This window comes from Paramisgurnus dabryanus, chromosome 6, assembly GCF_030506205.2.
Source record: "Paramisgurnus dabryanus chromosome 6, PD_genome_1.1, whole genome shotgun sequence".
Classification (NCBI taxonomy): Eukaryota; Metazoa; Chordata; class Actinopteri; order Cypriniformes; family Cobitidae; genus Paramisgurnus; species Paramisgurnus dabryanus.
This window is the reverse complement of record NC_133342.1, coordinates 4904152-4975892: the sequence shown is the minus strand read 5'-3', so window position 1 is coordinate 4975892 and position 71741 is coordinate 4904152. Positions and strand designations below refer to the sequence as shown.

At 41.6% G+C, this 71741-nt stretch overlaps 4 protein-coding genes across 5 annotated transcripts; 1 reads left to right on the top strand and 3 right to left on the bottom strand.

Moving 5' to 3' along the window:
- Positions 1–1841: 1841 nt before the first annotated feature.
- LOC135744056 (E3 ubiquitin-protein ligase TRIM65-like) lies at positions 1842–9631 on the bottom strand. Its single transcript, XM_073815054.1, has 8 exons — positions 9163–9631; positions 8882–8977; positions 8442–8672; positions 6386–6519; positions 6052–6237; positions 5246–5390; positions 4551–4752; positions 1842–4058 (listed from the first exon to the last, which is right to left on the bottom strand). The coding sequence occupies exons 1-8, from the start codon at positions 9574–9576 to the stop codon at positions 3532–3534; spliced, it is 1935 nt and encodes a 644-aa protein (XP_073671155.1). The 5' UTR covers positions 9577–9631; the 3' UTR covers positions 1842–3531.
- An 18234-nt stretch (positions 9632–27865) lies between these two features.
- LOC135744052 (tripartite motif-containing protein 16-like protein) lies at positions 27866–34277 on the top strand. 2 transcript variants are annotated; one of them, XM_065262007.2, is made up of 6 exons: positions 27866–28737; positions 28893–28988; positions 29067–29300; positions 29410–29563; positions 29715–29774; positions 32522–34277. In XM_065262007.2, the coding sequence occupies exons 1-6, from the start codon at positions 28150–28152 to the stop codon at positions 33067–33069; spliced, it is 1680 nt and encodes a 559-aa protein (XP_065118079.1). In that variant the 5' UTR covers positions 27866–28149; the 3' UTR covers positions 33070–34277. The 2 variants fall into 2 exon arrangements, with proteins under 2 accessions (XP_065118079.1, XP_073671000.1); XM_073814899.1 differs by lacking the exon at positions 28893–28988.
- Positions 34278–34405: 128 nt separating this feature from the next.
- On the bottom strand, positions 34406–40390 carry LOC135744048 (E3 ubiquitin-protein ligase TRIM65-like). The gene is made up of 6 exons (XM_065262002.2): positions 39543–40390; positions 37955–38050; positions 37512–37745; positions 37219–37378; positions 37065–37103; positions 34406–36563 (listed from the first exon to the last, which is right to left on the bottom strand). Exons 1-6 carry the CDS (start codon positions 40131–40133, stop codon positions 36040–36042), a joined length of 1644 nt encoding a protein of 547 aa, XP_065118074.1. The 5' UTR covers positions 40134–40390; the 3' UTR covers positions 34406–36039.
- Positions 40391–48560: 8170 nt separating this feature from the next.
- LOC135744053 (tripartite motif-containing protein 16-like) lies at positions 48561–54453 on the bottom strand. The gene is made up of 6 exons (XM_065262008.2): positions 53374–54453; positions 53164–53259; positions 52721–52954; positions 52428–52587; positions 52276–52314; positions 48561–51724 (listed from the first exon to the last, which is right to left on the bottom strand). The coding sequence occupies exons 1-6, from the start codon at positions 53962–53964 to the stop codon at positions 51192–51194; spliced, it is 1653 nt and encodes a 550-aa protein (XP_065118080.1). The 5' UTR covers positions 53965–54453; the 3' UTR covers positions 48561–51191.
- Positions 54454–71741: the final 17288 nt, after the last annotated feature.

Genomic DNA, 71741 nt, shown 5'->3' with positions numbered 1-71741 from the left:
ATTATGAAAATACCCAACATGACCGGAACAACACAGATATACCATATATAATCCTAATTAAGTTTATTGTCTTCTTGTTTTATCCATCAGAACATCTTTATTTGCATGTTATTGGCAGCAGGGTAGATAAATGCCCTTAAAAGTGTAAATTCTGAATGGGACCGCAGCGTTCTTCGTGTGTCAATTCTAAAGTGTCTCTGCGCGATGGTGCACGAGGGCGCCCTCAGGCGTCACGTATGAATGAACAGACTCGTGTAAAGGTCAGTTCAACAGTGTCTCATATCAACGCGTTTGGAATAAAAATGGAATAAATATTACTCTTTTCTTTAGAAATTAGAAGTAAACATATAAAATCAATCAATATGTTTCCAAACATGCATGGCTTTGAACCAGAAGCCCAGCGAAATGTTGTTTTGTGAAGTGCTTTCATGACGACCGCGGGTCATATTTCATTTTACAGGTATGGAGTCCGATTTTCATTTTCATAACTTGTGACACAAATTAAGACATTACTGTCTCTAATTTTTTTTTAAATAATATAAAGGTCAAATACAAACGCTTGAGCCTTAGACATTTCTAACGATGTATTGTTTGTTGTGTCAAGTACAATCTTTTACATTAAATAAGTAAACAACAATCAGGCTGCGCTCGCGATGATATTTGATGAGTAAGAGCTTTTAACTACATGTTAACATGAACCTAATAACTGCACTTATACAGCATTCATGTAAAGCATTACCATGAAATCAATGATAAGTTCCATCCTTACAATTTAGAGATGGACATGGTCTTAGATTTCATTGCACTAGATGAATTTCTCCAAACTAATAACACGAGGATGTAACGTAACATTGGCCTTCGAAGAAAACATTACAGAAAGTATGAGAACATTTTCAGAAAGCAGCTGAAATCTAGTTTTACTAATTAGTTAACGCAAACCTTACAGTAGCAGCATGTAGGATAAATGTCTATTTTCCCTATTAGCTTACCTGCTGCCCTGCTGCTCGTGACGCTCGTGTAGCTATTTTTGAAGACTCGTGGCTACTGCTACGTAGTGCGTGCTGCAAAGGAAACTCCGCCTACCGCCCCACCTCCGCCAAGGGATAAAACATTGTATTATTTTTTGTATTATTAATGTTAGTGGCAGTTGTATATAGACGCGTATTGTTATTCATAATAATATTTATAATAATAATAATTATTATTTACTATTAGTGGAGAGGGGCACATTACATTTTGAGACAAAAGGGGCAGGGGCTTGAGCCCCTGCGGCCCCTCCCCTGTGCACGCCACTGCTTACTGGCAGGTGCTCTGATGCAAGTAAGAGCTAAACTCTGCAGGACACCGGCCCTCCAGGACTGAGTTTGGGCACCCCTGACTAAGCCCTGTCTGGGAAACTGCACCAATGTGTTAAGCTGGCACCATTGGACATTACTGCTGCTGAGAAACAACCACATTTCTCAGCTCTACACAGGGTTGACATTGGATGCATTATTATTATAAAATGCATTCATGTGCACTTTACCAATACTGTACATACATCAACAGCTTCCAGCTATACACTTGGGATCAGCTCCTGATGCCTCTCATAATGCTGTGTTATAATTTATTGCAGGGTGATCTTGCTAAAAGGATATTTTTATAAACCTTTACAATGTCACCAGATGTTACCTGTTGTGAATAATTATTTTATAAACCTTTACAATGTCACCAGATGTTACCTGTTGTGAATAATTATTTTATAAACCATTACAATGTCACCAGATGTTACCTGTTGTGAATAGTTATTTTTATACACCTTTACAATGTTACCTGTTGTGAATGGTTATTGTATACACCTTTACAATGTTACCTGTTGTGAATAGTTATTTTTATAAACCTTCACAATATCACCAGATGTTATCTGTTAGCCATTTCTTATAAAACCACGTGAGCTCTGTAGATTCCTCTTAAAACTTAAAAAGAATTAAGTTTGCAAGTTTGCAAATGAATTTCATCTTGGTTTAATACATATTAAACTGTCTGAGGTGCACATTTACTTAAAAAAAGTAATGAAAGTCTTATGAAGCTTCCTCCGTGCCCTCAATTTAAAACATTTACGGCAGTAACGTTATTTTTCATTACGCTAAAGTTGAAAGAGAGCTATAAACAATCGTCTTACTATTACTAGCTATCGGATGTGCCGTGTCAGTTTAGCGGAAGTCGGACATCTCGCGGGATTCTGTGTGACTTGGACAACTTAAATTTCCGCCCCTGCTAAAAGTTACGCCGCTTAACGGCATGCCCCTCTCTTGCACTCCGCAGACAGACACTATTGGGATATTTAGCAATCTGGGATTGGGAATAATTTTTATTACTCTGCCCGGGCATTATTATTTTTGTAATTTCGTTAAAATACGGGAGATTTACGGGAAAATACTAATACGGGAGGACGGCGGGAAAGAAGGGTAAAATACGGGACTTTCCCGGCCAAAACGGGATACTTGACAGGTATGCTAGTTGCATGGTTGAGTTTGTGATTGAGAACCTGCAGCGACTGATGTAAGGATTCTAAGCGATTCAACTGAACGAGTCAAAATAATAATAAGTCAAAAAAAAAAGATCAAACATTTATCAAAATTCCACAATTATCTATTTGATTCATATTACAAATAACAAGATTTTATCTTTAGGAGTCAGATAAAATTACTTAAATTACGTAACGTTAAAACGTCATCAGCGAGCACAGGAGCAAAGCGAGCACAAGGACCCTTCGCCATACCGATTGGTTTTCTGATATTTTGGCCAACAGGTGGTTTTCCCCTTACAGCAGCTTGTTTAAATTATGAAGACAAATATGTTAAATAAATTGTGGCCAGGCTTCAATAAATACCAAGTGAATTGTGTATACACTGTTTTGCTAAACACATTATTGATATATCACTGCACTTTTACACAAATCCTCTAATGCCTCAAAAAGTCAATAACAAAGTTGTTTTTAATATACTGACAATAGCAACACTGTTGTACAAACAGATGTCAATGAGAAAATAAACACATCCACTATGTGACAGCATCATACAGACACATCTACATTTGTGTTTATCAAGCTGTTACATTCACCTGAATCTGCTGATAAATCAAGAGTCCAAAAATAAACACAAGACTGAATGAGAGACTCAGTTTAACCATCAATACAAAAATTTACTGAATAAAGCAACAAAATACAACAAAGTGCTGTAAGAAAAACATTCAAACAGCACTAGAGCTAACATAAAGTACTACTGCAGTATTTACTATTTTTAGTTTCTAAAATATCAGTGAATTTATAATAAACATTTGCACAATAAATGTACACAGTTGGGTCACTGAATGTAACGCAATCCTGCATGGAAAAACATATACACCGTGAGGTGCTGTTTGTGCTGTTATAGTCATTGATGACTTTATAGTCCTGTATACTTTACAATCATTACTAGATGCAGTGTGAAGATTTCTATACACTTTTGAGTTCAATGTATGTAACAATATAATTGTAGACTCTCTGTTCATCTATATTGTTATATCACACAGTTTCACTGATCCAAGATCAACATAAAACCCAGGATAGAGAGGTTTAGTGAATGTGGTGTTGACTCTGTGGATGAGGGTCATTGTGTCAGAGACGCTGTAGAAGGACAGAGATCCTGAACTGTGATCCACATAAACTCCTATTCTAGAAGATCTGGACACTACAGGGAGTTTAGTCACAATCTTATTGTGCCTGAATAAATATCTGGAGTTACAGCAGCACAAACTCCAGGACTGATCATTAAATCCAAACAAACACTCATCACCCTCTCCCTTCCTGCTGATGCTCTTATATGACACTGATATATCCACATTACCTCTCCACTCAACCTCCCAGTAACAGCGTCCACTCAAACTCTCACTACACAACACCTGAGGATAACCAGTAAATCTGTCTGGATGATGAGGATACGGCTGGGCTGTGTTAGTTTTAGTAATCACTTTGTTCCCCTCATACAGACAGAGATGTTTATATGCTGTGTTTGGATCTGCAGTGAAGTGATGATAATCTGATGGAGGCAAATCAAAAACATTATTTGAATGTAAAATTGTAAATTTCAATAATTAAAATAAAACTTCAGTTCTTATTTATTTTAGTTTTTGAAGACTGTCAATGTGTTAAGAAGTGAACAGAGTTCATTTTCAGTATAGACAGAATCTAATCTGATTATTTTACTGTTATATTCATCATAATCCTGTGTGTGTAAAAGGTTTGTAAATGTGTGAACAATGTCAAAGTCCCTCTGTTCTGTAGTTGTACAGTTTAAAATATATTTTGTTATTTAATTTAGGGGTTAAACAATTTGTTTATAGAAAAACAATGGCTTATGAAATTTAAATACCATATCAAATAAGAAAGTTGATTTATAAACTGCTATTTGATCTTACAGTTATATCTTACAGAATAATATATAATTATAGAGGAGTTAAAATGACTGACATGCATCATATTACTGTGTATATTACTATCAGCATCAGTGTGTTGGTTTGTTGTGACTCACATTTTAGGAACTGCTCCCTGGTCTCAGGTGCAAGTGCTTTACTTTTATCAAATATCTTTTCTATCTCTTCTTTACAGAAATCCTCCAGTTTCTCTCTCAGATGAGACACAGATTTTCCTACATCATCAAAAGAGATGAGAGAGCTGACAGTGATGCTGAGTGAGTCTGAAGATCCAGGAGGAACAGAGAGAGACTGAAAACTCTACACAAACACAAAGACAAACAACACAAACATAAACTGATGACACTGAAACATTTCATAGAAAATATAATCTCAGTAAAACATTTGTCACAGGTCGGAGCGGACCACCAATTTTGTTAGTCTCGCCCCTCCCTCAGTTTCCACCTCGAGGAGGTCCCAAAAACACCCCAATGACCAGACAGACAAGAGCAAGTAAATTAAAATCTTTATTATATAACTTAAAAAGGTAAGTGGGGAAGGGAAAGGGATTTCTAAAATTTTAGCTCTCTGGGCCTGGAGAGCTTCATTCCGAGTGGCTTCTGACTCTCACGGGGATTTACATGTAGGTCGTCCGACTTCCTCTTCTTAATCCAAACGTGATTACAGGGGAATATTCTTAGCTTCTTCCGTTTTGTGTCTCCCAGGCGAACTGCAGGTGGAGCCTTTCAACCTCCCTTCCTGGACGCAAAGGATGAATATGGGTAAGTAGGCTGGTAAGTGGATGGATGTATACCTTAAGCTGGCGGCCTTGACATGTAAGAGGCACACTGGCTCGAAGCTTGAGCGTCCAGAAGGTGATCAGGTAAGTACACTGAGCTGGGAGCTTTGGGCGTCCAGGAGGTATACGAGTGCGTCCCTGGGCTGGGAGCTGGAGGCGTCTAGAAGGTACACAGGTAAGTATACAGAGGTATCTGGGCTTGGTACTGTGGACGAACAGGTAGGTATACAAATAAGTACACTGGGCTTAGACCTTGGGCGTACAGGTAAGTATACAGGAAGGTACACTGGGCTCTTGGCTTTGGGCGTACAGGTGAGTATACAGGGGAGTACACTGGGCTCTTGGCTTTTGGCGTACAGGTGAGTATACAGGTAAGTATACAAGAAGGTACACTGTGCTCCAGGCTTTGGCGCGTACAGGTGAGTATACAGGGGAGTACACTGGGCTCTTGGCTTTTGGCGTACAGGTGAGTATACAGGGGAGTACACTGGGCTCTTGGCTTTGGGCATACAGGTGAGTATACAGGGTAGCTTTTAGCTGGGATGAATGCAACTCACAGACCCGTAGGTAGGCAGACGTCAGGCTTTAGCTCTTCGCGGCTTGGATGGCTGGAGATGACGTAGGTGCACACAGCGAACTTCTAGCCTTCCTCGCTAGGACAGGCTTCTAAAGGAAACACTTTGACGTTGACTTCCAACACATAGTAGGACAGTCCCCCAATGACACAGAGCCCTTGGCTCAAACCTGCAGACTGGCAGCAGACAAACACACAGAGTCCCTTTAACAGTCTACTACTTCTGTGAACATTTAGGGAGAGATACAACACCTCTTGGCTTTGAACAAGAAGGGCAGATGGAGGTACAGGCCAAGGCTGCTGCACGTTGGGCCTAACACGGCCACAGATGGTGTCACCAAGGTGGGTAGGTGAAACTAGGGTATCACCCCAGGTGATGTACTGTTCGAGTGGGCCAATCGCTTCCCTCTCCTCTCTTCCAAACAGCGTAGATCTAGACAGGGGCAGGCATCTGAAAGCACTCAACAGACGTATAATCACACACAGAGACAGCACATATGCGTTTTCCACGCAGCAGCCAATTCAAGCTTTCCCTCCTCCAATACTCCAAACAATATTCACAGCAATTTCTTACTTCTTACAGTTGCCACACCACCCACATGTGGGGGAAGGAAATATGAGTCACAGTCGGGTGTATATAGATATAACAGTCGTCCACCGACACCAGTTCACTTCCTCTAATCCAGGGCTTCCTCTTCGGCCTAGGGAGTGATCGCTGACAACATAGGCACAGCACAACACTACAATCCCTCAGGTGTACACACGTCAAAAAGACTCACCCACTGCACTCCACACACTCACTGTGAATTAGGGTCAGATCACCACGTTGGGCAAGGAAATAGTCCTGAATAATTGAAAGGGGTTGATGCGGAGGATGACCAGATGGAAACGTCAAGACCACGACCTTTAAACGCACTCCTTCCTCTTCCCGCTGATTCCGGCTCACCCATCAATCCTTTTCACGGGTGGGGCCACTTACACACTGATCGAACTTGCAAGTACACTTAATACTCCTCTCTCTCTTCCAGAGGTCTGGTGTATACCAGGTCGACGGTACAAGAGTTTCTCCGTTCCTTCCTCTTCTCAATACGTTTCCGGTGACGTCTCCGTGTACACAATCTCTTCAAGGTAATAATACATGTCAACACAATTACTTCAAAAGTAATACTTCAAACACTTAACTCCGTGTTTTCTTCAGCCCAGTACTCTGTTTTGACTTCACCCAGTCTGCAATATCCGCATCAATACGTCTCTCCAACACACCGATCGCTCCGTCTCACCCACAGCGTTGGCCGGAATAAACTTTACTTTTTACTGTTCTCCGGATGTCTTATTTATATGCCTCCTCTTCATTGATTTGTCCAATCACCAATCGCCACGTTCATTTGCACACCTGTTCTCAATAATCCCTGATTTTGGTTCGCGGAGTAACCGGAACCGCCTGCGTGTTTCACGGACAATGGTCCGGAACTATTTCTGCCATTTTAGGTTCCGCTGCATAAGCCGTTTCTCAATACCAAGTATGCCAAGTTCGGACTTGCGTCCTTTGTAGTTCGGACTTGCAAGTTCAGACTCGGAAGAACGAACTCCCGAGGACGGGAGGACGCGAGTCCGCTTATATCGCAAATGGAACAGCAGAGTACTTGATGTCGTCATTCAGTCTAACCAATACGTGCAGTCCTGGCTATTCTTATTTTAATGTATTTTTAACGAAATATATCAAATGCAAAAACCCTAATATGTGGTTAAGGCAACACGTGAATACGCAGATTAGCTTAATGTATTTATTACAAAATAAAGTATGATATAAAACACATTAATTTATTTATTTTATTATAAATACATTTATGTTAATACTACTAAACTATAATATACGATTGTACAACAGGAAATAAACACAAGAAAAACACACAGTTAAAGTAAAGCGCAGTAATTTAATACAGTGTTAAGATTATATAAAAATATGAAACTTATCTTTACCATCAGTTAAAAGAATAACAAATAACAATTCATTATGAATAATAAAGAGAAAAAAATTGACGAGACAAAAAATGCCAGAAAGATATATCCAAAGGGAATATTTTATGTTTGACCATCAGACACCGGAGGGCAGAGCAGCTGCACTGAGATTGCGGCAAATTTCAAAAGGACTTGCTGAGATGAGGCTGCCCTCATCGGTGTATGCGCCGCTGACCACCTGCTGATTCACCGGAACTCACGTATCCAAAAGGAAATTTTAATATTGGCGCTATCTTTACTAACTGACCACATATTTAAAGTTTATTCATCTATATTATCGAGTAAACAGCTCTTAAAACTAAATTTTATGACACAGAAAGAGTAATATTTCAAATATTTAGAATTCATTGCTGTTGACGCAAAATGCATTCTGGGAAACTTGGATGTCAAAAGTCCGCACAAGTCTCCTCCTGATGCATCCTCGATAAAATGGGCGGATCATAAACACATCCGGGGATCTTATGTGAACTTGGCTTGATGCGAACTTTGATTTGGAACAGTACTTGGGCCGTGACTGATGACGTTTTACAAGTACACAAGAATACAAGTACAGACAAGAACGCATATTGAAAAACGGCCATGCTCTTCACTTCCTAAAGATCACTGTTGTGTTTTTCAGATCTCTGTTACCTGGAGGAAATGGATGTGATCATCTGTGTGTAAAAGTTTCTCCAGCTCAGCGTCTCTCCTCCTCAGATCATCAATCTCCTGCTCCAGTCGCTTCAAGAGTCCTTCAGCTTCACTCACTGCAGTCTTTTCCTGATCTCTGATCAGTTGTGTCACCTCAGATCGTCTTCTCTCAATGGATCGGATCCTCTCAGTGTCATCCACTGCTGTCTTTGCAGAGCGCTGTTAGGACACACAGAGAGAGGAGCATTAGAATCAGCAGCATTCACTCAGCTCTTACTGGTACATCACACAGTCTGTTACCCACAGTGGACTTCAGTGAAAGTCATCCAGCACTGAACTCCTCACTGACTGATTGGATGAGAGTCTTAACTGAGTCTGAAACAGATCTGAAACAGCAGACAGCAGTTCTTCTTCTGATCAAAACTCACCTTATGAGTCTCCACAGCATCTCTCAGCTCCTGAAGCTTCTTCTGACTCTCCTGGATTCTCTGCTGGTATTTTCTCTGTGTCTTCTTCAGTTCTTTCTGGTGGATGTGGAAATAATAATTTATCAGAAAAGTTGTACATTACTGTAAATCAAATAAATGTTAATTTATGTGTTAAAAATCATAAGGATCTTTAATTATGTAATTATGAAATAACATGATCACAATATACAGTTAGAGCAGATCTGATTAAATTGACATCATTCAGTGCTTTCATCTCTTACCTGTTTCTTAGTCCTTTCTTCTTTAGCTGGTATAGTGTTGTGATTCTTGTGCTTTCCCACCATACACAGATAACATATACAGAGCTGATCAGTTTTACAGTAAATCTCTAAAAGTTTCTCATGTTGAGGGCAGATCATCTGCTGAAGTCGTCCAGTGGCAGCAGGTTGTAGTTTTGTCTTCTTCAGTTTCTCTACCACTTCATCCAGCATGGTGTTTTTACCTAAATCAGGTCTTGTAGTAAAGGTCTGTCTGCACTGAGGGCAGCTGTAGTTTCTCTTCTGATTCCAGCAGTCTGTAATACAGCTCATACAGTAACTGTGTCCACAGGGAATGGTCACTGGATCTTTCAGTAGATCCAGACAGATTGAACAGATAAACCGGTCCGGAACCACTGAAATACTGGCTTCTGCCATTTCACCGTATGTACTCACAGAAAAAAGACGAAACACACAACAGCCCAACAGTTTCAGTTTCCCTGAACTCAAGAATTTCCTTGTTGAGTTTATGAAACGTGTGCAAACAGGCGTGTCAGTCATTGTCACAGTGTAAAACTGTGTTCTGTGTGTGTCATATGTATTAGTGTTGTTCCCCGAGTTAGCCACCAGATGTCTCTTGTTTTCACTGTCACATGTGTCACGAACTGCATCTCCCATAATCCCTTCTGTCATCAGTAATCATTGGACTCAGCTGTTCCCACTCTCCTTGTTAGTGTTTGTGTATTTAAGCCTTGTCTGTTCAGTCTATGTTGTGGATTCCTTATTGTTAGTCACATCGCCTTTTGTATCTGTGTTCGTGTTGGATTTATGTTCTGGATTGTATTTATGGATTTTTACCCCTGCCTGTATGGATTATGATTTTGGATCACCCTTATTAAAACTGCTTTTGGATCTTACTATTTGTGTGTTTGTGCGAGTCGTGACAGAAGGAATCCACCATGAAAAGATCCAGCGGATTGGGGATCCGGATCAGTCCGCCCGCTACTGCTAGGGAGAGAGGCGAGCGGTTAAGCAACGTAAGGGCCCTACGCCAGCAGGGTCAACCGGTGGGTTGTCTGGCCCAAATGTTTTGGACCTTGTCTCGGGGCCTGAACTATAATGATGCAGCATTGAAAGACCTGTTTAATACCTGCCTGGATGACCCTTTACCTAGGTGGGAGATAAACGGACTGGAAATTCTGGATTTCTGGGGGTTCACCCGTTACTTAGAGCATCGTAGCCAGTGGGATAATCCAGCCACACCTGCGACGCCAGACAGGATGGCCGCCACCAAGCCAGCAGCTGTTCCTAAGGTGGCTGTCTGCAAGGCTACACCTATTTTTGAGACCGCCACTATTATACCCGCCCCGGTTCATCAGAGGGTCTCTATGGTAGAGGAGACTGTGTTCGACAGGGCAAGGATTATGCCGGCACCTGTTCTCAAAATGGGTCTGAATGAGTCATCTGAGCCGAGTGAGTCATCTGAGCCGAGTGAGTCATCTGAGCCGAGTGAGTCATCTGAGCCGAGTGAGTCATCTGAGCCGAGTGAGTCATCTGAGCCGAGTGAGTCATCTGAGCCGAGTGAGTCATCTGAGCCGAGTGAGTCATCTGAGCCGAGTGAGTCATCTGAGCCGAGTGAGTCATCTGAGCCGAGTGCTGAACTCTCTGCCGGTTTCAAGATGGCGGTTCCCAAGCTCCCTGCCCTCACTGCCTGGTCCAAGAAGGCCAGGGTTGAACTCTCGTTCCTATTTTACCTGGCCCAGAGGGCCTCTTTCTATTGTCTCCCTCTACCCAGGTTCCTGACACCACCAGCACCACCCTGGGTTCCTGTCCAGCCAGTTCCGCCCTGGCTCCAGCCTCCGCCCGCGGCTCCGCCCTGGCTCCAGCCTCCGCCCGCGGCTCCGCCCTGGCTCCAGACTCCGCCCGCGGCTCCGCCCTGGCTCCAGCCTCCGCCCGCGGCTCCGCCCTGGCTCCAGCCTCCGCCCGCGGCTCCGCCCGCGGCTCCAGCCTCCGCCCGCGCCTCCGCCCGCGGCTCCAGCCTCCGCCCGCGGCTCCGCCCTGGCTCCAGCCTCCTGCTCCGCCCGCGGCTCCGCCCTGGCCTCCTGCTCCGCCGGCCCCGCCCTGGCCTGGCCTCCTGCTCCGCCGGCCCCGCCCTGGCCTCCTGCGCTGCCGGCCCCGCCCTGGCCTCCTGCGCTGCCGGCCCCGCCCTGGCCTCCTGCTCTGCCGGCCCCGCCCTGGGTTCTAGACCCTCCATCCCTCCCCCAGGTCCACCTCCGTTCCTCCACCCACCTGAACTTTTGTGTTTCGTCATTTGGAGTGTCTGGAAGCCACTCCTTTAGAGGGAGGTACTGTCACAGTGTAAAACTGTGTTCTGTGTGTGTCATATGTATTAGTGTTGTTCCCCGAGTTAGCCACCAGATGTCTCTTGTTTTCACTGTCACATGTGTCACGAACTGCATCTCCCATAATCCCTTCTGTCATCAGTAATCATTGGACTCAGCTGTTCCCACTCTCCTTGTTAGTGTTTGTGTATTTAAGCCTTGTCTGTTCAGTCTATGTTGTGGATTCCTTATTGTTAGTCACATCGCCTTTTGTATCTGTGTTCGTGTTGGATTTATGTTCTGGATTGTATTTATGGATTTTGACCCCTGCCTGTATGGATTATGATTTTGGATCACCCCTATTAAAACTGCTTTTGGATCTTACTATTTGTGTGTTTGTGCGAGTCGTGACAGTCATATAATAAACAAGTTCACTAAATGGCAGTCTCAGACAGAATGTCACAGTCTGAATAACAGTGTGATAATGCTCTGCCTTTATTTATGAATTATTTTTTTGGGGTTTAATAATTCCTTAGGAAAATAACAGATTAAATCCTTCTGATGTGTGTCATAATTGATTGAGCATTCAAGCCAGAGTGGTGAGATATTTACGCATACAATTAACATTTGAAATAGAAAAAAGTAAAGACACGTTTAAACAATAGTTAATTGATCAAACAACATTTAAAATGAATGCATTAAAACAAACATAGGCTACTATATTGTTTAAAAGGCATAGCCTGGTTTTACACACAGAGATTGAGCTTTAGTTAAATGATGACATTAAAGCTTTTAGTTTAAATGTGTCTCAGAAAAAAAACAGGAGCCTGGTGTGCAGTATGACAAAAACAATGGCTGAAATCGTTTAGTCTGGAGTTTGCTGAAGCCTTGTCTGTGTGAAACCAGGTCAAAGTGTCATAGGTGGGATGTTAGTAGATTGTCAAAAGGGGGCAACACAGCAATATAAATTATAGAAGAGCCTTCATCACCATACGTCATTGTATGTATACCACAGTATTTATCTTCAGTTCAAGAATTTCCTTCAATCAAACCTATGATCATTATATTGATAGCACTGTAAGGATGATCTCAAATCCTAACTAAAGGTAGCTGTAAACAGCCTCCAAATGGCAGAATCCAGAGGGAACCATTTTCTAAAAACATTCAAGTCCTGTTGAATCAACATCTGAAATCTTTCTAAAGAGTTCACATCTACCTCCAATACAACAACCTCACTGTGTGGAGACAGAAGAGTCACAACTCACCAAGATTACACAAATCTGTTTCTTATTTCCCTCTCTTCTCATTCTCTTAGAGCAACTCAAATCTCACTTATAAACTGTATAAAGTGTTACGTTTCACATGCATAAGGGTTTAAGTTCTTATGTTTGATATCATTTGAAACGTTTCAGTGCAAGTGGTGCAATAGTCTCACTCCTATAACAACAGAGTTCAATGATAAAGTGTAACAATAAATTAACCAAAGTTCACTCAATGTTGAGAGACACCTCCCACCACAGACATGTAAACCAATCACCCATGACGTACAGCCCCTGAGTTCACAAGACCCAATCACCACCAAATTCCTATCATTATTAAAATGCTTTGTTCCCTCTGGATATTTAAGGAAAGTTTGCAAAGGTTTCAGGGGGGTTTTCTATATTTAGAAAGGAACCAATGATGTTATGTCTTGGGCACAGCATCATTTATTTTTATTTACATGAGGAATCTATAGCCAGATCTCCTACACTGTTACAGAGTATCGTCCTTTTGACAGGTATGCAATGCTTTCATATGATTACATCTGTTTATTGATTTATGCTTCATAATTGATTTAGATTGTTAATTGGCTTTAAATTATGATCTCCTTACCTGGCTAATATATTTTGATGTTTGACTTCATTCTGACTAACCTTTAATTATTGACTAAGTAAATGTGTTGTATCCTTTGTTACCGCAAATCTACGACCAGGATTAAGTAGGCGTATCATCTGCCTTTTCATTTTATTTATTTGATCTGATGAACCACTTACTCTTAAATCGATAGGATTAAGCATTGGCGCATCGACTGTCCTCAATTATTTGGTCTGATGAAACAGTTAACTCTACCTACAAGGGTTAAATCCTGACGTATAGACTGCCATTAATTATAAGGGTCTGACGAACCTCTTAACTCTTAACTAGTTGCATGGTCAAGTTTGTGATCGAGAACCTGCAGCGGCTTTTGTAAGGATTCTAAGTGTCACGGAGTGACTGCAAGCAGCAGAACTGAAAATATGGCGGGACTAAAAATGGCAGAAATAATTCCGCCCGGACCATTTTACCGAAACACCCGGCCAGCTCCGGTAACGGCCCTGTCCCAAATGGCACACTTCGGACTTGTGGTCCTCCTCAGAGTCCACACTTTGATGACATCACGTAGTCCAGACTTTAGGGACCCTTGATGCGAGTCCACGTGGGTGCACCGGAGTTGTATTTTGGGACAGACTCGAGCATCACACCGGAAATAGGTAGAGAAGTTGCCCGGCAGTGTGAACTCCTCCCTTCCGTCGCCTGATTGGTCTGATTGCCCTTTCGCAAGGACTTCTGGGTTGGCAAAGTGCGCGAAGCCTGCTGCAGTGCGGGCTTCGCTGAAGACCGCATCAAGGGGGCAAAGGAGGCGCTGATGAGCACACTTCAAAGCGTAAAAATGACAGATGGGACACCCTACGGACTCGTAGACTAAGCGAGAACGCGCAATTTAAGGCCACAAGACCGAAAGTCCACATGAAGTGCGCCATTTGGGACAGGGCCAACTCCGGGCAACCGTAATCAGGCGATATCGACATCAGGTGTGCTTATTAAGCGTGGCGGTTGGCGATTGGGTAGTTCTGAGGAGAGAAGGAGTATAAATAGAGCATCAGGAAAACAGGAAGAGGAAGTTTATTCCAGCAAACATTGTGGGGGAGACGGAAGTGTTTGGTGTGTTGGAGAGGCGTATTATTGTGGAGAGTGCAGACTGGGCGAAGACAAAGTGAAGGATTGAGCTGAATGAAAACAAATCTTAGGAAATTTCTACCGAAGTGATTGTGTTGACCTGTGCTGTTTACTTCGAAGAGATTGTGGATATTGAGGAACCATTGTGATACATGGGAAGGACCAAAGGAGTGTTCTACTAGCAACCTTGTGTACGCTCTTCCTCTGGAAGAGAGAGGGAAACGTTGGGAGTCAACAAACTGTGAGTATGTGGAGTTGTTGTCTTGCCAGTGACATCGTTTGCTAACTGTGTGTCTTAGTGCATCTCCTAAGCGCTCGCTCGGCGTGTATACGGCCCCATCCATAGAAAGGAGTGGTGGGGGAGCCGAAGCTAGCTACGAAGAGAAAAGAGTGTGGTTACGAGTCGTGGATGTGACGTCTCCATTTGGTCATCCTCCGTACCAACCCCTTTCTGCTGTTCAGGACCAATTCCCGGCCCAACGTGGTGATCAGACCTTAATTCACCATGAGTGTGTGTGGCGTGCTGTGGGTGAGTCTTTTGACGTGTATACACTTGAAGAATTGTAGTGTTGTGCTGTGTCAATGTTGTCAGGGATCATTCACTATGCCGAAGAGGAGAGCCCTGGATTGAAAGAAGTGAGTTGGTGTCGGTGGACGACTGATATATCTATTATACAACCCGACGGTGACCTGTAATCCTTTTCCCCATCTGGTGGTGGCGTGTCAACTATACGAAGTAAGAATATTGCTGTGAACATTGTGTGGAGCATTTGAAGGAGGAAGAGCTTTAACAGGCTGTTGTGTGGAATAAAGTAAGTGTGCTGTCGTGGTGTATGATCATACGCCTGTTGAGTGTTTACAGATGCCGCCCCTGTCTAGATCTCTCGTCACGCTGTTTGGAAGAGAGGATAGGGAAGCGATTGGCCCACTCGTACAGTACAACATCGGTGTGGTGTCCTACTTCATCTTACCCACCGTGTATGATTCCATCGGTGGCCGTGTTAGGCCCAACGTGCAGCAGCCCCGGCCTGTTCCTCTATCTGCTTGTCTGTTTAAAGTCAAGAGGTGTTGTATCTCTCTCTACATGTTCACCGAAATAGTCTATTGTTGAAGAGGCTCTGCTTGTGTGTGTGTGTGTGTGTGTGTGTGTGTGTGTGTGTGTGTGTGTGTGTGTGTGTGTGTGTGTGTGTGTGTGTGTGTGTGTGTGTGTGTGTGTGTGTGTGTGTGTGTGTCTGTTGCCAGTCTGCAGGTTTGAGCCAAGGGCTCTGTCAACGTGGGACTGTTCTACGACGTATTGGAAAGTCAACGTTCGAGTGTTGCATTGGAAGTCTGTCCTAGCGAGGAAGGCTAGAAGTTCGCTGTGTGTACATGCGTCCTCTCCAGCCACCTAAGCCCCAAAGAGCTAAAGCTTGACGTCTGCCTACCTACGGGTCTGTGAGTTGCATTCATTTCAAGCCAAGTGCCCAGTGTACCTCTCTGTATACTCCCCTGTACGCCCAGAGCCAAGAGCCCAGTGTACCTCCTAGACGTCTCCAGTTCCAAATCCAGGCACGTACTTGTATACCTTCTAGACGCCGTAACCCAGCGTACCCCTCTACACGCCAAAGGTGGCCTGTCAAGGTATTTACCTACCCATTCCTCAGTGTACTTACTTGTCTCTGCTTTGACACCCAGGAAGAGAGGTTGGAGCGTCTATCTGGAGTCCATCTGTAAGATACAAAGAGCGGATGTTGAGAATACCTCCCTGTAATTCACGAGTGGACAAAGGAGAAAAAGACCGGCTAAGAGGACTTACCTGTGATCCCCGTGAGAGTCAGAAGCGACTCAGAGCCATTCCAAGTTCCCGTACTTACCTTTTAAGAATCCCTCTCCCTTTCCCCCTTTTAATATTTAATAAAGTTTGTTATTTTTATCTTGTCCTTTCATCTGTTTGGTCGTTGGGGCATTTTGGGACCCCCTCGGGGTGGAAACTGAGGGAGGGGCGTGACTCACGTTAGAAGTGACATAAGCGACAACTGAGATCCAATTGAACGATTCAATATAATATTGAGTAAGAATAAAATGATCAAACATTTATCCAAATTCCACAATTATCTATTTGATTCATATTCCACGGGTCTGTTGAATGCTGTATCCTGAGAAATGTTCCGTGGGTATGCATTAATTTTTGATAACCGTGTCACAGGAGTGACGATCTTTTAGGCGGAACCAAAAATTGGGAAAGTTTGGTTCCGCCCGGATGTTTCCGCCCGGACCGGTAAGAGAAAACACCGGACATCCGGTAGCGTCGCGAACGCTGTAATCAGCCGAATTACATACAGCTGAGAGGCATTAAGAGGAGCGCCGGGTGATTGGACGATGGCAACACTCAGGAGAGTATTTTAGAGCAGTTTAAACCATAGTTGGGGTGCTTATTATTCCTGTTGGTGGTGTGTATCGTAGTGCTGAGTTGGGCTCACCGGGTACGCTGTTTTGGATTGTTGTAATTGCTCTCTCTCTCGTTTGGATTATAGCCTTACATTGATGAAGATACCGAAGACCTTATAGGTAGAAGAATTAAACGAATACTGACCTTGGATGAAAGAAACGAAGGAAGGAAAGACGCATCATTGTGAGTATACGATTGTGGAAAAGTGGTGTTGGTGGCTGAAAACCACTTTGTCTATGCATCTAGAGTCCTAGCAGTGTGAGATAAATCTTGGGGAGCGTGGGACGAAGAAAGTACAGCAGCTGTAAGTAACGGAGTCTCCTTATGGATGTGTTGTGCATGTATTTGACCTGTATATCTCTTTGAGTGTTTTCAAAAGAGAGTGGGTGGCCCTACCCCTGAACCAGCGCGGTGGGTGAGCCAAAGGGTCTTTGTGCTGAAACAGCTCCAGTGACGAAAACAAACACTAGGCCAAGTTACCATCTCCATATTCTTCGTCCAGAGTGAGGTGAAGGAAGACGGGCGTCTATTGTGTGCACTGAGCGTGGTGGGTGAGTCTTGGATGTAGAAACTTTCACTTGAAGGGTGCTGTGTAATGCTGTGTATTGCAGTGAGATTGCTGTGTCTTGTCTGACGTACCCCCGCCTCCAGTCACCCGTTCTTGAGACGACGAAGAGGAAGAACGGTTCTAGAGTAAGACCTGTATATAAATATGCTGTGAGTGTGTTCCAGTCTTAAAATCACGGAGTGGCGTCTCGAAGTATTTTCCCAGCCAAACGCTCGGCGGACTTGAGTTTAGGAGTGGCGGTGGAGAACTGTGCTATTGACGGTGTGTGAGTATTACCTATAATATTGCTACCTTACCTGTGTCCTTTTATCATCACAGAGCTTGAGGCGAAGGAGATCCGCCGCCCCGAGGTCTCAACGAAAGGGCGCCCCGGTCCAGTTTTCGATTGACCAACGGGTCTCGAGGAAAGGGCAGCGCTCGACCCGGTGTGCCGGCGTGACGTTCTCGCCCCTCTGTAGACCAACGAGCTCGCCGAGAGGGTTTTGGTCCCCGGCGTCACATAGGAAGCCACTGTCTAGCTGACGCATCGCGCAGCCAGTTACCGTAAGTCCGCCACCCTGTTAAAGTAATAAATGCCCTGTTAAAACTGCCAAATCAACAGGGAAGAGGAGTGTGTTGTGAGAGCTGTGCAGAGAGCCATACCTACCTCGAAGCGGTAGCCAGCAGTCATCTGGAGAGAGAGAGAGAGAGAGCCAGCGTGAACACTGAGATACTGAACTGTGAAGAGAGCCATACCTACCCAAAGCTGTAGTCAGCGCAGAGGTGAGAGAACCATTGGAAACCGATTCATTGTGCTTTTGTGTCCCAGCGGTCATCTGTGGGGAGAGAGAGACAGAGTCAGCGTGATCGCTGAGATATCAAGCCGTTCAGGAGGGCCCAACGTACCAGAAGCTGTAGTCAGCGACGAGGTGAGAGAAACTATTGGAAGCCGATTCACAGTGCCTTTGTGCCTCCAGTAGTTATCTGTGGAGGAGTAGAGAGGACCCGTGTGCGTGTTAAAGGAACAGTAAGGAAGGAAATTTATACTTACCAAGAGCCGCAGTCGGTGGAGAGGTGAGAGAATCCTCGGAGATCGATCCACCGTGTCCTCGTGTCCCTGCGGCAGCCTGTGGAGAAAGAGAGAACAGGGAAGGAGAGTGAGTCGACAAGCAAGGAGCTGTGTGAGATAGGCGGTGGACCGCCTCGAGCTAGCTACAGGTACACGGATGAGAGAAAGTCTATACCAACACTGATTTGATTTATTCTGCCTCCAGGAAGGAAGAGGAGCGCGCCACGGGCAGAGGGAACCAGAGGCGGGAGCCCGTTCCCCGACGTAACCTCCACCCCCCTGTCACTCACTTGCTCGTGGCCCCTTGGAGGACAGATCCGGACATTAGTTTTAATTTCCCTTTCCCCAATCCCCAGAATCTTTTAAATATTTAAACAAATAAAGAATATTTTTTATACTTACCTGTTCCTCGTTGTTGTTTGGTCATTGGGTTGGTTTTGGGGACCTCCTCGAGGTGGGAATTGAGAAGGGGCGTGGCTTAACCACTAGCAGCCAGCCCCTGGCTTGTGACAGATTTTGGCGTAGTCGGCAGGGCCCCACCTCGAGTTGAGTAACCAGACTAGCCCAATGACCGACAACGCGGGGCCCGCAGCCCAACCTGTCGGTTGCCTGTCTTTATGGGCAGCCCTTGGGTCCAAAAGTATGGAGGGATAGAGTCGGGAATACGACTAACGGAATGGAAGGCCCAGTTGGAGTATTTAGCCGACCTGCAAAGTCTTAGTGTAGCCCAGCGGCTCCAGTTCGTGTTAAACTCCCTAGAGGGAGAAGCGCGGCGAGAAGTACAGGCCGCCCCTGAAGCTGTCCGAGCCAGTGCCCAAACTATATTTCAGTTCCTTACCGAGCAATATGGCGACCACACCCCCGTAGCTGTCCTCCGTTCCCAATTCTTCAATAGTAAACAAGGCCCCCGACAACCCATTAGAGCTTTTGCCCTGAGACTGCGAGAGCAGTTCACCCGGCTACAGGCCCGCCGCGACCATGGATTGGGAGATGGCGAGACTTTGCTGCGCGACCAATTCCTCCTGGGGATGAAAGAGGGCCCCGTGAGACAGAGTTTGAGGGTCCAGTTTCGTAGAGACCCCGACCTCACATTTGAAGATCTAAGGAAGGAGGCGTTAGCCTTGGAGGGCGACGAGGTCGAGGTGAGTGAGACCCCAGTATGTGCAGCGGTAAACGAAAGTGTGCCACCACCACCAGAGCGCACGGATTGGAAGCAGGCTCTAAAAGTAGAACTGTTGAAGGATGTCCGGGAGCAGATGTCAGAATTATCCAAAACTCTTCTGGGAGAGCTGCGCCAAGGTAGGGCGCGGGAGGAGCCAAGGCCGGCACCCCGAGAGTGAGTATACTCGGAGAGGAGCCGAGAGCCGCCGGGACGCCCAAACCGTTATAATCGACCCCGTTTTGAATGGGATGACCAGGGACGACCAATTTGCAATCGTTGTGGTGAGCCTGGACATTACAGTCGTCAGTGTGGGCCTCGCAGGGCATCGGAAGGGGGTTTTTAGGACGACCGGCCACAGTGGGTCGTGTGGCCGGGACCCCTCGAGAAGACCCGGGAAGAAGGGACAGCTCTAGGCAGCAGATGATCGGGCATAGCCCGGTGGCAGAAGTAAGAGTGTGTGGCAAATGGATTCAGTGCCTGGTAGACACGGGCTCACAAGTAACGATGTTCGCAGAAAGCCTCTCCAAGGAGATATTCGGACAGGAAGGAACACGAGGAACGGAGGCCCCCTGGCTGACGTTGAAGGGCGCTAACGGCCTAGAAATCCCCTACATTGGCTATCGCCTGGCGGATCTTGAAGTGCATGGGGTAGTCGTCCCCCAGAAAGGTGTGATCATTGTTGAAGATAGGTGTTTGGGCGCCCACCGAGCCCTACTGGGCATGAATGTCCTCTCCGAATGCTGGGAGGAGATATTCCAGGCTAGGCCTGGTCCGAGGATTTCACCCACCGAGAGACCCAAGTGGGAGCGTGTAGTGGCCGACTGCCGTCGGGTCCAAATGAACCAGGTGCGTAGAAATCGGGAGGAAGTGGGAAGAGTAATGTGTCGTTTTGCTTTGTCTATTCCCCCTAGGAGTGAGGCTATCGTATGGGCAAGAGTGCCCCTTCGAGAAGCGAGCCCAGAGGAGTGGGTGTTAGTAGAGCCACATACAGACTGCCCACAAGTGGAGGTAGCACGGGGACTAGCGGCGGTCCACCGGGGGAGAATCCCGGTAAGGGTCCGAAACGAGCACCCCTATGCAGTACAGCTACACCGGCATCAACGACTGGCCCGGCTGACGACGGTCACACCCCACCAGGTGAGGGAAGAGAGGGACGTCAGTTTTCGTCAGGTGTGCCCCACTGTGATCGAGGTGGCCCTGACCCAGTTGGATGCCCCGGCGAGTAACCAGGAGAGAGGTGTGCCAAGACACCTAGCGGGTGAGTCACTGCAAGGGGACGACCTGGGACAGGTACAGACACAGAAACTGCAGGCACTCCTTCGGAAGTGGCAACATGTGTTTGCGAGGCACGATGAGGACTACGGGTGCACCAGGGTGGTGGAACACCACATCCCCACTGGGGATGCAGGGCCAAGTAGGGAGAGATATCGACCGATCCCACCTACCTTGTATGCGGAAGTACGTACACTCCTGCAGGGCATGTTGGGCCGGGGCATTGTCCGAGAGAGTAGCAGTCCCTGGGCGGCCCCCATCGTGCTCGTACAAAAGAAGACGGGAGCCTGGAGGTTCTGTGTGGACTATCGCAAGCTGAACCTGGTAACCAAGAAAGACGCCTTCCCCTTACCACGAATCGAAGACTCCCTGGCTAGCCTCACGCAGTCAGCCTGGTACTCCACCTTAGATCTGGCCAGTGGATATTAGCAGGTGCAAGTAGCCGAGGTCGACCGGGAGAAGACCGCCTTCACGACCCCGTTCGGACTATTCGAATGGGACCGGATGCCCTTCGGACTCTGCAACGCTCCGGCTACCTTCCAACGCTTGATGCAACGTTGTCTTGGAGGTCAGTTGATGGAGTCAGTATTGGTATATCTGGATGATGTGATTGTGTATTCCCCAGATTTCGATTCCCACCTCCGGCACCTAGAGGAAGTCTTCCGAGCCATGGAAAGGTACGGGCTGAAGCTGCAGCCGGACAAATGCCACCTGCTGCGGCGAGAAGTGAAGTTCCTGGGCCATGTGGTCAGCGCAGCGGGGGTGGCCGTGGACCCCGAGAAAGTCTCGGCAGTGAAAGAGTGGGACGCGCCTAAGACTGTGAGGCAAGTACGATCCTTTCTGGGATTCGTGGGATATTATAGGCGATTTATTAAGGACTTCTCAAAGATTGCCAAGCCCCTTAACCGGTTGCTGGTCGGCACGGGACGAAGCCGGGGCCGTGGGTCGCCCTCTATTAACTGGGATAATGATTGTGAGATGGCTTTTCAGAGGCTGAAGCAGGAGTTGTTACAGGCCCCCATCTTGGCGTATGCTGATTTTTCTGAACCTTTTGTCTTGTATACAGACGCGAGCAACCTGGGATTGGGGGCAGTATTGGCCCAACGGCAAGAAGGAACAGAGCGGGTGATCGCTTATGCGAGCCGGAGTCTCCATCCGGCAGAGAGGAACGACGCAAATTACAGCTCCTTCAAGCTGGAACTGCTGGCCCTGAAGTGGGCCCTGAGCGAAAAGTTCAAGGACTACCTTTGGGGAGCTAAGGTAACAGTCATCACAGATAACAACCCTCTAGTACATTTACAGACGGCGAAGCTGGGGGCCGTGGAACAGCGATGGGTGGCTCAGCTGGCCAACTTCGATTACAAGCTGCAGTATCGGCCTGGACGAGAGCACACGAACGCGGACGTCCTCTCAAGACTGCCCGAGGGAAAGAGCCCCAGACGCCAGGGGTATCAAAGGGAGAATAGCCGTGAGGAGGGCTACATGATAGGGGCCGTGGAGGCGCCAGGAGGCCAGCAGGAGGCTGCACCAGGGAATTGGGGGTGGGACCCCCGCCGGTGGATAGAAAGACAGGCCCAGGACCGGGACGTGTGCCAAGTGAAGACGTGGGTAGAGCAGGGCCGACGGCCCACGTCGGTGGAAAGGCTAGCCCAGACGGAGACTGGGAAGAAGTTACTGGGACAGTGGGAGAAGCTGGAGTTACAGGAGGGGGTGCTCTGTAGGAAGACCCGCGATCCGAAAGTGGGCGAGGAAGTGTGCCAGATCGTGGTGCCTGCCAACCAGGTAAATGCATTGGTCTCAGCCTATCATGACCAGTTGGGACACCAAGGACAGGAGAGGACCGTATCCCTACTGCGTAGATTCTTCTACTGGCCGGGATTGGAGGCGTCTGTGCACGACTTAATTCAAGCTTGCCCCCGGTGCATGCTGTTTAAATCTAGACGAGAGGCCCGAGCACCGATGGTACCCATCCACGCGAAAGCCCCCCTCCACATAATGGCAATGGACTTCCTGACGCTGGGCCGCCCTCAGGACCGGTATCAAAATATTCTGGTAATCACTGACCTATTTACCAAATACGCCTGGGCAGTCCCGACGCTCGATCAGACAGCCAACACCACCGCCACAGCTCTATGGCGAAATGTGTTCCAGACATTTGGATGTCCCGAGTTTCTGCACTCCGACCAGGGGGCAAATTTTGAATCCAAGGTAATCCGTGAGTTATGCCAGTTGTATGGATGTACCAAAACCCACACCACGTCGTACCATCCCCAGGGAAATGGAAGCTGTGAGAGGTTCAATCAGACCCTATTGGGGCTACTGGGGACCTTAGATCAACGACAGCAGAGGGATTGGGTGAGTGCTTTACCAAACCTTTTGCAAGCATATAACAACAGTGTTCATAGCACGACGGGGTATGCCCCTACTTACCTGATGTTCGGCAGGCACGTACGGATGCCCACTGACCTGGTCCTGGGAGTAGCAGCAGACCGGGAAGAAGTGAGTGTGACGGAGTGGGTGGGGCGCCATCACCAGCGCTTACACTTTGCGTACGAACAAGTTTCTAGGAAGATACAGACGGCAGGAGAAAGGAACAAACGATTGTATGATCGGACTGCTCGAGATGCCCCCCTGTTACCAGGTGAGAGGGTCCTGGCAAGGGATAACCGGCGGCAAGGAAAGGGAAAGCTGAGCGACCGCTGGGAGGCTATCCCGTATGTGGTTTGCAAGCAGCAGAGGCCGGGACAGCCGGTGTACACCATCCGGCCCGAGGGAAAACCTGGCCCCGAACGTGTAGTACATCGGAACATGCTTCGCCCCTGCCCGAATTACCCCGAGGCTGTGATAGAGGTGCCCACAGAGCCAGTGCCAGCGGCCCCCTGGATGGAAGGATGGGCTGTGGTACCAGATCGACCCGTGGCGGCGCTACCCCCGGCCGCCCAGATACAGCCAGAGATAGCACCCGAGCCAGCTGAACCCCCGGTGGCCCAGATACCGCCTGAGTTGGCACCTGAGCCGGTTGAACCTCCGGCGGCCCAGATGCAACCAGAGGTAGTACCCGAGCCAGTCGAATCCGATTCACCCGTGAGACGCTCCCAACGGGAGGGCCGAGGACGCCCCCCTGCCCGATACGGTGAGTGGACAACGCCGAGGCATTCCAGGGACTAGAATGCATTGGCGGGGGAGGATGTCACAGGAGTGACGATCTTTTAGGCGGAACCAAAAATTGGGAAAGTTTGGTTCCGCCCGGATGTTTCCGCCCGGACCGGTAAGAGAAAACACCGGACATCCGGTAGCGTCGCGAACGCTGTAATCAGCCGAATTACATACAGCTGAGAGGCATTAAGAGGAGCGCCGGGTGATTGGACGATGGCAACACTCAGGAGAGTATTTTAGAGCAGTTTAAACCATAGTTGGGGTGCTTATTATTCCTGTTGGTGGTGTGTATCGTAGTGCTGAGTTGGGCTCACCGGGTACGCTGTTTTGGATTGTTGTAATTGCTCTCTCTCTCGTTTGGATTATAGCCTTACATTGATGAAGATACCGAAGACCTTATAGGTAGAAGAATTAAACGAATACTGACCTTGGATGAAAGAAACGAAGGAAGGAAAGACGCATCATTGTGAGTATACGATTGTGGAAAAGTGGTGTTGGTGGCTGAAAACCACTTTGTCTATGCATCTAGAGTCCTAGCAGTGTGAGATAAATCTTGGGGAGCGTGGGACGAAGAAAGTACAGCAGCTGTAAGTAACGGAGTCTCCTTATGGATGTGTTGTGCATGTATTTGACCTGTATATCTCTTTGAGTGTTTTCAAAAGAGAGTGGGTGGCCCTACCCCTGAACCAGCGCGGTGGGTGAGCCAAAGGGTCTTTGTGCTGAAACAGCTCCAGTGACGAAAACAAACACTAGGCCAAGTTACCATCTCCATATTCTTCGTCCAGAGTGAGGTGAAGGAAGACGGGCGTCTATTGTGTGCACTGAGCGTGGTGGGTGAGTCTTGGATGTAGAAACTTTCACTTGAAGGGTGCTGTGTAATGCTGTGTATTGCAGTGAGATTGCTGTGTCTTGTCTGACGTACCCCCGCCTCCAGTCACCCGTTCTTGAGACGACGAAGAGGAAGAACGGTTCTAGAGTAAGACCTGTATATAAATATGCTGTGAGTGTGTTCCAGTCTTAAAATCACGGAGTGGCGTCTCGAAGTATTTTCCCAGCCAAACGCTCGGCGGACTTGAGTTTAGGAGTGGCGGTGGAGAACTGTGCTATTGACGGTGTGTGAGTATTACCTATAATATTGCTACCTTACCTGTGTCCTTTTATCATCACAGAGCTTGAGGCGAAGGAGATCCGCCGCCCCGAGGTCTCAACGAAAGGGCGCCCCGGTCCAGTTTTCGATTGACCAACGGGTCTCGAGGAAAGGGCAGCGCTCGACCCGGTGTGCCGGCGTGACGTTCTCGCCCCTCTGTAGACCAACGAGCTCGCCGAGAGGGTTTTGGTCCCCGGCGTCACATAGGAAGCCACTGTCTAGCTGACGCATCGCGCAGCCAGTTACCGTAAGTCCGCCACCCTGTTAAAGTAATAAATGCCCTGTTAAAACTGCCAAATCAACAGGGAAGAGGAGTGTGTTGTGAGAGCTGTGCAGAGAGCCATACCTACCTCGAAGCGGTAGCCAGCAGTCATCTGGAGAGAGAGAGAGAGAGAGCCAGCGTGAACACTGAGATACTGAACTGTGAAGAGAGCCATACCTACCCAAAGCTGTAGTCAGCGCAGAGGTGAGAGAACCATTGGAAACCGATTCATTGTGCTTTTGTGTCCCAGCGGTCATCTGTGGGGAGAGAGAGACAGAGTCAGCGTGATCGCTGAGATATCAAGCCGTTCAGGAGGGCCCAACGTACCAGAAGCTGTAGTCAGCGACGAGGTGAGAGAAACTATTGGAAGCCGATTCACAGTGCCTTTGTGCCTCCAGTAGTTATCTGTGGAGGAGTAGAGAGGACCCGTGTGCGTGTTAAAGGAACAGTAAGGAAGGAAATTTATACTTACCAAGAGCCGCAGTCGGTGGAGAGGTGAGAGAATCCTCGGAGATCGATCCACCGTGTCCTCGTGTCCCTGCGGCAGCCTGTGGAGAAAGAGAGAACAGGGAAGGAGAGTGAGTCGACAAGCAAGGAGCTGTGTGAGATAGGCGGTGGACCGCCTCGAGCTAGCTACAGGTACACGGATGAGAGAAAGTCTATACCAACACTGATTTGATTTATTCTGCCTCCAGGAAGGAAGAGGAGCGCGCCACGGGCAGAGGGAACCAGAGGCGGGAGCCCGTTCCCCGACGTAACCTCCACCCCCCTGTCACTCACTTGCTCGTGGCCCCTTGGAGGACAGATTCGGACATTAGTTTTAATTTCCCTTTCCCCAATCCCCAGAATCTTTTAAATATTTAAACAAATAAAGAATATTTTTTATACTTACCTGTTCCTCGTTGTTGTTTGGTCATTGGGTTGGTTTTGGGGACCTCCTCGAGGTGGGAATTGAGAAGGGGCGTGGCTTAACCACTAGCAGCCAGCCCCTGGCTTGTGACAACCGCACACCTAACTTGTTAAATGTCTTAAAAATAGGCACCAGAGCAATGTTTGTGGTAACCCTGGTATAAGCGGAATAATTGACACCGTTCCTTTGAATTATTTGAAAATAATGCACACCCGAGGAGTAACGGCACTTATAATTCAATGGCCTGTTGTCAATTATTCCTTATATATTACAAATAACAAGATTTTATCTTTAGGAGTCGGATAAAATTACCTAAATTACGTAACGTTAAAACGTCATCAGCGAGCACCGGAAAAGACAGAACGTGCAAAGACCCGTTTGGTTTTCAGACATTTGTGCCAACAGGTGGTTTTCCCCTTACAGCAGCTCTACTGTTTAAATTATGAAGACACAAAAAGACATAAAGTTAAATAAGTTGGGACCAGTCTTTATAAATATCATGTGAATTGTCTATAAACTGTTTTGCTAAACACATTATTGATATCACTGCACTTTTACACAAATCCCCTAATACCTCAAAAAGTTTTTAACATACTGACATAGCAACACTGTTGTACAAACAGATGTCAATGAGAAAATAAACACATCCACTATGTGACAGCATCATACAGACACATCTACATTTGTGTTTATCAAGCTGTTACATTCACCTGAATCTGCTGATAAATCAAGAGTCCAAAAATAAACACAAGACTGAATGAGAGACTCAGTTTAACCATCAATACAAAAATTGACTGAATAAAGCAACAAAAAACAAAGTGCTGTAAGAAAAACATTATAATTCTTCATACTGTACTAGAGCTAATATACAGTACTTGCTGTAGTATTTAGTATTTTTAGTTTCTAAAATATCAGTGAATTTATAATAAACATTTGCACAATAAATGTACACAGTGGGGTCACTGAATGTAACGCAATCCTGCATGTAAAAACTTCTACACAGTGAGATGCTGTTGTGCTGGAGGATATGTTGCATTTCCGTCTAACAGCTCGATGTCAATCAATATTGTCAAATACAAAAATAAATTAATTTCACAACTTTATATTCAAACAAGAACACCATTTCTAAAGGCTTTGAATTACAAATAAATGCTAAATACATTTGTAGAAGGTAAAGCTAAATAAAATATATTTTTGAATTTGAAAATATATTTAATTTAACCTTCATATATTAACATATATTTCAAAATGTATTTCAGGGGCAACAAATAAAAATCTAATTTTTCAACCCATATGGCAAAAATATAAACTTTAAGTGTTTTTACAGTTTAAAATATATTTAATTTTAATCTTTTCAAACCTGTTTTGTTTACAGGTTGGTAACATACAAATATTTTCTCCAAATGCAACGTAAATATAAATGCTTTAAAATAATAATTTCAAAAATGTATTAGTGAATTTTTGTTAACATATTTCAAAATATATTAGTACATATTTTTTGGCCATTTTTGTATATTTTGAAATATATTTAAAAATATATTTAAATGTTTTTTGCCCAATGGGGTATAATATGATAAATAAAATGAACAATAAAATATATTTTCAGTTTGTAACACTGACACCTAGTGGGCATTTGGTAAACGAGCACTAAATTACTTTGCTTGCGTTTCTCAAACTCAGAAACATTTATTGAGAATTGAAACCGAAACTTTAGTGTTTTTCAATTGTTATACGTGTCACTGTATTTGTGCAGTCAGTAAAATGGCAGAAGCAAATCTTTCAGTGTCTCAAGATCAGTTCATCTGTTCAATCTGTCTGGATCTACTGTCTGGATCTCCAGTGACCATTCCCTGTGGACACAGTTACTGTATGAGCTGTATTACAGACTGCTGGGATTGGGATGATCAGAAGAGAGACTACAGCTGCCCTCAGTGCAGACAGACCTTCACTACAAGACCTGTTTTAGGGAAGAATGTGATGCTTGCTAATATGGTGGAGGACCTGAGGAGACTTCAGACTGATCGATCTGCTGTCAGTGAAGCTGGACCTGAAGATGTGGAGTGTGACGTCTGTACTGAGAGAAAACACAAAGCTGTCAAGTCCTGTCTGGTGTGTCTTGAAACTTACTGTCAAACTCATTTTGAACAACATGAAGCTTTTCGGACAGGAAAAAGACACAAATTAATTGATGTGACAGGAAGACTTCAGGAGATGATCTGCCCTCAACATGACAAACTCTTTGAGGTTTACTGTCGCACTGATCAGAGATGTATTTGTTATCTGTGTGAGATGCATGAACACAAAGATCATGACACTGTATCAGCTGCAGCAGAGAGAACTGAGAAAGAGGTATGATGAACAAATACAAAATATATGAAATATAAATATAAGGCAGAAGTGAAGCATCAGCTTAGTGCCGCGTGGCCACATGAGGGCGCTCAAGAGCAGATGAAATGATAGCTTGAGTGTACAGTTGAGTTATATGTTATTAATCTGTTGAATAGAGACTTCTGGAGGACAAGCAGGAAAAACTCCAGCAGAGAATCCAGGAGAAAGAGAAAAAGCTTCAGGAGCTGAGAGATGCTGTGGAGATCCATAAGGTCAATAGAGAAACATAAATACTGGAAGAAATGTTTGAGATTGAGTTTAATGTTTCTCTCTGTGTGTCCTCCTAACAGCAGCTTGCACAGACAGCAGTGGACGACACTGAGAGGATCTTTACTCAACTGATCCAAACCATTGAGAGAAGACGATCTGAGGTGACACAGCTGATCAGAGATCAGGAAAAGACTGCAGTGAATGAAACTGAAGGACTCTTGAAGCGACTGGAGCAGGAGATTGATGATCTGAGGAGGAGAAATGATGAGCTGGAGAAACTTTCACACACAGATGATCACATCAGTTTCCTTCAGGTAACTCACACTGTACACTACAACATACATTACAATATATCTTGACTTCAATCAGATAGTATTGAGTGTTATTCATATTAGTTTTTGTCATTGTGTTGTGTTCATGTAGAGTTTTCAGTCTCTCTCATCATCTCCTGGATCTTCAGACAACTTCACTGTCACTTCTCTTCTCTCTTTTGATGATGTGAGGAAATCGGTCACTAAGCTGAAAGAAAAGATGGAGGATTTCTGTAAAGAAGAAATTAAAAAAATATCTGACAAAGGTAAAGAAACATCTCTAACTAAGACTGGGATTTACTCAGAAATGAGTCTTACAGTAGCATCAAATATAACAGAAGAAATACAGAGCAGATTAAAATGATGATGATTTTACATGAGATCATTAATCTAAAGATGTCTCTTTATTTTCTTTAGTTTCATTCATTATAATTATTCCCACCGATGAACCCAAGAACAGAGAGGATTTCCTGCAGTGTAAGACTCATTATTATTTTCTCATTCATTACATGCACTAACAGGACAAATGATGATCACGATTATTTTGCTCAAACATTTGATCACGATTAAAAATAATGATTATTCTTTTAGTGAAAACCTTCTATTCACTTCAGTATTATTACACTTTACAGCTATCTATTTATATTCCAATTAGAATAAAACTGGAATAAAAACAAAAAAATGTAAGCCCTTTGCTGCTCACGGGTGCATAATGTACACATATCCTTGGCTAACTTACATGATACGCCATTGCCTCAAACAATGAAGTATGACCCTTTTTGGGAACTTACGTAAACATTTCTGCACTTTCTTCCTGTTCCTCTGCCATTATGTTCGTTCAAGGTGAATGACTGTAAATCTTGTGATGCCAACTTACTTCTACCATTACACAGGCCACGCTTACAATTTAGCACACATTGCTTGATTCTAGACCATGTGATTTGTGCTTTGTCTTTAAACATTACTATTGTGACGGTTAGCATTAATTAATCGTGGGACGCAAATATCGTTATCATGAAAAATATACGATTAATCGTGCAGCGCTATGAAACACTATATAACATTATCTGATAATAATCATTTAAAATAGACTCTTCATTACAAAATCATAAAGGAAAAGTTCACCAAAAATGTTTAATGATCCTCATGTTACTCTTTCTTCAGTTGAACACAATCTTCTTCATGCATTGAATTGTGTCTGATAATAAATGTCTTCTGAAGAGAAACGATAGGTTTGTGAGATGAAATCATTCATATTACGAGTTTATTTAGAGATTGATACATCATGTATAAATGTGTGTAAAGAACGACAATTTAATGTGCCACCACTCACCTAAAGGATTATTAGGAACACCTGTTCAATTTCTCATTAATGCAATTATCTAATCAACCAATCACATGGCAGTTGTTTCAATAAATTTAGGCATGTGGTCCTGGTCAAGACAATCTCCTGAACTCCAAACTGAATGTCAGAATGGAAAAGAAAGGTGATTTAAGCAATTTTGATCGTGGCATGGTTGTTGGTTCCAGACGGGCCGATCTGAGTATTTCACAATCTGCTCAGTTACTGGGATTTTCATGCACAACCATTTCTAGGGTTTATAAAGAATGGTATGAAAAGGGAAAAACATCCAGTATGTGGCAGTCCTGTGGGCGAAAATGCCTTGTTGATGCTAGAGGTCAGAGGTGAATGGGCCGACTGATTCAAGCTGATAGAAGAGCAACTTTGACTGAAATAACCACTCGTTACAACCGAGGTATGCAGCAAAGTATTTGTGAAGCCACAACACGCACAACCTTGAGGCGGATGGGCTACAACAGCAGAAGACCCCACCGGGTACCACTCATCTCCACTACAAATAGGAAAAAGAGGCTACAATTTGCACGAGCTCACCAAAATTGGACAGTTGAAGACTGAAAAATGTTGTCTGGTCGGATGAGTCTCGATTTCTGTTGAGACATTCAGATGGTAGATTCAGAATTTGACATAAACAGAATGAGAACATGGATCCATCATGCCTTGTTATCACTGTGCAGGCTGGTGGTGGTGGTGTAATGGTGTGGAGGATGTTTTCTTGTCACACTTTAGGCCCCTTAGTGCCAATTGGGCATCGTTTAAATGCCACGGCCTACCTGAGCATTGTTTCTGACCATGTCCATCCCTTTATGACCACCATGTACCCATCCTCTGATAATGCAGCATGTCACAAAGCTCGAATCATTTCAAATTGGTTTCTTGAACATGACAATGAGTTCACTGTACTATAATGGCCCCCACAGTCACCAGATCTCAACCCAATAGAGGATCTTTGGGATGTGGTGGAACGGGAGCTTCGTGCCCTGGATGTGCATCCCACAAATCTCCATCAACTGCAAGATGCTATCCTATCAATATGGGCCAACATTTCTAAAGAATGCTTTCAGCACCTTGTTGAATCAATGCCATGTAGAATTAAGGCAGTTTTGAACTTGAAAGGGGGTCAAACACAGTATTAGTATGGTGTTCCTAATAATCCTTTACGTGAGTGTATTGTCCACCATTATTGTAGTTCTTTATGTAAGAAAACATCATTAACATGAATAAGTGTTTGGTCTGCATCAATCTTTATGGTCCGTGTCAAAGTACATTACATTACATTTAGCAAACACTTTCATCCAAAGTAACTTATAAAAGTGAGGAACACAACAAAGTAAGATCCACATGAACATTGGTCAGTGTAATGTTCACCGTCCTGACTTCATCTCACTTCACTCGTACATCAATAAACCTTGGACACCCATGATGACCCTGATGATGCTTCACTGCACTTGTTTGCATCACTTCAAACCACTGCACATAGACGATGCAATCGTCCATCCATCACTATTTTCCTCTTGTCAGAGTCATTTAGATCTTTTCTGCTTCTAACAGATGAAACTAAAGAACTGACTTTTGTTATCATGTATAAAGTTCTGTCTCTCAGGCAGAACCTTGGGGTTAATAATGTAGAAAGATGACATGACAACATCGCTCCTGAAGAACCATGCTACATAAGAAACTTCATTAAATCTCTTTTCCCCATAAGCACTTGGTCCTGCTTATTATTTTACGTATTGCAGTCTAATCTGTTGGCGAGCCCCGAAAGACCTTTACACTCAAATTAACAAATGAAAGATCATAGATAACATGAAACAAATATTATAAACTAATATAAATTAAAATATTATGTATTTATCTTCCTCAGATTTCAGTCTCTTCTCTCTGGATCCAAACACAGCATGTAGATGTATCAGTCTGTCTGAGGAGAACAGAGCGGCTACTATCGTTTACACAGAGCAGCCGTATCCTCATCATCCAGACAGATTTGATTATTGGCCTCAGGTTTTGTGTAGAGAGAGTTTGTGTGGACGCTGTTACTGGGAGGTTGAATGGAGTGGTGATGAAGGTGTGTTTATATCAGTGTCATATAAGAGCATCAGCAGGAAGGGAAGAGGTAATGAGTGTGAATTTGGATTTAATGATCAGTCCTGGTGTTTGTTCTGTTCTTCCTCTAGTTGTTCATTCTTTTACAATGAGACAAAGACAAAACTCAGTTTAGTCTCCAGTAAAATAGGAGTTTATGTGGATCACAGTGCAGGAATTTTGTCTTTCTACAGCGTCTCTGACACAATGACCCTCATCCACAGAGTCAACACCACATTCACTAAACCTCTCTATCCTGGGTTTGGAATAATTTGGGACTCAACAGTAAAATTATGTCCTCTAACATTAGAAAAGATTAATGTTCATTAGTATATATATACACAAGTGTTGTCTAAACCTGTTTATATCATAAAAAAAATCAAAAGACAAATGATTATTCATAGCCTATACATTATATTTTTTATTCTTAACGTTTTGAGATTTTCTGTCTAGATTGTCTGTCTAACTTTAGATTGTAGATGAAAACACATTGAGATGCATTAGATGTGGTTTGGATTTATTTGATGTTTATCTCTGTATGATTATCTGATAAATACAATCACTGTTCATGAGGAAGACAAACAATTACAGTATTTGTCCTGTATACATTCTGTGCTGCTGTCTATGGAAGCCCTCCCTGACACTCCGAGGGCGCCGCAATCCACTGACTGTTTTAAAAAAGGTCTTAAGACATTTCTTTTTAACAAAGCTTTTGGTTCTCTTTAGAGGTATTTTTAACTGTTTCTTCACATTTTTATTGTTTTTATCCTGTAGCACTTTGATGAAAAGTGCATTATAAATAAAATGTATTATTACATTACAACACAGTTCTTCAGAAGTTTTGTTTCTGTGTTTCAGTTATAACTTCAACTTTTGATGAACTATTTGACTGTAAATCTTTGTCTTTAGATATCTGTTCATTTATATGAAGTTAATCTCTGGATTATCCTCTTGAGAAGGGGTTTTAACAAAGTGGTATGACATCTTACACACAAAAGTCATTGGCTCATGCCAATATGTTTAGTGAGTTATGTTTAGTTGACCAGAGTGACTTTCCTTATTTTATTGTGTGTACTTTTTTCAGGTAACAGACAATATGTGTGAAATGAATCAAGAGCTATAGGACATCTTGATGCTTTTTAACAAGGGATTGTATGATCACAATATTTAAAATGGAAATGCATCATATTTTGAGTGTTTTATTTAATAAACACATTATTTGTCTGAGTCATGGTGTGCGCGGTGTGCCTCTTCTTTATATTTAATCTGTTTTAGTAAATCTTTTTTAATGTAGTCATTTTGAATAAACAGTCTAAGTCTACGAGACATATCTAGACATATCACCAATTAAAATTATTCAAAGGACCATAGTCAATTATTCCTCTTATATCAGAGTTAACACAGACATTGATCTGGTGTTTATTTTAGGACATTAGTCAGGTCAGGTGTGTGTTTTAAAAAAAAGCACACCCATGAAAAATTTCTCAACCAATCAGAATAAAGCCCTATGGTATAATTAAATATGATACATCTAAATTATGCATGTTTTTGTTTATGGTGTCACTACAAGATGGGATACCTGCAGATCTTAAAAAGGGGAAACACTTTACTACATTATATTACATTTCTATGAATTTGGTTATTAATCATCAGTCCTTCTACAAATTTACACAACATTTTTATTTCTACTTTTTCATATTTACACAAAACTTACCATCAACTGCCTTAATCATTTTCATAAAAATACATCCAGCTTGTTTTTATGTTCATTAAAAACATTACAAAATTATTAGGCAATAAGTTGACATATTATGTGGCATTAAGGCAGAACTAAAATTTAAACAGTTAGTTACGTGCCTGTTTTGAGGCCTTCAATTGTGATTTTTTCCAGATTCATTGTGAAAATAGCTGCCGATGATTTCATTAGTGTTTGGAATGATATTGAGTTCTTTTGTCCAGCATTTATTTAACCTGTTAACTTTTACTCCTTCAACATTTAAAGTCTTAGATCTTCTGCTGCTGAATTACTAAGTAAATTCACTTTACTACGTTCCATCATTGCTCAGAGAAACAATGCAATTTGATTAAAAAGTTGATTTGAGAGGGGAAAACGTAAAATACAGCAAAGTTTAGGATGCTAAGCCTAAATGATCTCAAATGCTTTAAAACAGCAACACAAACCCAAAGCACATGGATGAAAACAAGCAACTTCTCTTAAAACAGATTGAAGAATAGTCAGGAATGCAAAGATTCAGCTTTTCATCACCTCTAGAAAGATCAAAGATGATCTAAGATGATCTGTAAGTACTGTGACAGTCAGAAGACATCTGATTAAAGCTAAACTGTTTGCAAGAAGTCCCCATACAGTAAAGCACCATTGTTGAAAAAAGGCATCAGCAGAATCACATCAACAAATAATAAAAAAAAAAAACATTTTGTTGCCTGATGAGAGTAAAATGGTTCCTTTGGGGTCTAGTGGTTATTGACAGAACCTCAGGTGACCCCCAGGTACTGAATTCAAGACACTGTGTAGAGACAGTTAACTTCATCACATCTTCAACCCAACCACACTTTTTGCCAGGTTATCATAGATGTAGAAAATATTGTTTAGGGCAAGTTGTATATTTTTCATTGGCTCAAGTATAAAATATAGATGTGAACCATTACCCTAAAGATTTTTATTTAGATGAAAATGAAACATTTCTTTAGTGAATGAAAACCTTTGTGTAGTAGAGAGTAAAACTTTTTTAGTTGAATGAACAAAATCAGAAACTGCAAGTTGTTTCAACTTAAAAAAAAAAAAACTAAACACCACAAAATCCTACAAAGGTGTACTTAATTATGTGTAGTGCCCCAGCTAGTGACTATTTTATCTGACAGTGTGCTCTATGTGCTACTGGTAAGAATGGATTTGGGTATTTTATGATTTCTGCACCCATCTTTAAAATAGTAACTGTACTGTCATTATTGTGGTTCACGTTACTGTAATACAGTAATACCTGAAAATAACAATGCAAATGTCTTAAAGGTTTTATTGTAGTTGGATATTTTATGTAAGTGATGTGCAATTCAGACATGAATACACCTCAGTGATGGTTTTTAAACATATTGTTAGAAATGTTTAGTATAAACTCAATGTTGCATTATATATTTTAAATTAAACTAATGTCAAACTAAATGTTAAAATTAAATGTGTGTCTAAATTGCTGATTAGAAAATTAAAAGACTTATTATTTCTTTGTTGTTGATTCATCATGTGCAGACTTCTAATATCAAAATTATTTATACTCTCTGTATCATCTATATTGTTATATCACACAGTTTCACTGATCCACAAACATTAAACCCAGGATAGAGAGGTTTAGTGAATGTGATGTTGACTCTGTGGATGAGGGTCATTGTGTCAGAGACGCTGTAGAAGGACAGAGATCCTGAACTGTGATCCACATAAACTCCTATTCTAGAAGATCTGGACACTACAGGGAGTTTAGTCTCAATGTTATTGTGCCTGAATGAACAACTGGAGTCACAGCAGAACAAACTCCAGGACTGATCATTAAAACCAAACAAACACTCAAAACCCCATTCCTTCCTGTTGATGCTCTTATATGACACTGATATAAACACATCATCACTCCACTCAACCTCCCAGTAACAGCGTCCACTCACACTCTCACTACACAACACCTGAGGTCGATCATCAAATCTGTCTGGATGATGAGGATACGGCTGGACTCTGCCAGTGTAAGTTATCACTCTGTTCCCCTCAGACAGACAGAGATGTTTATGTGCTGTGTTTGGATCTGCAGTGAAGTGATGATAATCTGATGGAGACAAATCAAAAACATCATTTAAATGTAAAATTATGCATTTCGAAAATTCAAATAAAACTTCAAGTCTTATTTATTTTAGTTTTTAGAACACTGTTAATGTGTTAAAAAGGGAACAGAGATCATTTATAGGACAGAATCTGATTGTTTTACTGTTATATTCATCGTAATCCTGTGTGGGTGTAAAAGGTTTGTGAAAGTACCTCTGTTCGGTAAGTGTACACTTTAAAATATATTTTGTTATAATTCAATAAGTGTTAAGAATCTTTGTTTATAGAAAAACTTAATGGCTTATGAAATTTGATTTATGAACTGCTATTTGATCTCACAGTTATGTTTCATTGTGGGCCAACGCAGTTGTTTATTTTCTGTTTATTCTGCACATTCAGATTCATGAGTATCTGTAGAGGAGTTTAAAATGACTGAAACGCAGATTATCACTGTTCATGTCTTTATCAGCATCAGTCTGTTTATTTGTTGTTTTTTGAGACTCACATTTTAGGAACTGCTCCCTGGTCTCAGGTTCAGGAGTAACTATGTTGATAAAATATTCATTCAGAATCAGTGAGTGATATTCTCTCAATTTCTACAAAATATAATATTATTTTTACATGATGTGTGCTTTGTCTGATAGAAATAAGTGCTTTACCTTTATTATATATCTTCTCTATCTCTTCTCTACAGAAATCCTTCAGTTTCTCTCTCAGATGAGACACAGATTTTCCTTCATCATCAAAAGAGATGAGAGAGCTGACAGTGATGCTGAGTGAGTCTGAAGATCCAGGAGGAACAGAGAGAGACTGAAAACTCTACACAAACACAAAGACAAACAACACAAACATAAACTCATGAAACTGAAACATTTCATAGAAAATATAATCTCAGTAAAACATGCTCTTCACTTCCTAAAGATCACTGTTGTGTTTTTCAGATCTCTGTTACCTGAAGGAAATGGATGTGATCATCTGTGTGTGAAAGCTGCTCCAGCTCAGCGTCTCTCCTCCTCAGATCATCAATCTCCTGCTCCAGTCGCTTCAAGAGTCCTTCAGCTTGACTCACTGCAGTCTTTTCCTGATCTCTGATCAGCTGTGTCACCTCAGATCGTCTTCTCTCAATGGTTTGGATCAGTTGAGTAAAGATCCTCTCAGTGTCGTCCACTGCTGTCTGTGCAGAGCTCTGTTAGGACACACAGAGAGAGGAGCATTAGAATCAGCAGCATTCACTCAGCTCTTACTGGTACATCACACAGTCTGTTACCCACAGTGAACTTCAGTGAAAGTCATCCAGCACTGAACTCCTCACTGACTGATTGGATGAGAGTCCTAACTGAGTCTGAAACAGATCTGAAACAGCAGACAGCAGTTGTTCTTCTGATCAAAACTCACCTTATGAGTCTCCACAGCATCTCTCAGCTCCTGAAGCTTCTTCTGGCTCTCCTGGATTCTCTGCTGGTATTTTGTCTTCGTCTCCTTCAGTTCTTTCTGTTGGATTTGGAAATAATAATTAAACAGATAAAATGTACATTGGAGTGATTTTTCTAGTTCAATTCAGATCTGGGGCCGTATTCACAAAGCATTTTATCTTACCACTAAGAGTACTCCTAAATTGCACTAAAAGATTTTAGCTAGGAGTTTTCTCTTAAAAGTTATTCAAAACGCCTTTCAGACCTACTTTTAGTAAGGAAAAATGATGACTCCTAAACTAAGAGTGAGTCTTCGTTGCTACTGATGACGTCAATTATCATGCACGAGCTGCCTCGCAATGACCACGGTGATTGGCTGTTAGATGACAGGGCTGTCATGCGGAACATAACACAGACGCACCAAATCATGGAATTACAATATCGAAATATGTCTGTGTCCTATACCAAATAATAATAATAGTAATCCCATCGAAATGCATATATAAAAGAAAAGTCGTGAATGAAATTAAATCAAGGTAGCCTAATACCCAAATGAAAACCGCCAATTGCCTAATAATAAAACGACATTGCATTAACACTTGCTTGATTAATGTACATCCTATTAGCCTAAATAGACTACTTAAAGCAAGGAAATGTTGCCCATATTGAAGAATCCTAATGTAATAAATAAATGACGGTGGATTATGAACTCGCCAAAACGGAAAAGAAAGCCCAACTGGATGCAGGATCAGTTACTGCTGCTGTCCCAGTTGGTGCTGGAAAAAAGAAACGTAAGGGAAATTCGGCACTGAGATATCAAGCAAAACTAAGCGTGAGACATGCGAGACAATGATGCGCGGGTCAATGTACAAAACAACCGGCACCCGACCAACGTTTTCAACTAACCCGCCCGCAAGTCGGACCGCAAAAAATCCGCGGGTGACCTCAGGCATCCGCTCATTTCGGATCAACCCTCGCATTTGTTGCAGATCAATGCAGCATTCCCGCTTGTGTCGCGGACCCCGGACGACTGCGAGAGGCGGTGGTATATGCATTACAATCGCAGTAGAGGGTTGAGATTGCAGCCTTTAAACAGACTAGCATGGCAACAGGTATGCCTATAATATTAAATATTTAATATCATTATTGTTTCATGTAATTTTAAAAAACTTCCTGCTTGCCATGAATGTAATGAATTATGAAACAAATGTTATAAACAATATGCTTACATTAAAGTGTGCTTTTAAGTATGTGCAATGCTTTTGAGTTGGTGAAACTGTCCATGTTAAGGAGGATCAGCACCCAAGACATTTTAAGATCCTTTGTGAATAGGTCTTAGTGAGTTAGGAGTCCTCTCGACTTCTTTTAAGCTGTCTCAGACGTAGGTGCTACTTTTAGGGCTAAAATGCTTTGTGAATTACTCTTAGTGAAAAAAATTAAGAGTCCTAAATTTAGGAGTGACACGCCCAGTATTTTTAGGAGTTGCTCCTAAATTCGCCAGTTAGGAGCTACTTTTAGCCTTAAAATTCTTTGTGAATACGGCCCCTGATCTCAGTGTTTTCATCTCTTACTTGTTTCTCAGTCCTCTCTGCTGCAGCTGATACAGTCTTATGTTCATTGTGTTCATCCACCATACACAGATAACATATACAGAGCTGATCAGTTTTACAGTAAATCTCTAAAAGTTTCTCATGTTGAGGGCAGATCATCTGCTGAAGTCGTCCAGAGGCGTCTATCACTTTGTGTCTCTTTCCTGAGTGAAGTTCTTCATGAAGTTTAAAATGATTTTGACAGTAAGAGTTCAGACACACCAGACAGGACTTGACGGCTTTGTGTTTTCTCTCAGTACAGACGTCACACTTCACATCTCCAGCTTCAGCATAACAGTGATCAGGACGAGCAGCTTGTAGTTTTGTCTTCTTCAGTATCTCCACCATCTCGGTAATCACCACATTTTTATTTAAATCAGGTCTTGTAGTGAAGGTCTGTCTGCACTGAGGGCAGCTGTAGTTTCTCTTCTGATCATCTTGATCCCAGCAGTCTGTAATACAGCTCATACAGTAACTGTGTCCACAGGGAATGGCCACTGGATCCTTCAGTAGATCCAGACAGATTGAACAGCTGAACTGATCCTGAACCACAGAAATACTGGCTTCTGCCATTTCACTGTATGTACTCACAGAAAGAAAGACGACACACACAACAGCCCAACAGTTTCAGTTTCCCTGAACTCCTTCTTCTTCTTCTTCAGTGAATTTTATTGGCAGCTTACAATCTTTGAGCATTACCGCCATCTACTGGATTGAGATGTGATCACATTGGGTAGTCAAAAATAAATTTATATATACTAAAAAATAAGGACTACAAATGTAAAATAGCCTGGGGGCTAATTCTGGCATATTCATATGGCTGAAAAGCTATTATGTTTTCTTAATATGTATTGTCCCTTTTAAATAAAAAAAAAAAAATTGGGCTAATTTCTTTTTTATAGATGTGGGGCCGATTCCCGCTGGTCAAACTGCAGCCTCTATGCTCAACACAGTATATAAGTGCTCAACCTGTTTGGTAGGTCCAAATATGTCTAGGATTTTCAAAAATATAGGGGGATCAGTCAGCGGCCCCTTGCCAAATGGCATAGCCTGTCTCCAACTAACAATATCCGGTTCCCAGCCCAGAACATTCCGTGTTGGTTTTTCAGGAAAGTTTTCTTAACGTAAATAGAACGTTCTCCCTTCAGGTTCCGGAAACATTTCTTGTAGGTTCCCGGAACTTAAAGGGAACGTTCTATTTACGTTAAGAAAACTTTCCTGGCTAACCAGCAGGGAACATTCCCAGAAGGTTCTCCTAACCTCTACCCCTGGCTAAAGATTTTCTTAGTCTGGTTGACTCTTTGGACTTTATTTCAAGTGGTAAATGGTCCCACTTGCAAACAAGGCCATACCTTAGACCTTGTTTTTTAAAATTAATAAAGTTTCCAAACTTGAAATTCTTTAATTGAGTTTTTAAGATCATATACCCATTATGTTCACTTGCTCTCTTCCAAATGGTAAAAATATGAAATCTTAGAAGTTCACAGCAAACTCTGCATTTTAATCCTTCAGTGATGATTTTGCTGTTTATTTTAAGGAGGCCTGTTTGATGTATAACCTTGACTCCTTCCTAGATACTTCAAATGTAGATTAACATCTTACATTGTTTAATTACATTTCATTCCATTAAATTTTGTTATTAATCAAAATAATGCTGTTTGCTTAAATGCCTCAGCTGCAGTATGTGATGATTTTCTTATGTTTTTTACAGATAAAATAGTTGACATAAGACAGCACATAGTGTCTTCAAATTATGACCTATCTGTCCCGCATCTCCGTATTCCAATTTTTAAAGAATCTTTATGCTCTTTTCAAGATATATTTAAGCAGTTGAAACCCACTACATGCCCACTTGATATTGTTCCAACACGGTTTATTCTTCAGGTCTATGACGTTGTCGGACCAAGTATTTTAGCTATAATAAATAAGTCTCTTCTTACAGCAACCATTCCAAAACATTTTAAACATGCAATTTTTAAACCACTGCTTAAAAAAACAAATCTTGACCCGGTCATCTTATAAAGTTATAGAACTATCTCAAATTTAGCTTTCATTTCTAAAGCCTTAGAAAAGGTTGTTTTATTACAATTGCAGAGCTTTTTAGAGTCAAATAATATTTTTGGAAAATTTCAAACGGGATTCAGGAAGCACCACAGTACTGAGTTTCGCACTTTAAAAAGTTTTAAACGATATTTTGTTATCTGTAGACTCAGTGGGGACTCAATAATATTTCTACTTTTAGATTTAAGTGCTGCTTTCGATACCGTCGACCACAAAATCCTTATTTCACGCCTAGAACAATATGTGGGCATCAAAGGTCGTGCTGTGGTTTAAATCATACCTTGAAGATAGGACTTTTTCTGTTTATCTTGATGGTTTTTCTTTATCCAGCTGTGCCTTGATGTTTGGAGTTCCTCAAGGCTCCATTTTGGCTCCTGTTTTGTTTTCATTATATATGCTTCCTTTGGGGTCTATTTTTACCAAACATAAGCTGTCATTTCATTTTTATGCTGGTGACACCCAAATTTATTTGCCCTTGAAGCATAATGACAAAACAGCTTAAAGATCATTAGTTGCATGTCTGGCTGATATTAAGTCTTGGTTTTCTTCAGATTTTCTGCACCACAATGAAAGCAAAACAGAGGTTTTTGAGCATTCAGGCACCTTTGATTATGATTTGAGAGAATTGCTCTGCTATGAAAGACCCTCTACAAAAAATGTGGGTGTCGTTCTCGATTCCTCACTCAAATTTGACAAACAGATAAACTCTGTAGTTAAATCTAGTTTTTTTTAACTGAGATTGTTAGCTAAACCCAAGAGCTTGCATGCATATGTGTCATCTCGGCTGGATTATTGTAATTCTCTTTATATTGGAATAAGTCAATCTAATATAAATCGACTTCAGATGGTCCAAAATGCAGCTGCCAGACTTTTGACTGGTACTCAGAAGTTTGATCATATCACCCCTGTACTGCACACCTTGCATTGGCTGCCGGTCTGTTATAGAATTGATTTTAAAATATTACTTTTTGTTTTTAAAGCTCTGACTGGTTCAGCTCCTATTTATCTCTGTGAACTCGTGAGCATAAATATATCTATTAGATCTCTAAGATCCTCCGAACAACGATTACTGATGGCCCCGAGTTTCCCTCAGACTAGTTTCATTAGAAGCTGAATTTAAATCTAAGCTAAAAACATATCTTTTTCTCAGGCATATAACTGTTCCTAGATTTTTTAGACCATTTATTTGTGTTTTTGATTAACTTTTTTAACTTTTTTTTGCATTGCGGTCTTTATTATATTTTATAATATTTATATATATATATATATTTGTGAATGTGTACATGTGTCTGTGTGTATATGCATATGTACATATCACATATTTTACCTCTGTTTCAGTATGACATTGTACAGCACAGTGGTCAACTAAACTTGATTTGATTTGATACATTCTGATGCCTGTGCGTATATAATCAATCAACAAACCATTTTCTCTACATTGTTTATTGTTCTTAATACTTAAGAATGTGATAAACCATGAATTGAATTATATTAAATACAACTATAAATCACATAAAATACTTAATGATATCTGAAATAAAACATGAACATGTTTTTAAAAACATCTAATAAAATGTACATTAATTTACATTAGGCTAATACAATTTTTACACAGTATACGGAACAATAATATATTTTACAAATGGTTTAAGGCATAACAGAAGTGTGATGTTCACTCTGAATTCACAGAATTAAAACTAATATTAGATTTACACGTTCCCCGTGAAAAATACAGTATCAACCTGTAATGGCTTCCTCTTGAGTTTAGCTATTTCTGGTGGGAAAATAACTACTCCATAGCTAAAATTAGGATGATTTATTTAAAAAAAAAGTTCAATTCCAAGTGAAAAGATACATCCAACTCCATATTGTGTATGTAGGTAAAGAAACTGGCTGAATCCAAAACCGCGTACTGCCTTACTATATAGTAGGGAAAAAGCAGTAGGCGAATTAATAGTATGTCCGAAATCTTAGTATACGTAAAAGGGCAGGCAAGAATTGCCGGGATTTTGGACTATTTCTTGCGAGATTCAGAGGCACGTGTACATAAGTATCGTCTGAAACCGCCTACTTACCTAAAATGTATGGGAAACAGTATGTGAACAGAGTTGTAGTGAACAGCGTACAACAAAGCATAAATGGTGGGTTAACATAAACAGGTGTCCAGTTCGATCAGATAAGACAACTGACCAACATCTTTTATGGCCGACCTCCGTGCCAAAGCAGAGAAGAAGAGGACGTTTCGATTGGCTCACACCATCTCTGTTTATTATCCTTTCAAATCACCCTTCGCCTTCTCATGAAGGCAGGATGATCGTAAACATTCCTTAAGGAAAAGCATTTTTTAAAAGTATTGGCTTACCAAAGAACAAATCTTTACAATCCTTCCACCAACAAAATGTACTAAAACTCTCACCTATTGACTTGACTCGTTTAAAGTGACACCATGTAATTTTTCAACCTTCATAATAAATTTTCAAGACCCTTGTGATAGTACATCGACTTTAAATAGGTTGAATGACATGTCTACCATAGCCTGACGGGGTCTGTATCACTTTTACTCGTATTTTAAAACTTAGGGTTTCTGGTAGTAACCAGAGCACAAAAAAAAACTACAAAATTCGACTGCTTTACGGCATACGTCACTTCCTCCACACAATTTGTTTTTAACGTGAATTTTGCTGGAGGCTACTTAAGGAGTGTAGAGAGCAGTTTCTATTATGTGACTCTGTGGCACAGTCTTTAGTGTCACGGACCTATGACACGGGCGACCCGGGTTCGATTCCCCTTTAAGGCAATTTTTTATATAAACTGTTGATTCATACATAAATGCGATGTTCTTTATAAATTACGGCGATTATATTGCATATAGTTCCCTGTATTCAGATGCTGTGTTCACGTATTTACCTTTCTTTTACTGTGTCTATGGTATTTACATCCAAGATGCTACAGCAGTCAAACTTGCTCACAGTGTAAAACCAAACCCTACTCATTCACCAATCAGATCCGAGCGTTTCTCTCTTCTCTCTTCCTCATTTGCTGCGTTCCGCTGTCACTCGCGTGACGTATTACAAAGCGGCAGACCTAAACGCATGGGTTTACTTGGATTTGGAGCGATTTTCACACAAAAAAGAGGAATAACGAGCGCCATTGCGGAAAATCCTGGTGGCGAGGGGGAGAGAGAGAGGATGCAACAATATTTGTTTGGAAAAAGGCAGGTAAACTGAGCATTACATTCGCAAGTCATAAGCATACTGCAACAATTTACGATTAACTATGTATAATAGTCAACTTTGTAATTGTTAATATTGTGAAATAAGAGAGTCTTGATGACGTATACAGCTTAGAAATACGACATCCGGAGGCTGCAACCTTCAGATTGCGAAGTGGCTTCTGCCACGACGAGTTCCTCAGAGAAAGTTGTAACATGACTGCGTTTCTCCCTGTTGTCTCAAAATGCTGATCGTTTAGCATTTTAAATGTTTAGTTTTTAGTTTAGTTTTAAGGTTGGCCAGTTCCTTTCCTTTGCGACAGTGCTGCGGCGCTTGGGGGCTCTAGGGGCGCTAGAAGTGAAAAATATGTGTCTAGCACCCCCTAGTGGCCAAAAAGTTTCATGGTGTCCCTTTAAAGACACTAGCATTCTGAATTAAATCTCTTTGTTATGAAACTGTTCAAATTATCACAGTTATTAACAAATGAATGAATGAATATATAAATGCATGTTTGATGCATGTTACACTCAGGACAATGCCAATGATATTTCAGAAAGGGTTTGGTAAGTGGAAAATGCAAAATTGAAATTCTAAAGACAAAGTTAAACTCTGTACTTTATGCAATGCAAATTAGCTCCTTACAGTAAAGAGAGGTGGACCACCTTCTGTGGACTTCTTCTGATTTCAACAGCCAATCACGGTTCTGCATCAGGAAAGCACCGAAATGCAAACTCCTCCTTATCTAAAGTTATAAAAGTAAGTTTTTTTCCTGACATTCCTTGCTCTGAGTCCTCCTGAAAAGAGAGACATTAACAGAGTAGAAACCAACACCTCACAGCTCTGAGTCTCAGGCCCTGTGCTAAGAGACTGAAACAGAGCACCCAACTTATTTTCTCCCGCTGAGAGAGACAATAACAAATCATCAAAAAACCAACCAAGTTTTTGAATCTCTCTTTGAGATTTTACAGCTCCTCGTTCTGAGTTTGACAACAGAGACTGAACCAGATCCAGATCGACCACAAGTTCTGAGTCTCAGGCCCGTGCTCCCAGAGACTGAGCGGATCACACCACGTTTCAAACCTCACGTCCAGAAAGGCAATAACTTACGTCTGCAACAAGGTGAAGCACAGAAGAGCAAACTTTACTTCAAGAGGCCTTTCATCTGCGTGTTTTCAGATTTGTTAAGGACCTTCTGCACCGACTACAGGATCGCGTCTGCGTGTTCCAGATCGCTAGAATCCTTTCGGTGCTTCCAAGAGATCAGAATTTTTCACAGCACTTTGTGTTCAAGGCTGTTGAACTGAACCTGACTCTTTCCCCATTGCAGCACAGAAAGCCTGACACATGGCCGACGGGCCGCCAACGGACAGCTCATTGGACCGCACAGAACGTAAATATAACACAACCAAATCTTTCCTGAAACCATGGCATTGGTGTATTCTATCAGTAACTGTTACCATATATGATTTTCAATTTTGCATAACTGATTTCTTTAATGTTTATCAGATAATTCTTTAATTAAAATAAGGTTGTCATCTTACCAGACACAGAAAACATTCTGCCATAAATTCAACTCAGTCACTTCAATTTTCTATTTTTTTAGTTTTTATCTTTTTCTATTCTTCAGTATTCTAGTATCATTTAGTAGTGTTTTTATTCATTCTTGTTTATCTTTTGTTCATAAATTCTATTTTATTTCCACTGTCTTTCTTGTGTTGATAATACAGTTAAAGGGTTCTACAAGCTGGTCAGAATCTCACAAAATCCTTCAGATAAATTAGATGACTAACTTCCTCTAATTTACATATTTTCTTATTTGTTAAATGATAGATCATTATTATTATTAAAGCGAAATTCTTTAGCTGGTGCCCCAAAGTTGAGGAGGGAGGGGTCATCTGACACACACACACACACTTAAGCTGAAACCTCTAGTGTCCTGTGTATGGCATACTAACCAATGGTTGCCCATGTGAAAATCACTCAATTAATTTGTGCCCGTGTCAAAATCACCACAGAGTAGTATGTCCGAATCCTCAGTATTTATTAAATCAGTAGGCGAAAAATCCCCGGATACCCTACTGAGTCCGCCCAGATTTGGAAGCAAGCATCAGATGGAGACTTCTATCCCAGCTTTCCCATGATGCCACGGGAAAGCAAAGCAAAAGACATATCGACCGGAGACCAGCCAATCGGGTGATTTGCAGATTTGGATACACACACAGCCTGTTCCAGCACCCTGACTTCACGCACACACCCAGAATATACCACAAAGTGCTCAGCTTATTCATGAAAATAAAGCTGCAGAATTGTCACAGCTGTGTTGAGATGGCAGTAAATATGTGATGGTTTGTTACAAAAATACATTTGAATAAAGTTTTGTTTTATATGGTATTCACTTCTATACGTTTTCATTTTTTGTGATGGTTTCATTCATTCATTTTCTTATTCATGTTTCCTGTTGTTTTAAGTAAATAAAAAAACATCATTGCTTCACTAAAATGAATATAATCACATGGCCTGCATTATCTAGTTTGTATACAAGCGCAGCTGTTATCTGACAATACATATTAAATTACAGTTTTAGCCTACTTATTTTTGTCCACTAAAAAATTATGTGTAATATAATATCTGTAACACTGACAGAGACCGTAGTAGAGTTGTCAAGTTACTGATGCAATCAGGTGTTAGTGCACCTGTCCGTCATACAAACGCATACGTTTTCATGCCTGTTATTAGTTTTGTTCGACATCAAAGTACCATAAGAGCAATTCCAGAAATCATATGCAGAAGTCTGATTTTGAGTCACTCTTGAGTTATTGTGATGTCGTCCTCCTGTCGGTTCTTGTGGTTCAGCATGAACTCTAACAAGTCTACTACGTTATAGGTCACATGATAACGTCAACATGGAGGATGTGTCCATACTAAAGCAAACGTACTTACTGTCTTAGCACTCGTTATGTAGGTACTCAGTGAATTTCATTACCTACTCAGTAAGTATGCGATTTCCGATTCAGCCTCTGTCTCCCTTCCCCCCTGCTGAAAAAACCAGCATACCAGCAAGACCAGCATATGTTGTGTTTTGGTGCTGGTTTGCTAGTGAACACCAGCTAAACCAGCAACAAACCAGCATCAGCACCAGCATTAGCACCAGCTAAACCAGCAACAAACCAGCATTAGCACCAGCTAAACCAGCATTAGCACCAGCATCCCATGCTGGTCATACCAGCATATGTTGTGTTTTGGTGCTGGTATGCTGTGACCACCAGCTAAACCAGCATAGACCAGCATAATTCCCATGGTCCATGCTGGTTTGATGCTGGTTTTTTTTAGCAGGGCCACCTGCCCTTGCCACATCACTTCCTGTCTAATATGGCTACCTACAGGAAGTGCCATGGCAGGTGTTACTTTTCCCAATCACCACAGGGGAGCACAAAACACCATAAAACAAGTGAATATGAACATTGAGATAGAAAACATTATATTTACAATATTAAATTCATATTTAACTTTATGGCTCCAACACAACCATTTCTATGTGTAGTTTCTTGAGCACATCACCTCTGAACAATTAGCATGATCCAGCAGTTAAGAGCTAACATTATGCTAACTGTATAGACTCATATACAGAAATATTTTCAAACCTATCTATAATTGTTTAGACACTTCAAAAAACCTTAATCATAGAAATTTTACTTTGAAAGGAGAAAAACAGTTTTGGGAGCTAAAATGTGCTTACCTCTCATGCCATGTGTCTCTCTTTTTTTGAGGATAAGTAAAATTGATGGCTTATCAAAATTATGTGGTCACATGACCAATTTCTTCTATGGTTTTCCAGAAAAAAGGGGGGAACAACTTCCCCCATGGCACAAATCACCCCACTCTCCCCTATTTATCTTCAGTTCAAGAATTTCCTTCAATCAAAGCCATGATCATTATATTGATAGCACTGTAAGGATGATGTCAAATCCTAACTAAAGGTAGCTGTAAACAGTGTTCAAATGGCTGAATCCAGAGGGAACCGTTTTCTAAAACATTTAAGTCCTGTTGAATCAACATCTGAAATCTTTCTCAAAGAGTTCACATCTACCTTTAAACAAACCACCCCACTGTGTGGAGACAGAGTCACAACTCACCAAGATTACACAAATCTGTTTCTCTTTTCCCCTCTCATCATTGTCTCAGCTCAGAGCATCTTAAATCTCAGCTTGTTAACTGTGTTAGAAGTGTTACGTTTCACATTCACAACGGTTTAAGTTCTTATGTTTGATATCATTTGAAATGTTTTAGTGCAAGTGGTGCAATGGTCTCACTTATACAACAACAAAATTCAATGATAAAGTGTAACAATAAATTAAGCAAACTTCACTCAATGTTGAGAGACATAGACATGTGAACCAATCACCCATGACGTACAGAGTTCACAAGACCCAATCACCCCAAATTCCTATCATTATTAAAATGCTTTGTTTCCTCTGGATATTTAAGGAAAGTTTGCAAAGGGTTCAGGGGGGTTTTCTATATTTAGAAATGAACCTCATGACGTTGTGTCTTGGGCACAGCATCATGTATTTTTATTTACATGAGGAATCTGTAGCCAGATCTCCTACACTGTTACAGAGTATCGTCTTTTTGACAGGTATGCAATGCCTTCATATGATTATATCTGTTTATTGATTTATGCTTCGTATTCGATTTGAATTGTTAATTGGCGTTTGAATTATGATCTCCTTACCTGGCTATAATATATTTTGATGTTTGACTTCATTCGGACTTACCTTTAATTATTGACTAAGTAAATTTGTTGTATCCTTTGTTACCGCAAATCTACGACAAGGATTAAGTAGGCGTATCATCTGTCTTTTCATTTTATTTATTTGGTCTGATGAACCACTTACCCTTCAATCGATAGGATTAAGCATTGGCACATCGACTGTCCTCAATTATTTGGTCTGATGAAACAGTTAACTCTACCTACCAGTGATAAATCTTGACGTATCGACTGCCATTAATTATAAGGATCTGATGAACCTCTTAACTCTTAACTAGTTGCATGGTCGAGTTTGTGATCGAGAACCTGCAGCGGCTGATGTAAGGATTCTAAGGACATCCAATTGAGTCAATATAATAATGAATCAAAATAAGATAATCAAACATTTATCCAAATTACACAATTATCTATTTGATTCATATTACAAATAACAATATTTTATCTTTAGTAGGCAGATAAAATTACCTAAATTGCGTAACGTTAAAACGTCATCAGCGAACACCGGAAGAGACCGAACGCGCAAGGACCCTTCGCCATGCCGATTGGTTTTCCGACATTTGGGCCAACAGGTGGTTTTCCTTTACAGCAGCTCTAATGTTTAAATTATGAAGACACAAAAAGACATACAAAAGTTAAATATATTGTGGCCAGACTTTTTTAAATAAATACCATGTGAATTGTGTATAAAATGGAATGGATGGTAAATGGACTGCATTTATATAGCGCCTTTAACAGACTTGGCCATCCAAAGCGCTTTACAATTAGCCTCACATTCACCCATTCACTCACACATTCATACACCGACGGCGGTGTCAGCCTTGCTCGTCGGGAGCGGCTGGGGTTAGGTGTCTTGCTCAAGGACACCTCGACACTTGGTCCGATGGAGCCGGGGATTGAACCACCAACCTTCCGGTTTGTAGACAACCTACATGAACCACTAGGCCACTGCCGCTGGACATGTTTTGCTTAACAGCTTATTGATATCACTGCATTTTTACACAAATCCTCTAATGCCTCAAAAAAGTTGTTTTTAATATACTGACATGGCAACACTGTTGTACAATCAGATGTCATTAAGAAAATAAACACATCCACTATGTGACAGCATCATACAGACACATCTACATTTGTGTTTATCAAGCGGTTACATTCACCTGAATCTGCTGATAAATCAAGAGTCCAAAAATAAACACAAGACTGAATGAGAGACTCAGTTTAACCATCAATACAAAAATTAACTGAATAAAGCAACAAAATACAACAAAGTGCTGTAAGAAAAACATTCATACTGTACTAGAGCTAATATACAGTACTTGCTGTTGTATTTAGTATTTTTAGTATTTAAAATATCAGTCCCTGTGAATTTAAAATAAACATTTGCAGAATAAATGTACACAGTGGGGTCACTGAATGTAACACAATCCTGCATGGAAAAACATATACACAGTGAGATGCTGTTTGTGCTGTTATAGTCATTGATGACTTTATAGTCCTGTATACTTTACAATCATTACTAGATGATGCAGTGTGAAGATTTCTATTTACTATGGGATTCAATGTATATAACAATATAATTGTAGGCTCTCTGTATCATCTTATTGTTATATCACACAGTTTCACTGATCCATAAACTCTAAACCCAGGATAGAGAGGTTTAGTGAATGTGGTGTTGACTCTGTGGATGAGGGTCATTGTGTCAGAGACGCTGTAGAAGGACAGAGATCCTGCACTGTGATCCACATAAACTCCTATTCTAGAAGATCTGAGCACTACAGGGAGTTTAGTCTCAGTGTTATTGTGAAAGAATGAACAACTGGAGTCACAGCAGCGCAAACTCCAGGACTGATCATTAAATCCAAAGAAACACTCATAACCCCCTCCCTTCCTGCTGATGCTCTTATATGACACTGATATATAAACCACATCATCACTCCACTCAACCTCCCAGTAACAGCGTCCACTCAAACTCTCACTACACAACACCTGAGGATAACAACCATCAAATCTGTCTGGATGATGAGGATACGGCTGCTCTGTGTAAGTGTAAGTAATCACTCTGTTCCCCTCAGACAGACGGAGACGTTTATTTACTGTGTTTGGATCTGCAGTGAAGTGATGATAATCTGATGAAGACAAATCAAAAACATTTAAATGTAAAATTGTACTTCAATTGTAATTGTAATTGTATTTCAATAATTAAAATAAAACTTCAAGGCTTTTTTTTTTTGAAGACTTTCAATGTGTAAAGAAGTGAACAGAGATCATTTACAGTATAGACAGAATCTAATCTGATTGTTTTACTGTTATATTCATCATAATCCTGTGTGTGTAAAAGGTTTGTGAATGTGTGAACATTGTCAACGTCCCTCTGATCTAGATGTACAGTTTAAAATATATTTTTTTATCATTTAGGTGTACAGATTTTTTGTTTATATAACAACGTAATAGCATATGAAATTTTAATGCCATATCAGAAACATAAGACTTATGAACTGCTATTTGATATCACAGTTATGTTTTATTGTGGGCGAGCACAGTTATTTATTTTCTGTTTATTCTGCACATTCAGTTTGATTCACGAGTATCATTATAGAGGAGTTTAAAAAGACTGAAATGCAGATTATCACTGTTCATGTCTTTATCAGCATCAGTGTGTTTGTTTGTTGAGACTCACATTTTAGGAACTGCTCCCTGGTCTCAGGTTCAGGAATAACTATGTTGAAAAAACATTCTGAATCAGTGAGTGATATTCTCTCTATTTCTACTAAATATAACATTATTTTTACATGATGTGTGCTTTATGTCTGAGAGAAATAAGTGATTTACCTTTATCAAATATCTTTTCTATCTCTTCTCTACAGAAATCCTCCAGTTTCTCTCTCAGATGAGACACAGATTTTCCTACATCATCAAAAGAGATGAGAGAGCTGACAGTGATGCTGAGTGAGTCTGAAGATCCAGGAGGAACAGAGAGAGACTGAAAACTCTACACAAACACAAAGACAAACAACAAAAACATAAACTGATGACACTGAAACATTTCATAGAAAATATAATCTCAGTAAAACATGCTCTTCACTTCCTAAAGATCACTGTTGTGTTTTTCAGATCTCTGTTACCTGGAGGAAATGGATGTGATCATCTGTGTGTGAAAGCTGCTCCAGCTCAGCGTCTCTCCTCCTCAGATCATCAATCTCCTGCTCCAGTCGCTTCAAGAGTCCTTCAGCTTCACTCACTGCAGTCTTTTCCTGATCTCTGATCAGCTGTATCACCTCAGATCGTCTTCTCTCAATGGTTTGGATCAGTTGAGTAAAGATCCTCTCAGTGTCGTCCACTGCTGTCTGTGCAGAGCGCTGTTAGGACACACAGAGAGAGGAGCATTAGAATCAGCAGCATTCACTCAGCTCTTACTGGTACATCACACAGTCTGTTACCCACAGTGGACTTCAGTGAAAGTCATCCAGCACTGAACTCCTCACTGACTGATTGGATGAGAGTCCTAACTGAGTCTGAAACAGATCTGAAACAGCAGACAGCAGTTGTTCTTCTGATCAAAACTCACCTTATGAGTCTCCACAGCATCTCTCAGCTCCTGAAGCTTCTTCTGGCTCTCCTGGATTCTCTGCTGGTATTTTCTCTGCGTCTCCTTCAGTTCTTTCTGTTGGATTTGGAAATAATAATTAAACAGATAAAATGTACATTAGAGGGAATTTTTACCAGTTTAACTCTGATCTGATCACATTAAACATCACTGAGTGTTTTCATCTCTTACCTGTTTCTCAGTCCTCTCTGCTGCAGCTGATACAGTCTTATGTTCATTGTGTTCATCCACCATACACAGATAACATATACAGATCTGATCAGTTTTACAGTAAATCTCAAGGGCTTTATCATGTTGAGGGCAGATCATCTGCTGAAGTCGTCCAGTGGCGTCTATCAGGTTGTGTCTTTTCCCTTTGAATAAATTCTCATGTTGTTCAAGATGATTTTGACAGTAAGAGTTCAGACACACCAGACAGGACTTGACAGCTTTGTGTTTTCTCTCAGTACAGACGTCACACTCCACATCTTCAGCTTCAGCATAACAGTGATCAGGACGAGCAGCTTGTAGTTTTGTCTTCTTCAGTTTCTCCACCACTTCAGTCAGCATGGTGTTTTTATTTAAAACAGGTCTTGTAGTGAAGGTCTGTCTGCACTGAGGGCAGCTGTAGTCTCTCTTCTGATCATCTTGATCCCAGTAGTCTGTAATACAGCTCATACAGTAACTGTGTCCACAGGGAATGGTCACTGGATCCTTCAGTAGATCCAGACAGATTGAACAGATGAACTGATCCTGATCCACTGAAATACTGGCTTCTGCCATTTCACTGTATGTACTCACAGAAAGAAGACGAAACAAACAACAGCCCAACAGTTTCAGTTTCCCTGAACTCAGTAATTTCCTGGTTCCTGTGTGTCAGTCATAATAAACAAGTCCACTAGATGTCAGTCTCACACAGAAAGTCACAGTCTGATTAGTGTGAAAATGCTTGGCCTTGATTTATGAATTAATACATTTTTGGGGTTGTAATAATTCTTTAAGTGAATTAAAGATGAAATAGCTCTGATTTGTGTCATAATTGATTGAGCATTCAAGCCTGTACGAGTGTTCGTCCTCTAGTAGTGAGATATTTACACATACAATTGACAATTGAAATAGAAAAAAGTAAATAAAAGTTTAAACTACAGATAATGCAAAATTTAAAATGAATTCATTATGAAAATATCAGCTACTGTGCATGATATCATGTTTACTCAAATATTTAAAAAATGTTTCTAAGTTCTTATTGTAGCCACAATAGGCTTTATGCCCAGCTGCACTACTTCCTGAACTTCAGCCAGCTCCTTGTTTCCTGTCTTCCATTATTGGACAAACTGATTAATCCAGGTGTGCCTGACCTCAGTAGTCACAACAACAATAATCAGACACACCTGGATTAATCAGTTTGTCCAATAATGGCAGACAGGAAACAAGGAGCTGGCTGAAGTTCAGGAAGTAGTGCAGCTGGGCATAAAGCCTATTCAAAACTTAATCATTTAAAAAGAAAAACTTACAATCAATAGTTCTTTTTATTCATCAGGCTATTTTAAAATATGCAATTCAATAAATAAGCTTATGCTCGCTTTAATGTTTAAAAGACATGGCCTGGTTTTACAGACAGAGATTGAACTTTAGTTAAATGATGACATTAATGCTTTTAGTTTAAATGTGTTTCAGAAAAAAACAGGAGCATACTGGTGTGCAGTACGACACAAAACAATAGCACTGAAATATTTTAAGATCAGTCAGTGTAAATTGTTTTCAGTTAAGACAGCACAAACATGTATTTTAGTCTGGAGTTTGCTAAAGTCTTGTCCGTGAAATCGTGCCAAAGTGTCATAGGTGGGATGTTTGTAGTTTGTCAAAAGAGGTCAACACAGCAACATAAATTATAGAAGAGCCTTCATCACCATACCTTCATTGTATACCACAGTATTTATCTTCAGTTCCAAAGTTTCCTTCAATCAAAGCCATGATCATTATATTGATAGCACTGTAAGGATGATGTCAAATCCTAACTAAAGGTAGCTGTAAACAGTGTCCAAATGGCTGAATCCAGAGGGAACCGTTTTCTAAAACATTAAAGTCCTGTTGAATCAACATCTGAAATCTTTCTCAAAGAGTTCACATCTACCTCCAATACAACAACCTCACTGTATGGAGACAGAAGAGTCACAACTCACCAAGATTACTCAAATTTGTTTCTTGTTTCCCCCTCTTCTCATTGTCTCAGCTCAGAGCACCTTAAATCTCACTTATAAACTATGTATGATACGTTTCACATGCATAAGGGTTTAAGTTCTTATGTTTGATATCATTTGAAACGTTTCAGTGCAAGTGGTGCAATGGTCTCAGTCCTATAACAACAGAGTTCAATGATAAAGTGTATTAGTAAGTTAAGCAAAGTTCACTCAATGTTGAGAGACACCTCCCACCATAGATGTGTGAACCAATCACCCATGACGTACAGCCCCTGAGTTCCCTTTCAGTCGGTCACTACGACGTCACGTCGTGACCGACGAATTGGGAACTCGCTTAGAGAGACCAATCTGCTTCGTACTCTACTAAAACGCCAATGAACTTGGCATTGAGATATTTGCATAATGCTGGCGCCGCCCCGCCAGGTGCGTATATAAGCCACAGGTGCAAATATGGAAATTAGCTTTTTTCGCTTCGAAAGCCGGCATTATCTGCTACTCAGAGGCTACTCTCTGCTCTTCTGGGAACGGTTGCTGAAGTTGATTGACAAGCAGTACTGACACAGCGGACGCTCGCAGTATTCCACTGCTCTGCATATTTTTTGTTTTGAGTTTAGTGTGTGCGTTGCCTCTCCCTGTGCGCATCATCAGCTGAGCATCTAAAGAGTGATTTCCCTAAAGAGTGATACGTGAGAGCTCTGTGTCTTTTTAAAGACAGCCACTCTCTCGTATATTCGGAGATCAGCGTCCTTTTCAGGATAGCTTTTACTCTGTGCGATCTTGGATGCGAGAAGTACAGGGATTCCAGTGACGGTCACGAGCGCTGTCTTCGTGCTTGGGCATCGAGCACTCCGAGGCTGCGTTCGTGGAGAGCTTTTGTTCTCTCTGTGAGAGCATAACCCTCTTGGATTGCGGAGACGACTGTCGTTTCTACGGGAACGCTGTCCGTGCCTTTGCAGTGCTGACGCCGCCATGGTGCGGCTGTCAAGCGCTCGCAGGACGCTCTTCGCATCACTACGCTGAGTAGGACGGAGGATGCGTCCTTCACCTACCGGCCTTCTCATCCTCAGCCGGTTGAGGCTCCGGTGGAGACTGCAGAGTCGTGTTCTGCGATTTCTGCCGAATCCATTGGACCTCCTTCTGGTCCCGTCACTTCTGCAGTATCAGAGGGGTGCCCATTTTTTTCCCTCCGAGGCGGAGTCGTCCCGGAGATGGCGGCCGTGCCCGCTCGAGCGGCGGAAACGGTAGAGTTGGAGGGGTTAATCCCTCTCCGCCCGAACCGTCCCGCCCACATGATTGGTACTTCGGAGCTGCCCGGGCCTCTACGGTCCTCACCTCCTGTGCCTGCCTTTCCCGACGGCACGAAGAGCTGACGTGATTTGCGGCCGTCTCGGCCGTTCAGCTTTCACCCCTCATCTCCCTCACTAACGGAGCCGCTAAGGGGGATCCCTTCAGTGGAGCGGGGGGTTGCGATGCAGCTGCGTTCCTGGAGGGACCACCCAACCCTTCCCTCCCGTGTTTGTATAGACAGTCGTCCGGTTACGGGCGCTGCCCATCAGGCATGCGGAGACGTGGCTTCAGCCCTGCACGCATTAACGTACTGCAGGTTCACCAAGCGAAGGCTTCAGAGATATACGAGGGAAGCCGCGACCTTCAGTCGTGCGATGTCCACCACAGTGTTCAAGATCGCCACCTTTGGCTATGTCTGGCTTATATGACGGAACAACTTCATGAATGCTCCTGTCTCACAGACCGGCCTCTTCGGCGAGCCCGGGGAGTCGTACAGCTCCGCTGCGCAGACTGAGGCGATCTCCTAGGTCGTGCCCCGGCGGATGAGAGCTGCCCTTGGTCCACCAACGCCGGCTCCTCAGTCTGCCTCTCGCCGTCCTGCGGCGGCCACCTCCGTTCCCCTCCTCGGACCCCATCTCGGCAGCGCAGGGGAACCGGTCGTCAGCAGCTCGTCCCGCCCGCTTAGCCGCTTCCCGTGAAAATCGGGAGTTTAAGTGGCCAGAGACGGGCGACCCGGAGTGGCAGAGGATCACTCTTCAGGAGACAGTGATTCGCTCCTTCCCCCGGTAGAGGGTCGGGTGGAAAATCCTTGGTTTGCATATGTTCCACCGGCTGTCCAGCCGGTACCCACTTAACCACACATAAGAGTGCATTCCTCTTCCCTCTCCAGGTCTCCAGAGGATCGAGAGAGCCGTGAGCGTACACCTGCTCACCCTACCTCTCCTCTATCGCAGCGGGTGTCCTGAGGGGTCCGAGCTCTCCACTGAGGAGACCGGACCACCAGCACCCTCATCGGAGTCTGCGCTCTCCGCAGAGGAGACCAGACGACCGTCACCCTCAGCGGGCTCAGGTCAGTGTCACACACACACACATACTGTAGATGTTTATGCTGTCACAGCAGACGCACCGGCAGTCCTACCTGTCTCGCTTCGCTGCCCCACCGCGGGTACTTCGGTAGTGTCGTTAATTCTCCTCGTACGGTCCCTGGATGCTTCGCTTCAGTTCCCAGCCCGTCTCGTTGGGTTTTACGCACTATCCGCCTCGGTTACGAAATACAATTACCGGCACTCCCCCAAATTCTCGGACATTCGTTTCACTATAGTGAAAGCGTCCGATGCACATGTACTGCGTGCAAAAGTCGATGTCCTGCTGGCGAAGGACGTTTCGAGCCGGTCCCTCTTACTGAGAATGATGATAGGGTTTTTCCAGCCTTTATCTCATAGTACCCAAAATACGCGGTGGGTTACGACCGATTTATTTACGCACCGGCTCTACAAATGTGATCCTTTAGGATGATACGCCGAGGCTCGTATTTCAATATTCAGATCGGTTTGCAGCATAGACCTGTAGACGTGTACTTCATGTGTCCATCTCCCCTCGCCTTAGACCGTTTTTTCGCTCTGCGTTCATGGAGTGGACATACTAATACTAAGTACACCATTAGAGCTGTCTCTCTCTCCCCGTGTCTCCATGGAAGTGCTAGTCACGGCATTAAAATCTCCGAGAGAGAGAGCGTTGTTCACATTCGGCTTATATTTGTCAACTTATAATAGCACATTCTTGGCAGATGTGCGCGAACACACAGATTTAATGCTCCAGCATCTCGCTCGTTAAGTCATCAGGTCAACTGGGAAAAGAGCAACTTTGCCCCGTGCAGAGGATCCTTTTCTCAGTATGGAAATAGACTCGATCGACTAATTGGCGTGTTTTACAAGAGCGCGCAACCAGTCAGTTCTGACTTGCCTCGGTTTAATTCGAGGGAAGTACGCGGTCCCTCTGAAACAATTTCAGAAGCTCCTGGACATATGGCAGCAGCTGCGGCGTGACATCTGCTCGAGCTGCTTCATATGAGACCGCTTCAGCATTGGTTTTACGATCGAGTCTCGAGGAGAGCGTGGCGCAATGGCATACACCGTGTAACCATTACACCTGCGTGTCATTTCTATTTTACCCCGTGGTCAGACCCAGCATTTCTGATAGCAAGATATGCCTCTGAGTCGGGTCTCCTGGCATTCTGTAGCACATGCGATGCCCCCAGCACGGGATGAGCAGCCACGTATGACGGGCTTGCAGTCTCAGGGGTGTGCATAGCACCCCAACTGCCGCGAGCGGTGCGCTGTATATCTGGGACTTGTACGCTCCGCTATGGAGATACGAGGGAAGGATGTATTAGCCGACACCGACAACATTGCGACTGTTGCGTTATTTACCGTTAAGGCGGTTTTTGCGCTCTCGTCACCTGTCGCATCTCGCTCGTCATCTCCTCCTTTGGAGTCAGAAGCATCTGAGGTCCCTTCGTGCCATTCACTTTCCGGGTACGCTCAATACAGCGGCAGACGCGCTTTCCCGAGCTGCGCGCCCCGGAGAATGGCGACTCCACCCCCAGACGGTCCATCTAATTTGGAATAAGTTCGGTCGTGCGCAGATAGATCTATTTGCGTCACCGGACGATACCCACTGTCGCCTGTTTTATTCACTAACCAAGGACAGCCTCGGCGTGGATGTGCTGACACACTGCTGGCCGCGGGGGATGCGCAAATACGCATTCACTCCAGTGAGCTTAATCGCACAGACACTGTGCAAGGTCAGGCAGGACGAGGAGAGCCTTTTATTAGTCGCCCCGTACTGGACGACCAGGAATTGGTTTTCAGAGTTAATGCTCCTCGCGACAGCCCCTACCTGGCGATTTCCCCTGAGGAAAGACTTTCTTTCTCAAGGAAGGGGCACATTATGGCACCCGCGCCCCGACCTGTGGGATTTCCATGTATGGTCGTTGAGCGCGCGCAAGGTTTAGGTGATTTATCGCAAGTGGTATCTAACACCATCGACGCGGTACGAGCACCTTCCACAAGGCGGGCTTACGCGCTTAATTTAAACCCTTTTTCGTCACCTGGTGCTCTTCGCAACGCGAGGACCCCAGAGAATGCTTAACATTGTGCTTTTATATCTTCAACATAGGTTAGATGGTAGGCTGTCCCTCCGCCATTAAAGTTGATATCGCAGCTATTTCTGCTCATCACTCACTTATTAACGGCAGTTCAGTTGGCCAGCATGATTTGGTTATTAGATTTTAAGAGGCGCTCGCAGGCTAAACCCCTCGCGCCCTCCCTCTATTCCTCCTGAGACCTGTCCATGGTGCTGAAGCCCTACAGGTCCCCCGTTCGATCCTTTGCAGTCTGCGAGTCTGAAGTTTTTATCAATGAAAACTCAGACCCTGCTAGCATTGGCCTCCGTGAAGAGAGTAAGGGATTTATATGCATTCTCTGTTGACGATTCGTGCCTTCAGTTTGGTCCTGCTGTCTCACTGAGACCCAGACCAGGCTACGTGCCCAAAGTTCCCACCACTCCCTTCAGAGATAAGGTGGTGAGCTTGCAAGCGCTGCCCCCCGGAGGAGGGCAGACCCAACCATGGCTTTATTATGTCCCGTACGAGCTCTACGCCTCTACGTGGATCGCACACAAAGCCTCAGGACCTCAGACCAGCTCTTTGTTTGTTACGGTGGTCAGCAGAGAGGGAAAGCTGTCACTAAGCAGAGGATGTCTCATTGGATAGTTGTTATTATCGCCCTTGCTTATAATCTGCAGGGCATTCCGTGTCTATTTAATTTGAGAGCTCACTCTACTAGAAGTGTTGCCTCATTTTGGGCACTCGCTCGTGGTTCCTCGCTACAGACATCTGCAGAGCTGCTGGTTGGGTGACACCTAATACGTTCATTAGATTTTACAGTGTTCGTGTCGAGCCTGTCTCCTCTCGTGCCCTTTCCTCGTTAGGGGAAGCACAGAGAACAGGCTCGCAGGTCGGCTTGCAGCCTCCGACTGCTGCTCCAAACTGAGCTCAGTATGGAAGGCCATCAAGGCAAAAACGCGTAATAATTTGTTTTGCCTTCCTCCGCTGCCTTGGCAGCCTGATGTTGCGGAGCATCCGCTGCCAGCCTCTCACTAGCTGCATCCTCGCGAACCTGTGTTTGGCTCGGGCATCCACATTGCGTCCCACCGGGTTCCTTTGTGAGTATTTTTCCGTGGGGTTAATCCTACTAGCCCACGTTTCCCTCAGCAGAGCACTGCTTTGCTTACACAGCCACGGCTGTCATTTATACCTCAACTACGGTTGACTTTCGCCCACCAATAGCCCTTAACGGGGCGGTGGCTTCCGCAGCGTCCCTATACCGCTCAGATAGGGCGCTTCCCAGTCGCTGGCACTACTGTGGGGTTAAAGGAACATCTAGTGCCCGGCCTTCTGCCTTAAAACCTAATTCTCCTTATCCTTAAGTGGAACCGGAGGGCTTTACGCAGTCACTGGAAGAGGTCAGCCCTCAGTGGCGTTTTGGTAGGGATTCCCAATTCGTCGGTCACGACGTGACGTCGTAGTGACCGACTGAAAGGGAACGTCTCGGTTACGTATGTAACCCTCGTTCCCTGAAGTAAGGGAACGGAGACGTCACGTCCCGTCGCCACAGGGCTGCTCCCTGCTGTTTATCGGCCGGTCACACTTTCCGGCTTTCTCAGCGAAATGAAGCTAATTTCCATATTTGCACCTGTTGCTTATATACGCACCTGGCGGGGCGGCGCCAGCATTATGCAAATATCTCAATGCCAAGTTCATTGGCGTTTTAGTAGAGTACGAAGCAGATTGGTCTCTCTAAGCGAGTTCCCAATTCGTCAGTCACGACGTGACGTCTCCGTTCCCTTCCTTCAGGGAACGAGGGTTACATACGCAACCGAGACGTTCACAAGACCCAATCACCACCAAATTCCTATCATTGCTTTGTTCCCTCAGGATATTTAAGGAAAGTTTGCAAAGGGTTCAGGGGGATTTTCTATATTTAGAAATGAGCCCCATGATGTTGTGTCTTGGGCACAGCATCATGTATTTTTATTTACATGAGGAATCTTTAGCCAGATCTCCTACACTGTAACAGAGTATCGTCCTTTTGACAGGTATGCAATGCTTTCGTATGATTACATCTGTTTATTGATTTATGCTTCGTATTTGAGTTGGATTGTTAATTGGCGTTTGAATTATGATCTCCTTACCTGGCTAATATATTTGGATGTTTGACTTCATTCTGACTTTAATTATTGACTAAGTAAATTTATTGTATCCTTTGTTAACGCAAATCTACGACCAGGATTAAGTAGGTGTATCATCTGCCTTTTCATTTTATTTATTTGGTCTGATGAACCAGTTACTCTTAAATCGATAGAGGTTAAGCATTGGCGCATCGACTGTCCTTAATTATTTTGTCTGATGAACCAGTTAACTCTACCTACCAGTGTTAAATCTTGACGTATCGACTGCCATTAATTATAAGGGTCTGACAAACCTCTTAACTAGTTGCATGGTCGAGTTTGTGATCCAGAACCTGCAGCGGCTGATGTAACCCTTACGAAATGTAGTATACTTCAAGTTCATTTTATTAAGTATACTTAAGTAATGTTGGAGTATAGTTTTAAGTATACTTTATGTAGTAAGTGTACTAACATTTATGTTCTTGTAGTATACTTGTAAGTGTACTGCTTGAATACCGCTTGGGACTAAATTGGCTATATTAGTATATAGAAGTATACTTCTATGTGTACTATAAGTGTAAGAGTAGTCAATTTTAAGTGTACAACTAGTGCACAATTAGTTCTTCATTTGTACTGCAAGTGAACTCATGAGTATACTAGTAGTTTTATAGACTTATACTTCAAGTGTGCATGCAAATGTTCTGTTAGTGTACTCTTAGTAAACTAGTAGGTTACTTATTGTGTGCTGCAGGTATACTTCCAAGTGTTCTTTTAATATACTTTCAGTTAACTAGTAGTTTACTAGTCATATACTGAAAGTGTACATGCAAGTGTTCTGGGGTGCGTTCTCCGATAACGTTATCTCTTAGCGCGCTACGAAGACTCTTAAGGTAAACCTTAACTACAGGTATACCTTTCCTACGTGTGTTCTCCGAACTATACCTTAGGATGTTGCTTAAGGTAAACCTTCTTAAGTTCGACCTTAGCGGGTGCTGTCCATGGTGGAGGTGCTGAATAGGTTGATATCGATTGCTCAACAATCAATTATTCACTTTATGTAATAGGTTTCGCTGCGTTGTGAGATAGCGGTGTTCTTTATTAAAGAAACATTTTAGAAATAGTTCAAGTTAAATTTATTAGGAATATCTGTTAAGAATATTTCAAATTGCAAACAACTAAATTCAACCTTCTATATTTTATATCAAACCCGTGCAAAACCCGCAACTTTATTTCCAAACGTATCATGTTTAAACTGCTCCAATTCATCCGCTATGCCTTCACTTGAAAGGATAATTTATATTAGGGGTTCCCAATAAGTGCGTTGCACAGGGGAATAAAGTGGGTCGTGCAAGTAATTGGTTGTGCATTACACTTAAAATATATAAAAACAAACTGTTGTTGTTCATTAGTTCACGCGTTTATTGTGCTTGGACAATGGATGCGCAAGCAGCGTCGTTACAATGCGGATAAAGCTTAATGGACGCATTTCTGGAGCCTGTCTGTCTACCTCAAATATAACATAAATATATATATATATATATATATATATATATATATATATATATATATATATATATATATATATATATATATATATATATAATAAATAAATATATATTATGATTACTTTAGATTTTAGCTTTGATTAGTTTTAATGTGGAAATTGTGTTGACCTTAGGAGACTATAAGCAAGTGCGCAGTTTGTTTTGAATGTTTATAAAGAATATGGCATGCAGTTGCTTCAAAGTTATAAAACATTAAAAAACTTCGATGCAAAGTCGAATTAACATTATTAATCCTAATTAGTTTTTTATTTTTCCCGATTTATTTATGCAGCTAAAATACTTGTTGGTAGACTAAGATTTAACGGATATGAAATGCACAAATGAAATCGTAGGACTCGCTGTATATGCCAGTATCACCAACTCCATCACCCAAAATATATTTTTTAAATAGTTTCTTAATCCTGTAGCATTTAATAGTTTGCAGCTGATGATGTCCCTTTGGAAAACATAATAAAAAATCTAACAACCATGTAATGATGTCTAATTATGTAAATGTTTTATTCTTTAAATATAAAAATATTTGCCTAATTAAACACAGAGTGTTTTTTTTTTTTTACAAATATTTAGTTGTATTACATAGACTGCAATGTAAGCTTTTATGAAAGTGATGGCCCCTAGTGGAGTCATGTGGGATAAGGTATAGCTAAGAGTGCTCCAGACCAACCTTACGAACGTATGACTTACAGAAGTGATACGTAACTAAGAACGTTTCGGAAAACACGTATTAGCGATAAGGTACAGCTTAAGGTACAACTTAAGAACGACGTAGCGTTAAGGTAGTTTCGGAGAACGCAGCCCTGTACTCTTAGTAAACTAGTAGGTTACATATTGTATACTGCTTGTGTAACAAAGCACTTTGACACTGAGAATCCATCTGCAGGTTTTTATTAAACACACTCATATTCCAACAGACAAGGTCAAACAACAGCAAACAGCAATGTAAGGCAGGCAAATCTCGTAGTCATGAAACAGGCAAAAGGGTCAGGGCAGGCAACAAACATACAGTACTCATAAACCAGGTAAAACAGATCAAGATTAATAAATACAGATAGATAAGCAGGCAGGCAAACTGCTCAGCAATGACAGCCGGTACAAATCAAGACTTTGCACTGACTGAATGTTTCCAGAGAGTTTATATAGGCTGTCCAATGAGTTTCAGGTGGCAGACTAATCAGTCCAGGCATGCGGGATAATGGGAAATGGAGTCCAGAACGAAAGTTAATTTTCAGGGGGTTCAGCCACATATATAGATATATATATATATACAACCTCAAATCAGAAAAAGTTGGGACACTGTAGAAATTGTGAGTAAAAAAGGAATGGAGTAATTTACAAATCTCATAAACTAAAATTTTATTCACAATAGAATATAGATAACATATAAAATGTTGAAAGTGAGACATTTTGAAATGTCATGCCAAATTTTGGGCAATTTTCTGAGAGCTACACATTCCCAAAAAGTTGGGACAGGTAGCAATAAGAGTATAAAAGTTAAATGTATAAGGAACAACTAAAGGACCAATTTGCAACTTAATTGACAACATGATTGAGTATAAAAAAGTGTGGCAGTGTTTCTCAGAAGTCAAGATGGGCAGAGATAGTCTATATTCTATTGTGAATAAAATATAAAAGTTTATGAGATTTGTAAATTATTCCATTCCTTTTTTACTCACAATTTCTACAGTGTCCCACTGTAGTGTCCCATTATGTATATATATATATATATATATATATATATATATAATTTTTGTATTTATTATTTTTGTTTGATTAGCTCACTGATAGCATACGAAAGATTTAGCTTCAAATTGAAATACAATTAAAAGGTACAAGTAAAAAAAATTATACCCAGGAACATTGTATTGTACTTTAAGTGCAATATATTTATATTTATAGTATGATGTTAAGTTCACTTAAAGTAAAGTTGAGTAGTAAACTACTAGTTAACTAAAAGTATAGTAAAAGAAAACTTGCAAGTATACCTGCAGCACAAAATTAATAACTTACTAGTTTACTAACACTAAAGATTCTCCATAAAGATAATATACATTTGTACACTACATATACTTTCAAAATTTACTTAAAATATACTGTTTCTAAAGGATGCTAAATAATGTATTTTATAAATATGCTGTCAGTGCATTATTATAATGATAACTTTAACAGATAAAGTATACCTAAAATAAAATAAGAATAAAAATAAGTTCAAATTAGTATACTTTAAAAATTGCACAGAACTTTAACTCCAAGTATATTTTTTAAAGTATACTTTTAGAAAATATACTAAATTATAAATATTTTGAAATATGTTAAAGTTTAATTGTAAGCAAATATGTTGTAAGCATAGTACTTTCAATATATTCAAATATGGTACATTTCTTTCTAAGTATATTTGTAATGTACTATTGCAAAGTTAAATATACTTGAAATACAATAAAGTATATTTATTTTTTACCAGGGCTATTCAGATGGCTTTTTGCAGCTTTCTTGATGTAGCTTTCGTTGTTGCATTTTTACTTTATACTTTTAAGTATATGTCAGTAAACAAGTATAGGCCAAATATACTTAGACATTTCGGTCAGTAAAGGTCAAGTATACTTTAGTACAATTTAAGTATATTTCTGAGAAGTACCTCAAGTACATTTTAGAGAAGTACATAAAAAGTAAACTGAAAGTATACTTTCTTATTTTAAGTTTAAAGGAAGAATACTTATAGCACACTTCAATAAACTTCTTTTTCGTAAGGGATATCATAAACTGTGACTTATGGCAAACCTTATATATTATCCTTTTGTTCTTCTAGGTTTCTGGAAAAAAGAAAAGCAATTACATCAGGCATGTAATTGGTAGACAGGATCAGACAGAAAGATAGATAGACATGAGAGACAGGATCCAACAGAAAGATAGACATGATGGACAGGATCAGACAGAAAGATGATAGATCAGACAGATAAATTGACATGATAGACAAGATCAGACAGAAAGATAGACATGACAAACAGAAAAGGAAAACAAGGATAGAAAGGATTGACATATAGAAAGGTCGACAGATAGATAGACCCACCCTAACCAAGCATACCCCCCTTCTCATGTCTCCGCCAAAAGCTGTAAACCTAGGGGAAACACTAAGTGCATATTAATAAAGGTTCTGATGAACAAATCAATGATGCTATAAACTTTGGCTAACATTGTAAAAAGATTTTATATAAAAGAAAATGTTAAAACAGATCGACTCATTTAAATAAAACTACAAATCAATACCAGATAAATACAGTATAATAGCCACAAACTGTTGGATTAATTTGATACACTTACATAACCATTAGCAAAACTATTTCTGACTGCTAGCAGCAGAATTGTCCACCAGAGGCCCTGAGGTTTCCCAGATAATAACAGAATAATGCTACCTGCTTTCTTTTTTCTCCCAGATAAACAGATACAGCTTGTACTGTACAAGAATCACTTTCCTCAAAGTAAACTCCGGGGAGGAATATTCATTTATTTTTAAACCCCCTAAAATTTTGAGACGGGCCCACAGCGCCATCACAGCAGCCAACCTTTAAACATCAGACAGTAAAGCGAGCCCTCTCTCTGACAGAACAGCTTTATCTCATCTCCACAACACAAAAAGACGTTTTCATAATCTCTTCCTGAAAAGCATTTGAACTTTACCTCACCGGGCTGAGGGTCTTTCGGGAACATCCAAGCTGAGACTGATAAAGATAGAAACGGTAAATGAAGGAGCGCTATGTATGTCTGGGGGTAGGGGTCAAGCCATTAAATCAAACTCTTATCTGACAAAACAGTAATGAAAGCATGACTTTGGTCTTTTATAGCAAGACTCACAGTAGGAGGAAAACCTTTCAAAACCCCAGAATGACTGAACACACAGTTTCTGATCTCAAATTTCGATGCATTAAGGATAAAAACGTCCCATCCCCTGTCTTCAGGTACGTCATCACTCGATTACATCACACTAAGACAAACCACATAGATATGCTACAGTATCCAGCAATGTATTATAAGACTCTTCTTGATATATCAATCAGATGGCTTCATGGTGATCCAAAGAGAAACCTATAGACAAACTTTAAAATTCATATCCATATAGCTTTATCTTAAAGTCTACCGAGAGACATTATACATATTCCCTTTATCCCCTTTAACTATAATATAAGATTCATCATCTGTTAGTCTGTTCAATGCTATTATAGCAATCATATTATCCTCATGGCATGAAGACAAGGACGAGCATTTAGACAAACAAACCATTTCAGCTCTTTGTGATATTACTTCAGCAACACAGAGCTGTTTCATTACCGCGGCACGGCTATCCAGGTAACATTCAATAACGGCATCATTATACTGAAGATCAAAGCTGCCAACACTGGGAAATGACACGCAGATAAGAAAGAGATTGAATGAGACACTGAACAAAGATGACGCTAGAATAGATTTAAAGACCAAGAAGGCCAGCTATCACTAAAGCATGAGTAAGCAATGGTTTCACAATGGTTTCACTTTGAAATATTTAATATTGAATGAGTATCTGACGCATCTGCAGCAGGCACTTATTTTGACAAGACACGTGATGCACATGATCACTCGACGCGCAGAACACATATTTTGAAATTACGAACCACACACATGATGGGCTACATACATGTTGTGACGAACTTCGCATTGAGCGCCCTCGAAAAAAGAAGTCACACCGGCCGCCACTGCTAAAATATTTGCTGTGTTTGTGGCAGAAGACCTCCTTAAACTATTAAAATGTGACCTCTGTTATATTTAAATCTGAGTTTTAATATTGCTTTCTCTGCGCACTACCAAACATAAATGTGAAGAAGTCCAAATTAACCAGCGACACGTATACACAAAACAGACAGGCAGGCTGATAGCCAACGCATTGACCTTCTGATTCGAGGCGAGACCTTTACTGTCGACCGCCTCCTAACAAACACACACAACACTCGGTCATCCTATAATCTTCCTTATCATGTCCATGACAGCATGCAAAATAGCCTGAGGACAGATACTCGGCAATAAATGTCAGAGAGTGACACCAGACATCATTTCCCAAACAGCTTAATATTATTGAGCGAAGAAATCAAGGACTCAGATCTACTGATCTATGAGAAAGTCTGAAGATCTTTTACGTACATATTACGTTTGCTTTGACTTTTTGTGAAATGCTTATTCACGAGTTTGCATTAACATGTAATCAGATAAAGCATATTTGTCGTGCTGTCTGATGGAAGGGCTCTGATCAATTGAGAATGCAGGTGATGAGGTGGAGGATGGATGGATGTTGCAAACATGTCATGGGACAGAGTTGAAGGACGGCTATGTAGAGACCTTGTTACGCTGATTGGTTGAATCACATGAACATGCTCCTATCGAACTAAACTTTATATTTATAGAAATATTTCAAATTTAGAATTTGTTTTTTTATGCTAAACTACAAAACAAGCTTGCAGGACACACCTGCATTTGGAAGGTAAATGGAGTATCTTACCTTATAAAAGTCTGAAATCAAATTAATGGAGAAATTTCACAAGACATTTTTTAGAAGTGAAATAAATCTTTTGTGTCCCCAGCAGGGTGTGTATGTGAAGTTTAAGCTCAAAATATCATATAGATAATTTATTATAACATGTTAAAATTGCCATTTGTAAGTTTCAGCAAAATTGTGCAATTTTTGGGCGTGTCTTTTAAAATGCAAATGAGCTGATGAAATGCAAACACTGATCACCATAATGTTGGTTTGTTAAAATCGAAACTCAACTTGTGTTGTCAATAATTTTTTTTCTCTCTTTCTCTCTGCACTAAATGGCACTGCCGTGGTTGGATAACGCAGATTAAGGGGCTGTATTATTATAATAAGATCCCCTTCTGACATCACAAGGGTAGTCAAATTTCAATTACCTTTTTTTCACATACTAACAGAGAATGATATACCAAAACAAAGTTACTTTTTTACATTTTCTAGATTGATAAAAGCACTGGGGAACCAATTATAGCACTCAAACATGAAAAAGTCATATTTTCATAATATGTCCTCTTTAATGTAAATGTCTATGCATGGACAGGGGCGCTGTAAAGGGGGGTAAACAATAACGATTCTCGGAGCCCACGGGTAAGAGGGGGCCCTGAGAAGCCCCCAAAATTGTGGTGCTAAAAAATATTCAATAGTAAAAATTATTAACTTTTAATTATTCTATTTGCTGTTTTCTGGTATCAAATTTTTTTATTTGTTTAGGAAACACAAACGTCCGTGGGCCCCTTTCCCCCCTCTCAATTATCATAAAATGGTTCAGTCCGCCCAAATTGTATAATCCAGGCAACACAGCTTGACTTCACTTATAATGCCGGCAGAAAATCAACTTGACTGACAAGGAAGTGAAAATGCCTCAAAAATCTGGAAGTCAAAAACTGAAAAATTCTTTGCTTTTTCATTTCATGCTTTTTCATGATGAGCAAAATGACCCAAGAAAATAAGTCTAGTTTTTAGACCAAAAATATTCAATCTAAGTGATTTTGTGCATAAAACAAGTAAAAAACATTTTTCTTAAACACTAAATTCAAGAAAAAAATCAAGAAAAATGTGCTTACCCCATTGGCAGATTTTTTTGCTTGTTTTATGCACAAAATCCCTTAAATGTAATATTTTTGGTCTAAAAACTAGACTTATTTTCTTGGGTCGTTTTGCTCATCAAGAAAAAGCTTCTTAATTTAAGAATTTTTTGATATTTTTACTGAAAACAAGAAAAAAATACTAAGAATTTTTTTTCTTGAAAATCATTTTTTGCAATGCATAAGTTTAAATGTTGCGGTTAAAATGACTGCTGGTGGCCGTTCTAGTGTTAAAAGTGCATGATAAGGGAACTCAATTTTCTCCCCATCAAGAAAACGCTGGAAAAAAGAACAATACACAGTTTTAGTTAAACGTTGAACACTGCAAAAAAATGACTTTCTTACTTAGGTAATTTTGCTCATCAAGAAAAAGCATCTTAATTTAAGCATTTTTAGATATTTCTACTGAAAACAAGTCAAAAATACTAAGTAAATGAGTCTAGTTTTAAGACAAATTAATATACAATTTAAGTGAAATTGTCCTTAAAACAAGCAAAATGATCTGCCAATGGGGTGAGAAAAAACTTGTGAAATGAGATTTCTTTTTTTTTTTAAACTTAATTCAAGTAAAATGTTCTCACCCCATAGGTAGTCAAAATACCATAAAAGCTCATGATTTTATGTTAATTAATATGAAAAAAAGTCTCAGCTGTGTTGAGGGCCCTGTCAAGATTCTTTTCATGGGGCCCAAAATCCTTAGCAGCGCCCCTGTGCATGGAGAAAGAAGCACAGACTATATGTGGCCTCAATGCTCAAATTCTGGAAAATGAGACTGGAGCCTCGAAAACTGATGTTCACCCTTTTGTTTAATACCACAAAATTTGCCATAGGTCATGTATAAAACTCACAAAAACCTGGAAGTACAAGACTGGGTCAAAGTTCACCTTGTGAAGTCTTATAATATAATATATATATATATATATATAGAACCAGTAAGATTTATTGAACACAAGCATGTTTGTGGAATGATTTTTCTTGTTATTCTATGTATTTTATTTTATTGTAATCTTTTTATGTCTTTAGATTGTACATCACTTTGGAGCAGCAGGAGCTGTGTTAAATGTGCTTTAAAAATAAAATTGCCTTATAGTGACACTGAAAATCTCATTCTCATCAATACAATGCAGTGAATAGGGAATGAAAGGATACATCATTTAAATTGTTCAATATTTATCTGTTATCTGCTTTTCTCTTTTTAGTAAAAAAAAAACAGTAGTGCTTTATTTTTCTTTCAGCAGGTATTGGAATGGAATAGTGAAAACTTGTATCTTGGTATTTAAGCGCCTGTTTGTACTGTTGCCTCCCTGCTATGACACATCGCTTTTATTGATTCCTAATCTTTGCAAGTCGCTTTGGATAAAAGTATTTGCTAAATGCCTAAATATAAGGTAATGTAAATAAATTGCTGTCAAGCGGATCTTGAAATTTTGAGTTAAATAAAATGTAACATTTCTTATAGTGTACAGTAAACCTTTATAATTTTGTATTTTTTTGTACTGTATAATATGATTTTGTTTTTTCAATATCACAAATGTGAATTAGTCCACAGTTTACATCAGAAAATACTGACACACATAATTGTGTCAACATGATTTAACGGAAAGTCGTGTTATAGTCATGCAAAATTTGATCAATCTATTTG

Coding starts and splice junctions, on each gene's coding strand:
- LOC135744053 (XM_065262008.2), bottom strand. CDS start 53,964: ATGGCAGAAGCCAGTATTTCAGTGGATCAGGATCAGTTCATCTGTTCA. Junction 53,260..53,373: donor CAGAGAGGACTGAGAAACAG/GTAAGAGATGAA, acceptor CAAATCCAACAG/AAAGAACTGAAGGAGACGCA. Junction 51,725..52,275: donor CAGGGAGCAGTTCCTAAAAT/GTGAGTCTCAAC, acceptor TGTCTTCATCAG/ATTATCATCACTTCACTGCA.
- LOC135744052 (XM_065262007.2), top strand. CDS start 28,150: ATGGCAGAAGCAAATCTTTCAGTGTCTCAAGATCAGTTCATCTGTTCA. Junction 29,301..29,409: donor ATCACATCAGTTTCCTTCAG/GTAACTCACACT, acceptor GTGTTCATGTAG/AGTTTTCAGTCTCTCTCATC. Junction 29,564..29,714: donor TAAAAAAATATCTGACAAAG/GTAAAGAAACAT, acceptor TATTTTCTTTAG/TTTCATTCATTATAATTATT.
- LOC135744048 (XM_065262002.2), bottom strand. CDS start 40,133: ATGGCAGAAGCCAGTATTTCTGTGGTTCAGGATCAGTTCAGCTGTTCA. Junction 37,746..37,954: donor ATGCTGTGGAGACTCATAAG/GTGAGTTTTGAT, acceptor GTGTCCTAACAG/AGCTCTGCACAGACAGCAGT. Junction 37,379..37,511: donor ATCACATCCATTTCCTTCAG/GTAACAGAGATC, acceptor GTGTTTGTGTAG/AGTTTTCAGTCTCTCTCTGT.
- LOC135744056 (XM_073815054.1), bottom strand. CDS start 9,576: ATGGCAGAAGCCAGTATTTCAGTGGTTCCGGACCGGTTTATCTGTTCA. Junction 6,238..6,385: donor ATGTGGGTGGTGTGGCAACT/GTAAGAAGTAAG, acceptor GCCCCTGTCTAG/ATCTACGCTGTTTGGAAGAG. Junction 4,753..5,245: donor GTCAAGGCCGCCAGCTTAAG/GTATACATCCAT, acceptor GTGTTTGTGTAG/AGTTTTCAGTCTCTCTCTGT.